We start from the raw sequence: 56,317 nt of genomic DNA, 5'->3' as shown, positions 1-56,317 counted from the left end.
ATGAGCGACAAGCTACAAACTAAGTGGATCCAATGTATAAGACTGGGTCGGTTTTGTACTTCTCAATTGTACTAGTGTTGTTGTTTTTCTATCAGTTTCTATATATTTGTATCCATGTTCCATTTGTTTGGCCCTGCTTCTCATTTATCTATGTTTGAACTCTGTAGTAAGCAGTCTGATGTTGACATACCAGCGCCTCCTATATTCTGTGATTAGATCTTTGTCTCTGGATGAAATGGTTACATGTAGAAGTTGATGTGACAGACACCTGTGCTGTGTCCTTTATTATGCAAATGAACAGAAGAGAGGCGGATTGGACAAGAGAAGACAGGTAGCTTTATTGAATTCAATGTGTTAAGCTAAATTCATACCTTGTAACATGCTGCTGACAAGTGTGGTTGTAATGCTTGCACAAGACAATGAGCAAATACACACCCGGGGCATTGAGGTGTAAGATTGTTGAGGTATATTTCAGAAAAATGTCACAGCAAACTCCCAAGTCAACACATAGACTTCCCCGTGATGACGGCTGCAGAAACATTTTATATCCGAAGGTATGATTCCTCTAACACAGATGTAATTTGCACTTTGCTGTTGAAGGCAGTATATTATTAGAAGCTGAGAAGTCTAACCTACACATGCTCATTGAACAAAAAACGACCGAATTGAATCCACTGTTTGTGATTGCTGGTCACTGACGAGGAGCAGTGAGAGCTCAAAAGGACTCTTCTATCAGCAGAGCGAGAGAGCCTCAGGCCATACAGTCTATGCTGGGGCTGCACACACTCAGGATTCAGCCTTCTCTTCTTTCAGAACACCGGGTCATTACCGAGAGAAAGGACCGTGGAGAGTGCGAGAGGAGAAACACCGCGCTCACTTCAGAAGAGAGAGAGCAACAGGTGAAAGAGGGAAACTATTGTGAGAGATTTGACAAGAGCCCCAAAATACCACTATCACCCAGGGAACAGAACATCAAGCACATACAGTGGAGGTTTGGGAGGATTATCCTGTCGGTCGACTTAAGTGTCAAGGGGAAAGCTGAATCTTCTTAAACTCCTCATCATACCACAAAAGGGAAGATAATGGCTGAAGTTAAACGTAAAGAAGTTGGCGCACTTTATAGCAGAACTCGGTAACAACAAGGTGATAAGAGGCTGATATATTGGATTATACTGGGATGATTGTAATTAAAGAGGTAATAAGCTTTAATGCCATGGTAATAACAGCCAGCAGCAGCCAATCAGAACACAGAGTAGAGATCCTACTTATTAGCAGCACCAAAAAAAGATTCTTACTGTGGCTATGTTGAGACGTATTCATCTATTAGTGGGGCTATATAGTCAATACATATTTAGAAGGCTGGGTGTGGACATGTGGCATTTAAAGTCCATTTCAAGTATCATGAGCCACCTACAAACAGTAAACACAGAAATACACAACAATCAACAGAGAACAGCCCATTGTTCCGACGGCCCACTATATCAAAACCCCAATAGTGAGGAAAGTGTCCCATTGGACCGAATGCACACTGACAGTGTGAGCGCTCCGATAGTTTTCTGTGCATGTGAGAGGTTAGCCTTCAGGGCTTTCATTCACGTCTCCAGTCTGGTTCCTCTCGACAACGTTGTTGGATCATGATGAACACATGAGCAACGTGAACTCACCCAGGTAATTCCAGTAAGTTGCAAACTAATTGGGGCCCTATTAGACCATGTTAACAGGGAATGAACAGGATATTGTTTACATCTGGTCATTTCTTGGTGGGACTATTAGTGGAGCATCTGGACCATCATGTAACATCTTGAGATTTGCTACAATAACAGGGAGTTATTATTGCTGCTGTCAGAGCGCACAGCACTGCCAGGTAATGTTGGCTCAGAAACGTGTAGCAGGCAGGGGTGGTCCAATAAAAAGATGTCATTTGCATTATTAGAAATGTAGGATCCAGTGTCTTTAGTGCTCCACACAAAAGTCAGGATATCTTCTGCTGCTTCTACTTCCACTTCTTTATTCTGGCTCTCTGTACATTGTCTTGTTCTCATTATACTTTCTCACACGCCGTACAAACAGCCATAGTACTTGGCTGCATGATGAATGCCTGGTACCGGAGCAGATGGGGCCACGCGGCCCAGGAGACCTCTCAGCCGGTGTGGTCCAATCTACTGTGGTCGCATCTGAAAATAGACATAGTTTCCTTACACAGGCACATGAGGGGAAACAGAGACTGAACACCTGCTCAGAGCACACGTCCCAATGCAGACTCCAGAAGTCCTCGTTATTTACAAGAGCTTACCGTATCCCCAAGCCTAAACTTAACCCCCACCGAGACTGCAGCCAGCAGTACTGCATCACCTGTGTCTCAGTAGACAATTTAGCGGTTTAGACTGTTGCAAAAGATATTGCGGACTGGTGCTTTAATCATTAGACATCTCCAAATGCCCACAGTAAATGTAAGTTATAGTCAGCTTAAGGTTTAAATCCTGGGACTGTCTGAAACATCTAAGTAATGGTCCTATGAAGAGTTCTTAGTAAAGAGTAGAAGCTTTGACTATAAATATGCCTAAAGTAACTTTTAGCAAAGTCTCAGTGTGTTGTTGTAAAATAAGGTCAATATGATTAACACCACCCGTCATTCATTGGATCCAACATATAGAATGCATGCTTCCATATGTTGCAAGAAGAAAGCTCACATAAGATATTTTACAGTTTGAAATATTGACATTTTTGGCATATTATTTCAAATCATATATAAATATCAACATAAATTAGATAAATAAGGATGTTGTAACCATTTTAATAATAGCACAAAGACACTACAGAACACATGCACATGATACTATGTATCTCTCAGTGTAATCAATGGGTTTGATACATCATGAAAACACAAAGTAACTCCTAATTTATCTTATGGATGCCTTTATTTTAGAAAAGACATATAGACGAGCACAGGGAAAGAGACAGAGAGAGGGGACAACACACAGCCAAGGGTCCGATCAGAATGGGGCCGCTGCAGTCAGAACCTGACCGTGGTACATGTCACGCTCCACCAGGTGAGCATGAAATGGGTTGACACAAGATGTCCCGACAGAGTCTGAAGGATCGCTGACTGTAATGAGTCTGATCCCACTGAAAACTGGGGGCTGTACAGTTGGGAAAAGTGTGGCCACCCAAGGGTGGTGCAGCTGTTCCAGCAGCTGAGATGCTGCGGAGAGAAGTGTCCGACAGCCGGCCAAGAGCATTCAGGTGTAGAAAGAAATTAGAAACATCAGGAAGGCTGCAGAAAATAATTGTTTGAATGGTAGTGAAGGTGTAACAGAATGCTGTAAAAACCATGTTCGTCAACAACCTGCTTTTCCATGACTAAGACGAGACGGCACCAGCGTAACCAAACACCATAATGGGCTATAGAAATCAAATTGAATTTTAAGGGACTGGCCCTTATTTGTTTGATCTGGCTGTTATTTGATTATTATTATTTCAGCTATTATTTGAATCCACACCTTTTTATTCATAATTTACAGTAATTACTTTTTAATTAGCACTAAGTAACTAGTCCTTGATTACACTTTTCTTGCTAAAGACTGCTCAGTGTAGTTCTGGAAAATGCACAGCACCTCATCTAGTGTATTCACAATGCTGTGTTTATTTTAAGAAAATGTCTCAACCCATGCACATAATTGTGTGTTCTCTATTCCCACTTGCATGCTTATTTTGCAGTGCTTTGAGCTCTCAGGGCCACCGTAGCACAGAGTGACGCGCTGACCCATTCCCCTCTAATCCTGCTGTCCATCCACAATAATGGGATTCCTGCTGGCTGACAATCCACTAATGAGTGTCTCTGTGGGCGCAAATGACACAGAGTTAAGATTCCAAATAATAGGACGTGAGATGTAAATAATGATGTGGAAGACGAGCCTGAGTGACGTTTCCTCATGTGTATTCATGCTGAGAAGAGATTCTCCAGCTTTATCTGTATCATGCAGTAAGGATCACTATAATCACAAGCCTGTGCTCTGCTGAATACCAATGAGGCAATGCGTCCCACTGTGTCAGAGTTACATTAAATGTCAAGTGTAAAATCATTGTGATTTGCATTTTATTTAATCAACGTTCTCTGAGGCTCTCTAAAAGCAATGTGAAGCAGATTAGTGTGATATGAAATCCCTGCATTTCTCTCAGAATGATCAGCCTGTGCTTTTTAAAGAAGCATTTTAATGTTTTCTCCAGCACTATGATTTACAGCGCACAGTCTCCACATAAGGGCCAACATAACAATACTGTTTCTAGCTGTAACTTCGATGAAACGAAGAGCAAACTGAGTAGAGGCAGTTACATGATGGCTCCCACTGTGGATCATAATTGTTTAAAAGTACTTTTAAAACTCTGCCATAATGGGTAATCAGGCTTTAGTTGAGGGCTCCATTATTGTGTCTGTCAGCACAAGCGGCACCGTTTGGTGTTTTCCTCACATTGAGTTCAATCCGTCTGTTTGGCTTCGGTGAAAATGTCACGGTTTAGGCTTTGCCCCCTGTGTTCCTGTGTTCCTGTGTCTTTGTGTGTGTTTCCCCTGATTGCACTCATCCTACTCACCTGCCCAGTCCACCCAGCTGCCTTCAATCTTCTCATCACCCCACACATATATACTCCCCTGCTTTCCCTGTTCTGGTTGTCAGCTCGTCTTTGTTCGTCCCCTTGTCTGCTTCATGTTACAGCATTGTGGATTCCCCGTCTGTGTCTGCATTTGAGTCTTAGCTGAACCTGAGAGAACGTGACAGAAAAGGTAGAAGGAGAGGTGCAAACAGGCAGATCAACTATAGAGTTGGTGGTATTTGAGTGTAAATTGGGTCTCACTGTCACAATCAGGCTTTGCCTTGTGTGTTTTGTGTGTGTTTTTCTGTAGCTCCTCCCGGTTTCCCAGTCTGCCTGCTCTGCCTTGTCCTGCCGGTTTCACCCCCTCGTCTTGTCCTTGGATTCCCTGTTTGTTTTTGGTTCATTAAAACCCTTTTTCACCACACCTGACTGTCTGCGCTTGAGTCCTCAGCATGCCCCGTGACACTCACTATATGATCCAAAAAGGCCACATAGGCAGCACATCAGCAGCCACTTCAGTCCTTAGCCATGTCTCCTATAAATGACGTCCAAGCATCATATCAAGAACAAACTAACAGAGCTGTGATCACTCAAACAACCATAATATACAATCATGCTTTCGTTACTCTCAGTATCAGCATTGTGCAAATTGTCAGATGTTATCCTACAACCTTTTAGATGTTGTTAATATGATGAGAAACATTGCAGCATTACCTTCCTGCAGTGGGTTATTGTAAAGGAGGCCACACAGTCTGTAAATAGTCCTATTTCAAACCTCACCTGTTCCTCACTTGGTTCACTTTCTATTCATTGACACCTTGAGGTTCACCAGGACACGCCACAATGATGGTTAGTGTAAATATAGATAATTCATTCATGAAGTGCATAAACGCTTTCAGTGGACTTTTTAAAACATTATCGTCAAGTAGCCCTTCTAACTTGTCTGTGCAATCAATGCAGTTCTTCCTGTGTTTTGCCATCAACTATTTACTTCAGTGAAGACGACTCAGCAGAAGACATCGTCTCGGCTGAGCACACACTCATGGAGCGTGTGTGTGGAGGGGGAGGGGGGGGGGGGGGGTGATACAGACTGATGAGCATGTTTCTCTATCGTCATCTACAGCGCAGTGGCAATTCAGACAAAAAGGACGAAGTTCTGATCCGCCTATTTATGGGCCGGTCAGCAAAATGCGATTTTGTTGTGCCGGCCCCAAAGGGAGAATGTCTGGTCCGTCAGATGCCCGGTCCTGGGGGAACCTATTCCATCAGACACGCATGAGATGGGAAAAACTGAAAACATGCTACGTCCTGCCGAGATGAGACACGTGTATTAAGCTGCATACAGTAATTATTATAAAGATGTTTTATTTTGATCACTTTGCTTCAAAGTGAAACCAGGTGTTGTAGTTCTCATGACATTTTACATGTGGAAACCAACGTGGATAAGAAGTGCTAAGAAAGAAATTAAATTTAAAGGCGCTAATCCATCAGCCGACAGGTGTTGGCTGCACCCTGGGGCTCCATCTGCAGAGCCTCGCAAAACAAAGGCAGACGCTCTTCAAGGCTCGTCTGGAGTCTGTTTATCCCATGTGGATTTCACAAATAAACCATTTGAGGTTTGGTAATGGCTGCAATCAATAACTGGTGTGTCTCTCTGTCAGTGCGAACGTCCCGACTCACACAACATGACTCCACCGCTGCATTCTTTGCAACCTGCTTCACAGGAAGTAGAATATTCCTTGTATGTGCAGGCGTACCCGGCCAAGTACGCCTGCACAGGTACAGGTACAGGTTCCACTGAGTTTTCCAGCAAAGTGCGACCACCAACTGTTCCAAAGTCAGTGCACCTCTTGTTCAGCACCATGGACAGATGCACCGGCTGTAGAGGAGAGGGACTGTCCGTGGTGCTGACACGCTGATCAGGACAGATCGAAGCATGAAGCTGATCATTTGAAATCATCAATTGCTTTTACTATGTTCATGTTGTCGTTACACGCGCCCCTCCACCTCCACAGCACCGGCCCGACTTCGCATCCTTTCATCAGCCTCCACCGGTGTCTGGACTCCACATGGGGATCAATGTTGCTGCTCAGGGCCCACGCCGCTGGATCACAAGTCTCCCTGTGGAGTCTGAGCACCATCAGCTTCACACGACTTTATTATCACATCATGTGTTATAATAAACAATTAGCTTTTCTTCATTCACCAGTAAATTCCTTAACAGTACAGTAAGTTACTGTAAACAACATATGTCTGAGGTAATACTGTTACTAAGTGTAAAGATATTTTATGGTGAGTTTATTGTGCATTTTCGGGTTTGGCTGTAAGAAACACAGCAGAGTTGTGTTTTTCTTGGGAGGATAGTCTCAGATATGTGAGCCTCCTACTTTTCCCATAATGCAGCTCAATAGCATCTTTCATTTGTCCCTGCCTGCTACTTCCTCATGTCTTTTAAACTAGATGTAACATTTACATTCTCACCAGCTGAGAAATTGTCTTTGCAGAGAGTAAACGATATTCATCATCATTTATAAATATTCATCCCTAGCTCTCGTCTGAACACTCCGTCATTGTTCTGTGTGTGTGACAGGTGGTTAATTTTTCAGTCTGACTCAAATGGGTTATGATGTTAAAGGGAAATAAGCCACAGGATTTATAGTCATCCTGAAACATGGTGGCAGAAAAAGTGTATTAGCTGCACAAACAAAAACAGGTTGGAGTTTATTTGTGCAGCGATAAAACTGCAGCTGAGTGACAATAAAGAAAAACAGTTGATAAAATGTGACGGCGGGAAAACAAGATGAGAGAAAAGATGCAATCGATCATCTGAGCAAGTGAAATTAAAAAAGCAACAATGGGCCTATAGAATCATCTTCAGATGAAAATAAGAAAATCACGACGACAAACAACCACACAAACAATATGGCGAGAAACTCAGGCGTGATACGGGTCTTAAAAGACAACGAGGAGTCAAAATACACCGGATTAACTGATCTCAGGGCGGTAAAGACTGAAGTGTCTGTGTCACGAGGCATGATGGTGGACTCAAACGCAGACCAGAAGTAGAGTGAAATGGAAATTGAATAAACACTTAAACCAGACCGTGAACACACCGGGAATCCAGGGACGAGACAAGAGACGAGGGGGCAAATCCAGCAGGACGAGGCAGACGTGGGAAACCGGGAGCAGGACAAGACAAACAGGCGGGTACAACACAAACAATGGCCTGGCAGTGAGTGACTGAGAGACAGGGGTTTATAAGGTGACTTGAACAGGTGAGGAGAGTTGTGCTGATGAGGGAGTGCTTGATTACTGATCAGGGACAGGTGAAGGGAGTTAGGCTGGTGCTGAGGGAGTGAGGAGGGTGAAGCTAAACAAAGACACACAGAACACACAAGGCAAAGCCTGATCGTGACAGTCTGTGTGAGAGAATCCTGAATTATCATTTTCTACGACAACCGGACTCTGTTTAACGTGGACTCAAGCAGAGTGGAGGATACTTCACCAGTGTGACTGCGAGTAACACCCAACTTTTCAGGCCAACGCTGTCTTACTTTACTGGTTTCTGAAGTAAAACTATTGATGGAGGACAGTAAACGTCCTGCATTCATTATCAGCACAATGTACTCAAATCCAATCAAGATGGAGCTTTCAACTCTGGTATGATGCTGATGTATTTCATGAATAATGTATCATATATAAATTATTAAAATCTGAATGTGCAACGTAACCATTAACATTTCTCTGTCAGGTAAATGTAGTACTACGATGTTTTGTGAAAGTGCTTTTGGGGCCTTTTTGCTCAATTATTTTGAGGTAGAATGAATTATAATAGTAACATAGTTCAATACTTTTCATAATAAATCTATAGCTGTTCAGGCCCCTTGCCTCATGGTAAAGTATGGCCCTCCTAGAACCTCCTACGCTGCCACAGTTGCCACAAAATTGTAAGCACACTGTTGGCTAAAAAATCATTTTAGTATTAAGCTTTCTCTTCAAACTGTCTGAACCAGGAGAGACAGCCGTACAGTGTGTGCTCCCTTATTTTGTCGTTGCTAATAACATTTACACGATGCTGTGCATCACATCGCTGCCAGGAAAATGGAAAACGCAGCAAAACTGTCATTTTTCTCACCGTTTGGAGTTTGCACCTCAGATATTGCACAAAGCTGACTGACAGGTGATCTCAGCGATGTGTTGGAACACCAAAACAACACGATGTTAGCACCGCGGATGGAAACCAAAACAGTGATCTCAAGCGCTTTAATGCTGTGTGATGCGGGCTAAAACACTCCCATCATGGCAGACGCATCTCGGGGTAATGAAAGGCTCATCAGTGCTGTATCCATAACCAAGTGGGAGCTGTCATGTCTTCCTCATCGCTGGAAACATGCTTCAACATCAGTGAGCTTTTCTGACAGAGCAGTAGGAAGGTGTACATTGTATCGCTGCCTTCGTCGATGTATATCTGCATTCTGCAGGAGACACTGGAGCAATGTTTTGCCGCGGGGCATACAGTCAGGTATTAAACGCCGCGCGGAGTTTTCAAACAAGTCTATTTTAAACTCTCCTGCCAATTTGCAGTCTCTCTGGGTGATTACTACCAGAATAACTATGCTAATTGTTTAATAAGCGCACTTTGCTCTGCATCAAAGGAGAGATTTTTGCATATTATTTCCCACAAGTTCAAAGCTGTCGTTATGCTGAACAAATGGCCCCCGCTGCGGAGGCTGCTTTTAAATGCACCAAAGAGAGCAGGGTTAGAAGACAGCCATGTAATTGCGTAATTAAAACAAGGTTATCAAAGTCGAAAGTAGCACTTTTGACATATATTTGCTGTTAAAAAGCTATAGGCTCCTTCAGTGCTCCGTGCCCCAGGCCTCACAGAGCTTAATTGGGCACCGGTGTCAAGTACTTAGGCGCTATCTAATGTGATTTCATTTATTCACTTTCTTCCCGACACAAAACCTCTGGCTACACAATGAGAAAATCACTTTTTTGTGTGCGTCTTTGACTAAGTCCTCCAATTGTCCCTGATTTCTTAATTCAGAGGGAAAATTCAAGCCCAGGCTGATTGAGTTGGGTCTCTAATCTCTCTGCTTTCAGTGTGGGTGGGGTCGCTCCTTGAAGTCCACAGAAAAGCAGTCTTTCCGTACTGCTGCCTACCTGCCATGCGATGTCTCCGGGGGGGCCGCGAGGCAGGAGGATTTTCTTTTTTGCCGTGACAGACGCGTCGTCGGCCTCGGCTAAGGAAGCAGAAACCCTCGGAGGTCTGACTTGACTGGCAGTTAGTCGACAAGGTCATGGTAGCAAAGCTGGCTGCATGGCTCAGAGCCACTGTATTAATCCGCTCACTCTGCCTGCCTGCGCCCACTTTTGACATTTCAGCCATTCGATTGCATCACATCTGGTCCTGGAATGGGAAAGAAAAGGCCTGTGTTTTAAGATGAAACTCCTGAGAATAAGCTAATCCTTAAGATCCCTAACCCTCCAACAACCACAAACACAAACAACACTAACCCTTCGCAAAATCCTCCCTCCATCACTACACATTATGCCTAACAACCCTGAGCACATCCAACCCAGCATCTGGACCACTCCTCCTGAGACCTGTCACTGTTGACAATATTTTGCGTTGATTGGTTAACAGTAGTTTTTTTTTTTTTTGGTCAGTTGATAAGCAAGCACAATTTGCAACCCTCCCTTGGGACCTCACATATTTACAACACAACACGGGCTGTTAGTAAAAGATCTCAAGGTGCCAAAATATCCATCCTTTGCCGGAATAGATCGTCCCTCATGAGCAATGAATCATCCACCCACTGTTATGTCAGATTTTGCAAAGAAAGAAAGTCGACGTTTCATGAATAGAATCTCTCTCTCCCTCCTTTCCTGTCGTCCTCCCTCCCTCTCCCCCTCTTCTCATTTTCCTCCGTGTTTAATGTTTAATTTAAACCTCCAGTGCAGAGCAGAATCAACAAGAGTGTCTCACACCTGCTGCAGGCGAAGCTCCACAGCGCCCCCACATGGCAGTGAGGGGGACGCCCCGACCCCCGCCCGACCCCCCCCCCAGGGCAGACATGGAGAAGAGACAAGGCGCAGCAGGCGTAGTTCAGCCACAGCCAGAGGGGCTTTGCTATGTTTAGTCAGGAAGCCATTCTGTAAGTCGTCATTACGTATTCCTCCCCCCCCCCCCCCCTCTATTGTTCTGCTGTGATAGACAGCTGGCATGAGCGGGTACGGAGGGAAGAGGAGAGGAGAGAAAGGTGGAGGGGGAGGTAGGCGACACAGGTATGATTATAGACGTCCCTGTTGTGCAGACAGACACTAAAGCCTCTGTAGTGAGGGCTGGAGCTGACCCCCCCCCCCCGCCCCCACACACACACACACACTCTGCAGAGCCCAGTCCTAGCTGGATTTCACGCTCCTTTCATCCTTTCTCATTGACAACATCATTATTAGTGTTGTGTCAGTCTCCCTCAGCAAGATTGAACCGACTCAAACTCAGTATAAGATGTCTTTGCTTAAAGCTGCACTGATTTATATATACTACATACACACTGTATCCATATTTAATGTGTCGCTTTTAGAGACAAACTCACAAAAACACAACTATCACCAGCTCTACAGTTTCCCTGAGCTGCACAGAGCCGTTTAGTGTCTGGCTCATTGTGGTTTTACGGCGTGAACTCTGCTCTCATGAAGCTGCTTTACAGCAGCAGCAGCTGTTTTCAGTGAAGAAGCTCTGCCTCTACCTGCTCACCTGCTGGAGACGAGCCGGGGAACACAGTGGAGGCTTTAGCAGCTGAAGAGAGATATTTTTGAGAGCTGATGTGTCAATAGACAACTGTTTGCCGACACGTTCGCCATTTCACCCTCAACAATGTAAGGTCAGTGGCTGATAGAAGAGTTTTAAAGAGGTGTTTTGAGTGTGCTTGACTCACTATGAGGGGGACAGCTCATCGCTCGCAGTGTCAAGAGCCCCGAGTGTGGGAAAAACAACAATACTGTTTGTTGTACATAATGTTATAAACCCAACCGCTGGTAAAAACCAGATGGGGAATTGAGCAGAATAACAAGTGGAGTTTGCGCTCAGTCAGATTATCACTGTGTGGGAAATGTGAAATTGTTGTGATGAAGTGATAATGCAGTGCTGACTTTTCAAATGAATCAACAAACAAAAATATTGCAAAATGGACAGAATATTGCAGATTTCATGTTAACTCTGATGGATTGCACAACGCGCTTCAAGACTACCAATAGGTTTTCATATCGCACAGAAATGGAAGCCAGTGGCTGATGGGAAATTAATTAAAAACTCAAATCCAGCAACGGTTCCAATGGAAAAAGCAGCATACATGATCTTTAGTTGAAGAACAGTATGGCCCTCGTATGGGTGAAAACCGGCTTCAGTATTTATCCCGAACCTTAACTAACATGATGTGGCTGCTTAAGCATAAAAACATGTGGTGAGCAGTTAGCGAAGTACATCTTTGGTATAAAACCCCAGATGAAACTGGACGTAGCTGGTTTTCACAGGCCACATGAAGGGTTTACAACCAAAGAGAAGTGACAGGTTTGACTTGTTGTTGCCGTGTCAAACTCCTGCTAATACAACTAATACAACACCCACGTTTGTAATAATCTGCTGCATTTTGTAATAAAGCTAGAACGCAATATACATTTCCCCATATTCTGTAATCATTTATGTTATAACCAAACAAGATGGATGCCATCATCATAAACATTATAGTTTTAACAATTAAACTGAAATAAACCTTTATGACATTATATTATAAAAGAAATAACAAGATCAGCTTTTTATCATCTTACAAATAGACAAACTCAGGGAAAAAAATCATTCACTTTCCTTTCTAGCAGGTTTGACTTCTGCAGTGGTCTTTTGACAGCGCTCCCCGAATAGAGCATCACAAAGCTTCGGCTTATTCAAAAAGCAGTTTGCTGGAGTTCTTACAGGGACCAAAAGGTCAGACCACATCGCTCCTATTCTGAAGTCACCACACGGGCTTCCTGTCAGCCGCAGAATTGAACATGAGGCAATGCTGCTTGTTTATGAATCAAAATACATGGAGTGGGACCAAAATACATTCCAGACATGTTTAAGAGGTGCACTCCTGCCAGGCCTCTCTAGTCAAGTGGGAGTGTGCTGCCAGTGGTTCCCAGTGGCCGGGGCTAAACTTAGTGAAGCAACCTTTAGTCTCCATGCTGCTCATCTCTGGAACACACTGAAACTTTTAAATCAGGACTGACAAACACACTGTTCACTGCTTTAGGTTGAAGCTACTACAAGAGACGAAAGTGGTAGTGTTTCCAAGAACCAGAGTCCCTTTAAAAAACCTCTGAACCTCTCCTTAATATGCTGAAGGGGACCCTGAGGATTAAAAAGTTAAACCTGGTCCTGGTGCCTCCTACAAAACCCCAAATTCCTCTACAAAATAAGACCCTGCAGTGATCCACCACAAATATTAAATAATAAAAACTACTTTTAACTCCGATGAGAAATAACCTGTGGGACTCTCGTAATTGCAAGAAATTACATTTAATGCTGTTAATTTGAAACCGCAACCAGCGAGCTAATTCCTAAACAGTCCCATTCATCACAGTGTTGTGTAGCAGCAGCAGAAAAGTGGATAAAACACATCCAAGCGACGGCTCCCTATCTTAATCATCGGAGGCGGACTCTGACAGCTTCCCGTTTCGAGCCGCGGAGGATTAAGTTGTTTTCTCAAAGAGCGCTCGGATATCTTTATCTCCCTGCTCTCAACAGGAAGCCCGGGCTCCGGCTCCTCTTGTGTCTCTGTTCTTGGAGACATTGCACGGTGGCAGCAAGAAAACGAGTGAGAACAAAATATTTGCATCATTAGCGGGACTTATCCGCATGTGGTGGAGATATTGGGCCGCCGAAGCGCCTAAAAGCACAAATCTGCTGAAGCAGGCTTTCATCTGTGTGACCTTTTATAGCCTGACATAAATGCAGGTTGTTGGGGCCAACTCTACTTGTATTGGCTCTGCTCTTAAAGTGAGAGCTCTGCCGTTGGTCCTTTTATCCTGCAAGAGCTATCATGGAAACCCAGGAACCTTTTGACTCAGGAACTCTACCTGCATTTCCTCAGCAGGAACCTCAACCCAATCCAGATCCTGTATGTAACAAGCTGAAGCTGACCAAACGGACACGTCCAGAGCTGAAACTAGAGGGATTCAAAAACCAAGGTGTTAGTTTGTCGATCGATACTTTGATTTTGGTTTTCAGCTCTAATCCCACTGGTTAAAAGACATTGTTTTCATAAAAATTGTATAAAACAAATCAGTCTTTAAAGTCCTTTGTGCAGGGAGATAGACTACTAGTGATATTAATACATATTAATACAACAGTGTTTTATATCCAGATGAAAATGTCTCATTGAAAGAACTTCTGGTTCAGGTCTTCACACAGACAAAGCACACTAAATTTAAGTTGTTCAAACAATATGTCAACAGTCACGTCCATGTCAGAGGTGATGACATTAAATGAAGCTCAAGCTTAAATCTGAAGTCTGCACTGACAGAATTCTGACCCGGGAAACGTGAGTCATCCAGAAGCAGCAAGCAGATTTTTCTTTTTAAAACAGCTCTTTAAAGTAAAAAAAAAAAGACAAACCTTTTTTGACACTGTGTTTCCCCACAGTGTAGCCGGGGGCATCAGATGGCAGATTCAGGTCAGGCAGCCAGGCAGCCCCTCTGCTCTCCTGGGTCCACACTGTAAATGAGTGGAGCTTGTTTAGCACCAATCGCTGTGCTCCTGCTCTGCCTCGTGTCAACATCCTCATCAGTCAGAGCCTCGCACGCAGACAGGACCTGGTGCTTCTGGAGCTACCCTCTCTCATTCTCCGGGTGACTGGGGTGATAAGCACAGTGATGCACTGTCAGCTTGGCTCTGAGCTTCACTCTGTTACATGTTGCCATGTGTACCTGCCGCTACTCCTTTCCTTGTGGGAGGTCATTCCAGAGCTGAGGCCATATGTTGTTTTCTCCCGTTGATCCAGACTGGGCCACCACAGCTTTCTATTTGGAATGTACCACCACTCATAGTGCCTTTATATGATGCTACTTTTGAAATATAATAATGCAGCAATTGCAGCAATGCTGCATTTGCTGCAACTCCTTCTAAAAAGACACATTAGAGCCATTTAGCTTTTAAGGAGAGACCGCCTCATTTTGTTTGATGATATATGGTCCGAGAAATAATTGCAATAAATTATATTTTGCTCATTTAAGAACATTTTATGCCACAGATATAATGTTAATAGCATTATAATGCATCTAAAAGAGCAATACACTTTTAATTCTTTAGAATATTCAGACATTGGAATCCTAACAAATCCTAAATTGATAAAGTAATAATAAAATAAAAATACATGAATATGAATGTGTTCGTGTAAAGTGGGCTTTGGAGGAGCTCTTTACGGAATCCACTTCCCTTACAGTTAACTGAACTGTAAGGGAAGTGGATTCCGTAAAGAGCTCCTCCAAAGCCCACTTCATGAGAGACGTATACCTTCGCTGAAACTGGAATCATATTCAGGTGCCAACAACAGTGCCATAATGTATTCATTAGCAAGAACACGTTTTCCTGATAGAGGTTTAGAATTAAACATGATCCTTGAATGTTCCATTCTTGAACAGGAGACGGATTCCTTCGGCGTGTTCCAGGATGCCTTTGACCTTTGTGGTTCAGTCTCGTTTTATCTTTGCAGACCGCGGGCCTTCACAATATGTCTTTCACGCCACCCTGGGCTCTCCACACCTTATCAGTTGGAGCACAGAATAATGGTGCAAAAAAGCTCTCTGTTTGAGATTGATAAAGGAAGGGAGACAGTTTTCCCCATCCACACTCGGGGTTTATCTGAGACGCTCGTCTTGAGGAGCGGTTGGGTAGCTCTGAAGAGCACGTCTGGCCCCAGAGCCATCCCGGCTGTTTGACTGTTCACGAGAGGGGAGATGCATTCAGTACGGCTCGGCCACTGCTAGAGCGCCCCGCTTATTCATTAAACATCAGGGGTGACGCCTCAGACGCTGGCTCTGCTGCAGCGACAGATGGCCAGACAATCACTGTGTTACTGAAACAAGGGCCACTCATCGACGGAGCCACCGAGTCGTGCTCGTCAGAAATAGGCCGACTCTAATTGCCCTTAAAATGACATAGAACGTCTTCATTGTGTGGATCCAGGGAACTGTGGCTGAAATGCAGCAGTAGCCACGCTGAGAACACGTCTTTTGAACAAAAGCAGCTGTACTGGTGAACACAGGTAACTTAGGATGTTCTATTTTTGCCAAGATAGATAAAATCCCAAATAGTTGTAACATCCAGAGGCAACATTTTTTAATACTTTCCCTTTCTATAATATCTGAGGAACAGGTGTAGTTTATGTAAGGGAAAGATGATGGTTATAGTCAATGAAATGGTGACTGTTAATTGCAGGTTTGTGCAGGGGGGGGGGAACTCCGGTCATCTGACCGCTACACATACACACACATGCATCTCAGACACAGCAGCCCTCTTCAAGCACCCATTGGACAGCATGCATGCATGAGGAGTCAAGCAGCTCCTGGAGTTGTTAATCGGTGAATTGGTGTGTTTACTGTGTCTGCTCGTTGACTTCAGAGAGTTTGATGGATATATTTTCTGGCTGTAAAGGAGGTAAAGTGCCTCGATTATCATGTAATTATCCGTTTTACTTTGAGCCTTGATTGTAAATGATGAGTGAATGTTCTGTGTTTATGTGCAACTTGATTTCATGGGCGCCTGATTGTGTTTTGAGATGGGGGAGCAAACTGAAAGATACAATGCAAAAGATTCATAGCCATGTTAAAGTTAAAAGAGCTTGAGGAAAACAGTTGAGCCAAAACCGGCCAGGTCACAGACTTCCTCATTGCAACTGAACAGAACGCTAGAATATCTTTCTGAAGACATCTGGGGCGACTGATTCTTGATTGATATTTGATCAGTTCACCAGCAGTGATTGGCAGCTACGTGAGAGGCTCCTCGGCTCTGATTGGTTGCATTCCATCAGGAGCACTAAGAACAGACAGAGGAACCTGATTTTCTCACATATCATCTGCCTCATGTACAACTGTCAGAACAGTTTGAGCAAATATAATTAGTCCAGCGCTCAGCGGTGCTCTCCTCAGGGACCGACTGTGTTCTAGATGAATCAGCCTCAGGGTGAACTTCAGAGACACCATGCTCTCTGTATCGAGAGGACATGGTGATAGAACCGGAGCCTCTTTTGGACGATGCACCTCCCAGCTGTATCAAAGCTTCTCTATATTTACATCTCCTCCTTGTTATCTCTGTAGGTTGGATAAGAGAACTTTTGGGGAGTAAGGATTTTATCTGCAGTGACCTTAACTATTGGTCATGAGCAAACACTCCTCGTATTGTGTACATCCAGTCCACCGAGTATAAAACTCTTCTAGTTGTTTGTTTGTAACAAAAGAGTTTAGCAAAGCAGTTCAGGGCCTGAACTTATGCATCAGGATGTAGCTATCTTGGAGCAAACAGGGGCTTGAGTTAGTGGGACTGGCCGACCCCATGGAAACGGCACCACCGTCTGGCATCAATGCAGAATTTGAAGGCTTCCAGGTTTCTTTGCACTGCAACAGGAAGTAAAGTGAGACACATTTTAATTTTTGAAAGGGTCTCTAACAACGTCACCTGACTTCCTCCTTTGCTCCAGATGGACAAGAGTGATAATTACTACTGCTAGGGCTTAATCTCATCAACGTAAACAGATGTCACTTTGGGGGAACTGTTGCTCGTCAGACTCATTTGAATTGAAGTGGTGCATATTTCATTTCAATGAAGTGGATTTTACATTCATCTGGTTAGTTTATTAGACTTGATTTGAGCACCAGGAGCTGTCCATAGTATGAACTTTGGGTCAGAGCCTGGAAAGGAACTTTTTGGCTTCCTCTTTACAGGCAGGCATTGATCCGAGATCAAATATTGGAATTAGATGAGCCTTGTGTGCAGAAGATTAAGGAACAATAAATATGTTGATGCAAAATTATGAAAGGAAAAATGGCAAGCCATATTGTGTGACTTCTTTTCAGCTATTCAAATGACGTGTCCTTGAATCAGTGTAAATGTGTGAACAGGTGAATGTTGACAAGTAGTGTACAGCGCTTCGAGGTGGTGGGAAGACTAGAAAGGCGCGATGTAAATGGAAGTCCATTTCCCATTTTGTCCCACTTTATAAAGCCTTTAAAAGATTTGTAGTGCCCTTTGTAAATGACCCTGCTTCTCCTCTGGACAACAATATTACCTCGCTAACAAAAACCTGCTCACTGCTGAGCAAACACTATACTCCCCAAAACCTCCCACTGTCACTGAAAGTTTAATGTAGTGGAGTCAGACAGACTGATAATGCAGAAAATGTCCCCCATTATAGGTTTAATGCTAAAATGTCCCATATTACTTCTGGAGCCAATTTTGAAACAGGATTGATTTCACTTTCCAAGAGTTAGAGAAAGTCGTAATTTGCCTCCATTAGATTACATCTCTTATTTCTTTTCTGCTTGTAAACAAGGGGAAAGTGTTTTTTGGGGGCAAATTGAGGCAGATGGATAATGAGAGTTTCTGGCTGGCCTCGGGCTCTGTCAGTCTGGATCCCCCAGTTGTCAGGACTGCAGCCCTGACTGCTGTCCTGCTGTGTCTGCTGGTGGAGATGAGAGCAAGAAAAGACCAAATCAGTTTGTTGGAGATCAAACACAGTCTGTCCAATTCAAGTCATCTCAGGGTACCAGCTAGTGTTATGCCTGTGTGCTTTGGAGGGAATTGAGAGCACTGAAATGGTGTTTGCTCTGTCTCATCTATGGTAAGAAATACCATTGAAAGAAAGTTATTAGTGGTGCTGCCCTCACAAATCCACATTTCGTCCATGTAAATGATGTTAATTGTATATGAATTAGCAGTTTGTCATCCACACACACAAACAGCAAGGTGTGCATTAAAGCATCCTGATATGTTCCTCTTTCAGTAACAGAATAAATGCATAGTGAATGACACTTCTGACTCTTTCAGTGGACTGCCAAAGCTTCATCCTGTAAAACTGGAGCCAGTCGACTATAGGAGGAAGCTATTAAGTCAACATCTGGATGTCATGCAAACCTAAAGTCCATCCTGGCTGAATTAACCTCACAGAAACACTTTCAGAGTCTGTGTGAATGTTTGCCTTATTGCTTTGCCTCCATGTTATAACCGTGGGTATTTTTTCACATGACGGCTGAATGGGAGCTCGAAGAAAGACCAGCTTTTTATACGAAACATTTTCTAACACTTAAGACTCTTAGAGACTGAACCTGTGGCGTGAATGAGTGTTTCAACGCTGTCTAATAGCCGTTTGCCACCGCAGGAACTTGATAAAACATAAGTTATTCTGTATCCTGTGTGAGCACTTTTCACTAGACACGTGTTTCATGTTTCTAAGCCTGCGCCAACCAGTCATGTTTCAGTTCATCCATGTCTGTTCTAAATGTCATCGCTTCATAATTTCATCCTAATAGACATTTATGTGATATTAGCATACAAATGTTTGCGTTATGACCAAAAACTTTGACCACCAAAATCGAATCAGTTGAGCATCGAGCCCACGGTGTCATGGTAGTGCGGGGCTGGACCCAAAAGCAAGGACTCGGAGTTGGAGTTAAACACAATTTTCTTTATTTGCCAGAGAGAGGTGTGGGAGCTGTCGTTCACGGAGAGAGAACAAACGATCTGGCGAGGAGTTGAGGGAGAGCTGAGTAGATATACTGTGGGAGCTTGATGAGGGAATGAGTTCCATGTGTATGAGTTGATTGGCAGCAGGAGGGGGAAAGGAAGGCCACGCCCAGGCAGACACACCTGGGACCATGACAGTACCCCCCCCTCAACGGGAGCCTCCGGGCGACCCGCCGGGCTTGTCAGGATGGGTCCGGTGGAACTCCCGGACGAACTCAGGATCCAGGATGAAGGACCGAGGTACCCATTGCCGCTCCTCTGGGCCATATCCCTCCCAGTCCACCAGGTACTGGTACCCTCTGCCCCGACGACGTACGTCCAAGATCCGTCGAACAGAGAAGGCTGGGTGGTTGTCGACCACCCGGGCGGGAGGTGGGGGATCGGAAGGAGGGCAAAGAGGGCTGGAAGAAACTGGTTTTAATTGCGAGACATGAAACGTGGGGTGGATCTTCATAGTGTGAGGTAGTTTTAGCCTGAGAGCAGTTAGGTTGATTATCCGTTCTATGACAAAAGGGCCAATGTAACGGGGTGACAGTTTCCTAGAGTCGGTCTTCAGCGGGATATTTTTGGAAGAAAGCCAAACACTCTGACCTGGTTGGTATGCTGGGGCAGGGGTCCGGCGGCGGTTAGCAATGCGCCGGTTGCTGTCGGCAGAGCGGAGTAGGGCTTCGCGGGTGTCTCTCCAGACCTTCCGGCAGCGGCGGAGGTGCATCTGCACCGATGGGACAGCCAACTCGCACTCCTGGGAGGGAAACAGAGGTGGCTGATAGCCCACAGAAGATTCAAACGGAGACAAACCCGTGGCAGCACTGGTCAGCGAGTTGTGGGCGTACTCCACCCATGCCAGTTGCGAGCTCCAGGTGGTGGAATTGGTGGCGGTTACACACCGTAGAGCAGCCTCAAGGTCCTGGTTAGCCCTCTCCGACTGGCCATTGGTTTGCGGGTGAAAACCGGAGGAAAGACTGACCGTTGCGCCAAGAGCACGGCAGAATAACCTCCATACCTGTGAGATGAACTGTGGGCCACGGTCAGAGACTATGTCCAGAGGAATGCCATGGAGGCGGAAAACATGGCTCACTAAAACGTCGGCGGTCTCACGGGCAGTGGGCAGCTTAGGAAGGGCCACAAAATGAACAGCTTTAGAAAAACGGTCGACGATGGTGAGTATGACTGTGTTACCTTGAGACGGGGGTAGACCGGTTACAAAGTCTAGAGCAATGTGGGACCAGGGACGGCTAGGAACGGGAAGTGGACGTAGTAACCCAGCCGGCGGACGATGGGAGGTCTTCCCTCGTGCACAGACCGTGCATGCAGCAACATAGGCCCGGGTGTCTGCTTCCATGGATGGCCACCAGAAATGTCGCTTCAGGAGGGACAGGGTACGGTTCATCCCTGGATGGCAGGCAAAACGGGAAGTGTGCACCCACTGGAGAACCTGAGACCGGACAGAGTTAGGGACAAACAAACAGTTTGGGGGGCCGTTACCTGGGTCTGGCTGTGTCCGTTGAGCCTCCCTGACCATGGATTCGATCTCCCAAGTAACTGCCGCTACCACACAGGTAGGAGGAAGGATGGAGTCTTGGCTGGGTAGAGAATCCACCGAGACATAAAGGCGAGAGAGGGCATCAGGTTTCGTATTTCTAGAGCCGGGCCGATAGGTGAGGGTAAAATTAAAGCGGCCAAAAAACAATGCCCAGCGGGCTTGACGGGAGTTGAGGCGTTTGGCCGACTGGATATACGCCAAGTTCCTGTGGTCGGTCCAAACCACAAAAGGTTGCTCTACTCCTTCCAGCCAGTGCCTCCACTCCTCCAACGCCAGCTTGACTGCGAGTAACTCTCTGTTGCCAACGTCATAGTTGCGCTCGGCTGGGGAGAGGCGATGGGAGAAAAAGGCACAGGGATGGAGTTTCTGGTCGGAGGTAGAGCGTTGCGAAAGGATTGCCCCCACTCCACTGTCTGAAGCATCCACCTCCACAATGAATTGACGAGAGGAATCGGGCTGAATCAGGATGGGGGCTGAGGTGAAGCTACCCTTTAGGTCGTTGAAGGCAGACTCCGCCTCAGGGGTCCAAGCGAAGGGGATGGAGGTGGACGTGAGTCTGGTTAGAGGTGCTGCCACCCTGCTGTAGTCTCTGATGAATCTGCGATAGAAATTTGCGAAGCCCAGAAAGCGCTGTAGCTGCTTTCGGTTGGAGGGTCGGGGCCACTCCGTCACTGCCTTGATCTTGTCTGGGTCGGCCCTTACCCTCCCACTCTCAATGATGTAACCCAGAAAGCCGACTGAACTAGCATGGAACTCGCATTTCTCTGCTTTGACGAAGAGCCGGTTCTCCAACAGTCTCTGAAGGACCTGGCGGACATGGGAGACATGGTCGGACATGTTCTGGGAGAAAATAAGGATGTCGTCCAAGTACACAAAGACAAAACGATGGAGGAAGTCTCTTAGCACATCATTAACTAAGGCTTGAAAAACAGCGGGAGCGTTAGTGAGGCCGAAAGGCATTACCAGATACTCAAAATGTCCGAGTGGAGTGTTGAAGCCGGTCTTCCATTCGTCCCCTTCCCTGATTCTGACCAGATGGTAGGCATTCCTGAGGTCCAGCTTCGTGAAAACCGTAGCACCCTGAAGAGGCTCAAAAGCAGAGTTTATTAGGGGTAAGGGGTACTTGTTTTTTATTGTAATATTGTTTAATCCACGAAAATCAATACAGGGTCGCAAAGAGTGGTCCTTTTTGGAAACAAAAAAGAATCCAGCTCCGACAGGGGATGAGGATGGTCTGACTATGCCAGCTGCCAACGACTCCTTGATGTATTTCTCCATGGCCTCCCTCTCAGGACGGGACAGGTTATAAAGCCGACTAGACGGGAGAGGAGCGCCCGGGAGAAGATCTATGGCACAGTCGTAAGGGCGGTGAGGAGGCAAGGAGAGGGCTAAGTCCTTACTGAACACAGTCCCAAGATCGTGATACTCCGCTGGGATGGCGGACAGGTCAGGAGGCTGAGGGCTCGGTGGTGATGTGGTGCCCTCTGCAGGGGGCAGTGCTGACTGCAAGCAGGCAGAGAGACAAAAGGGGCTCCAGCTAAGGACTCTCCCTGCCGACCAGTCGATGTGTGGGTTGTGCAACCTTAACCAGGGATGGCCCAAGACTAGCGGCGAGTTAGGGGAAGAAATTATGTTGAGCCGAATAATCTCACTATGGTTACCAGACAGGACAAGGGACAAAGGGACTGAATGATGGGTAACTTGCGCAAACGGCTTGCCATCTAAAGCAGCTGCCAAGAGGGGGGACTGTAATCGTTCTAAGGGAAAACCAGCCTGGATGGCCACATCTCTATCTAAGAAACTATCCTCAGCGCCAGAGTCGACCAAGGCTAGGAGGGGCAAGGATAGTTGTTTGTGACAAAGAGTGGCTTGAATCAGCAACCTAGATGGGAGTGACTGGCTCGGGGAGCTGGACTCTGAACTAGACAGGGAACTAGATGGGGAACTGGGTTGGCTCGCCAGAACCCCTACTACTACTGGCGAGCCCTGTCTTTTGGGCGGACTGGGCAGAGAGCAATGAAGTGACCGGACTGGCCGCAGTACAGGCACTCACCCACCCTCATCCTGCGCAACCGTTCAGCAGGAGAAAGATGAGCCCGGCCCAGCTGCATGGGCTCCTCGCCAGGAGGAGCAGGGTCTGGAGGCGTGGAGGGATGAGCCGGCATGGGGTACTGAACCGGGATGGGGGGTTGCACTCCCCAGTTAGCTTGAGGTGGTGACGAGTGGGAGCTGGCAAACTGACTGGGACGGCCGGCCCTCGCCTTGTGTCGCTCACGCAGGCGGTTATCGAGCCGGATAGCTAGGGAAACCAGAGAATCAAAGTCTACAGGTTCATCACGAGAAGCCAGTTCATCCTTTAGGTGTTCGCTGAGCCCATTCAAAAACGCCCCTTGCAAGGCCTCATCGTTCCATCTGGAATCCGCTGCGAGTGTTCTAAACTCCACAGAGTAATCAGCCGCACTTCTGGGGCCCTGGCGAAGGTTAAGCAAGCGTCTAGCCGCATTACCAACGTGGTCCGGGTGGTCGAAAACCACCTTCATCCTGCAAAGGAAGTCTTCATAGGAAAGGGCTGTAACTGCCAGATTAGAATTAACGGCTTCTGCCCAGGCTAAAGCCCTTCCTCTCAACAGTCCCAAAATATAGCGTACCTTGGAAACATCGGAGGGGAAGGTCAACGGCCGCTGGCTAAAAACCAGAGAACACTGGAGAAGAAAACCTCGGCACCTACCCAGGTCTCCGGAGAAGGGTTCAGGGTCCGGAGCATAGGACTCTCTAAATGGAGTGGGTACTTCCGGGAGCAGAGCTGGAGAGGGCTGGAGGCCGGGCTGTGCAGGATCAGCTGAGGGAGGCAACCGAGAGGTTAACAGAGACACTTTCCTTGTTAATTCCGCGATTTGGTCTACCATTGCCCGGTCGTTGTCAAATAGGGTGTGGAGATACGCTTGATGTTGTCCGAGTAAGGCTCCTTGGCTGGAAAGCGCCGTCGAGACGGTGGGCTTCTGCACCGGTTCTGCTGGGTCCACTGCTGGGTCCACATGGCCAGATCGTTCTGTCATGGTAGTGCAGGGCTGGACCCAAAAGCAAGGAGTTGGAGTTAAACACAATTTTCTTTATTTGCCAGAGAGAGGTGTGGGAGCTGTCGTTCACGGAGAGAGAACAAACGATCTGGCGAGGAGTTGAGGGAGAGCTGAGTAGATATACTGTGGGAGCTTGATGAGGGAATGAGTTCCATGTGTGTGAGTTGATTGGCAGCAGGAGGGGGAAAGGAAGGCCACGCCCAGGCAGACACACCTGGGACCATGACACACGGGGGCGTTTGTGATAGATGTGAAGATAATGTTCAAAGAACTGGTACGGACATACGGACGAAAACATCATGGTTGGGCTTATCATAGGTATGTAGACTAAGTAAAACTCAAACAAGGTAACGTAGGTGCGGACAACACTTATCTTCAAAACAACTCAACAACACTTTGGGACACGAACACTGGTGTCCTGGTTGAAAGTCCTGTGTTTGTTTGACAGTGTTGGCAGGAAAACGTGAGAAAAAACGCGATATCTGCACCGCTGCTGTCATTGTTGTCTGTTCCACAAACATGTCCTTGACTCGCTGACCAAACAGCACATGGAAATAATGAGGTCGGTCTCACTGTTGCCTTTTTAACTAAGCATAACTGAAAGATATCCCGCTGTGTCTAACACAGTGAAAGCACAAGGAAGAACCTCATCCCAAACCCTCACATGGCTCTTAAAGCTCAGGTCTTGCACTGGAAAAAGGCTGCGTGTGTTTGATACCCCCTTATAATATGATGACCCATTAGTAAATGCATGCCTCTACAGACTCTACAAATCTACAGACATACAAACAAGCCAGACCTTTCTTTAGCGCTGACATGGCACTGCAGAGATAAGTCTGGCTCTGCAACACCAAACGTCCGGACTGCCTCGCCCACGCAGACTCCCGGCACTCGAGGAAAGTCCACATGAGCTCATTCCGCAGCTCCAAAGAGGACTCATAAATCCTGCTCCTCAGGCAGGAGGCTCTTTCAGGCTCATTTGTTTTATTCCATATCCTTCAGCTCTCTGCAGTACAGCACGCATTAGGATACACTGCTGGTGTTACACATTCAACTGCGGATTCTGTCTTACACTGTGCATACATGAGTAGGCCTCAGTGAACAATAATTAAGCACCCAGCTCCTTGAAGCTGAATTACTGGTTCTGTGCCCCCTCAGAAAAGTCATGCGAGGATGCCTAATGAGTCAGTAATTATCTAATGAACGCATACCAGTGAGTAAGCATCCATAGAAAGTAAATCACCATTAGTTTAAATAATGAACCCAATACAGCAATTATTAACTAATGAAACTAATTGCAAAGTGAACTTATGAATCTATAACCTCGTAGTTCAGATCATTGATTCTGTTCGATCGGTGGGATGTTCACTGAACTGAAGGTTAGTGTTCTATCACTATACTATGTAGAAAATCATTGTCGACTGTTTAACACCTCCTGTTACACTCAGTACATTTTCTATTTTTCATCTCAATATTCATGATTAATGCCAGTCCCACTTGTAATATTTCATGCCCGGAGCGTACATATTCCATTGTGGCTGCGACATAAAGCGATCTGAGGTGTCATTGTATGAACCGCCTGATTACACAGCCGTTCACTGGAAAAGAGAAGAGAACTGGAGGAGGTGGACCTGACTTTTGGATCTGTGGCACGATGACATCATTGAAATGATGTCATCGTGCTCACTTTGTGGAATAGGTGTTATTGTTGGAGGTATCTATCTGATGTTAATTGTTTTCACCTTCTGTTTATGAATTACAGACAGGTGAAGAAAAGATGAATCCTTTAAAATTCCTTTTTTTGCCATTTATGAAACAGGTAGAAACAGAAAGTTTTTTCAGGATCATTTATTGATTTATTTTTATAACTTGCTAAGACACAATACATGAACCTTGTTTTTAGAACGCGTGGATAAATTAGAATTCACCTGGATGAAAACATGCTTTTAGTGCTATTTAGAGCCTGGGGTAGTGGTGCACATCTGCCTCTTGTGGCCGATATGAGTATTACAACAACAAACACATTGAACGTACACTTGCCAAAACTTTTTCTTTCACAAATGAAAAACTTGTTTTTGAAAAAACATGACAAAGAAAGAAATTCACCCAAAAAAAACGTATAATGATATGACTGATCTTAATGCCATAAACATAAGTGAGAAAAGAATTTGGATCCGAATAGATCACCAGAAAGCCCTTTCAGGGCTTCCTTACCCAGAACAGATATTTATGTTTTTACTAAAAGTTTACTCTATAAAAAGAGGGTTTGATATCTCATGTGGGATTTTTATGAATATTTATTCAATAGACAAAATCACACAAAAAGCTGCATCATTTCTACACACAATATATCCAATAATTCATATACAAACAAGTATCTCTACGCATCAGCTACCCTTATTGGCAATATCAAATATATTACGAATTTATTAGAATGGTTTATAACACTCATATTCCTGATCATTCACCGATATTTAGTGTGACTCACAAAAACGATGCGAAAAATAAATTGTTAACACTGAGTGTAAGACTAGAACGATTTGGATTATTTCAGGTCTATGGCAGATATGGGGAAATACTCTTCATTGGAAATATCTGAGGAATTGAATGCATTTTTATTTGGTAGTGTGATATATTAGTGTTTTCCCCTCAAAAAGATCAACGTTCTGTAAGAACTGTCCCATGTTTAAACATAAATACGATCTCACGTTGTGTCAGTCATGTTTACACACCGACTCGGAAACTTGAGTCTGTCATTAACGTTAGATTTTCTGTTTCTTGGCATCCGTCAGAGTTGTTTAAATGCAAACTTCATCATCCAACATGGCGTCTGTTAAGCCGATTGACTTCTTTCATTCGTCTCTCAGCACAAAGCACTTTACGAGGAACAAAGTAAAGAATGTGGAATTTAAAGATATTGTGGCAGGTGATTGCAGAACAGCTTGGATTCGGGGATGGTTACAAAACAATGGATGTACGAAAGATGAGTCAATAGTGATTGTGCTCTAGGCAGCTAAACGATAGTTTCTTGCAAAGGCCTTTAACTTTAACATTAGTGACCAACAACGCTGTTAGACAGAGCGAGAGTTTTGGGAACAAATTGCAGCCACATTGTTCATACATTTCTTCTTACCCAGATGATCACAGAGCATTTCTTGGCATCTGCTCACTTTGAAAGAGCAACGGCCAATGGGAAAACCGTCGACTCTCCACCAACCAATGGTGTCACTTCCTCACTCACTCACTCACTCACTGAGGGACAAACTTTAGCGTTCAAAGGGCTGGCCCTGCTTTGGTGGGAGTTGGAAGATGGTTTCTACTTAACAAGCTCTCATTAAATATTAAAAAGTCAAATTTCATAATATTTGGGGCAGGAGGTATGCTAGGATTATGCTATGATGTCAGAAGATGGAACAGAACATTCTCAAGTTTCTCACATTCATTTCTTCAGAGGCATTTGACATATTCATTTTGTTTGTAGCGGAACTGTGATGTCACTGGGACACTATATGATTTATGGTAATATTGTTTGGGCTAATACATACCCTTTTAATCTCCATTTGTGAGATTGACGACTTTATGAAACTATAAGGAGGCGTCTGTCCCCTCTTCAGTAAATGATATAAATACTCACCAAATATGTGTCCTATTATATTGCTATATGCTCTTGCCATCTGCCATAATCTTTTAAGAACTACTTTCTCCAAAAGATTCTCATAATCCCAGACAGGTTTTTCCATCTTCATCCTTCTTTTTACATATTTAGTTTTCCCTCAGATCTGGAATGCCAGAGTACAAATTATCAAAAGCTTGTTATATATGAACATTTAAAAAAAGAAAGTCATAACATTGAATTCATAATGGGAAACAGAATCGTGTCCATCATGTCAGAGTTAGGCTGTCTCTATATTAACAGCTCCATTCATGGCTCCAACCCTAATCCCTGTTGATATACTCTTACTCTACTAAAAGCTTAAATTATGCAGTAAAAAGGTATTTAAGTCCCTCTTATATCCACTTCCTCTCTTTGATTCCTCCTTGAATTCAGGGAAAGGTCATGGAAGGACAGGGACAAAGAGAATACATTTTTAAGAACTAGACAGGGATTCTTACCACTGGGTAGAATTGTGAGACGGCCGACCATTATAATATCAAGCAGCTTAAACCCACGTCCTTACTTCTCAGTGCCCGTCATCATCATCCTGATAACACTGCAGCTGCTGAAACACCGGCCAGGAGGCGACATTAAGAGCACGAGGGAAACTTCTTGAGAGGGAGGGCTGGACGTGAAATGTGGAGGGTAATGTGTTCGGGGGTCAGAGGGGGAACACAGTTTGCAAAGGCAAATTACATAGTTGGATGACCATATTACAGTATGGCTGACTCCAGCAGATGGGAGAGGCATTTATGAGACAGATAATGGTGGTGGCAGCACACTAAAACACCCACAGAGAGGAGCCGCATTGGTGCATTACATGACTTATGTTAGGCAAAGAGTTTTTGGTTGGGAACACATTGAGACTTTAATGGTCACAATGTTAACATTTAAATCTTCTGTTGCGCATGCTTCAGGGATATCAGTGCATACAGTCACGTCTGGGTACTTTAGCATGGAAAGGCGTCAGTCCAAAGACAGCTGTGACAGAAGCTAATGGCTAAAATGCCATTCAATTTGATATCATATTCATAATCGCCACAGGATGACTCTCTAGGTTCCCCTCTAGTGTCACTTTTTGACATTTTGTCAGGGACAACGCGTCCGTTTGCACTCAATAAATGCATAATATCTTTTCAAAATATACTTCCGTGTTCACAGGACACATACAGCTTCTGCATGCATAATCTCTTTTCAAAATAATGGTCCAGTGTAGTTTTTAGGTTTACTTATGCAGCAGAACTACTTGAATAGCTTAAGGCAACAAAACTACTGGGTTAGGCTTAGTAAAAAATGTGGTTTGGGTTAAAATGACTTTTGTTGGTGTCAGTAAAGTACAAAACGAGGGTAAAATAAGTCAAGGTTGACTTGGTTTCACACAGGACACAAACAGCGGTCCCCTGGGTTAGAGTCCTGTGTTTATTAGACCCCTCCTCTCCACCCTACATGCACTTTCTCACTCTTTATACTACGTCAGCTGCCAAAGAGTGCCTCGATGCATCGGTATCAGATGCCAAGGGGCACTGACCAAGCATCAGTATTGGACGAGCTGGGGTTGAACATTTTTGACATGGTCCCCTGAAGAGGACTGCTAATATTTTCGGTGACCCTTTTACCTTTCTTCTAGCTCCTAATAGGCTCCTAATGAAAAGTGTGTATACTATTACCTCCTCGTGGAGCCAAAGTCTTGACTTTTCTACACAAGATATCACAAGATCTAATGGCCAAACTACACCTCCATGCTCCCTACGGGATAAACCAATTTAATTATTTGTCTTCTGTCACTTCCTTTAGGACAAATTTTATCTTTTAATCCATTTTGTATCACCCTCAAGCTAAAATCACCTTCATCTGGTTTATTACATGTATATTTAATGTATTGTGGTGTGTAATAAACATTGCAGCCTCTGGAGATGTTATTTTGTTAGTCTTGTTTATCTGAGAGTATCTGAATTCCTTTCAGGAGAGGTTCAGGTGGATTGATATTCAGAGCAGGAAACGATCAGAAGGTAAAGAAAATAAATCCTAAAGGAGGCCAAAATATAAATCATTTTTTACCTGCAAAAAGATAATAGATATTTGATATTCCAAAAGAGGTTTTCTCAAGTACAAAGTGTCGTACCAGAATTAGGTGTTGGAATACCTTCTTTTCTCTTCATTTTAATAAACGTAGACCATGATAGCAGATCATTAGCTGATATGAACACATTCTTTGTCAACATAATTACTTTAAGTCTCACTCATCAAGATAACTCTCTCAGTCACATCAGAATGAGAAGCACTCCACACAAACCTTATCTCTCTGACTGAAATCCTCTTTAAAGCCGCTCTCCTTCTCTCTGTGTTTGACAGGCAGCTTCAGAGGAGCGCGGTATCATAGCGGAGTGCCAAATAGTTTCACAGCTTGAGGACGCAAGTGCAAATGTTAGGCCACCTCTGTCTAAATCAAACGCATCTTTATTCCATCCATGCAGCAGGCAGGCCGCAGCATGAATACTAATAGCACTGCTCTGCTTTGCATTGCTAATGTAGTCACAAAACGTTCAAACTATGAAATCACTGAATGTGCAAGTCAGGAAATCGGAAATATGTTTGATCAAAATGAATGTGCTTGTATTACACATTCTATGTCTTTTAAATAGCTCTGATGTGCAGAAATGTGCTGATTTATTTAGTCCGGAGGAGGATGAATGCCATGCTGAAGGAGAGTTATGTCGGTGTAAAATACAGATTTGTAGGACGGACAGGACTTCAAAGCAAGCAGAGCTGCTACACCTCAAGTCATATTTAAATGAATAAGTCCCAAGCCACAGTATCCAACCAGGACTCCAGCTCTCTTCTGCCAAGTCTGAACACTGAGGACAGCTGAGTCAGTGTGGAGTATTTTAAGTTTATGTTAGTGGCATGCGTGTCTTGAGTTTCCTCTTTTCCCCCGTGACACATTTAAGCCTGTACTCAAGTATAGCCTCCACAGCCAGGCTTTTTAAAGGAGACTAACACTCATTTGGGTATTTGAAATAAACTATTGGATTGAAGTGGCACTAATCAATATATTTATCTTAACAGTGGGTATAAGTCTACTGTGAAAGGTGTTGTTTCTGTCGCTTCTGTGGTAGTTCCCGCTGCTGCAACATTTCCGGGGGCAACAGAAAGGTGAATAAAGAAGAAACTGCAGGATGTGGCAATGTCTTGATGAACCAGCTTATGTGGTGCCAAAGAATCACGCTTTCATAAAGATGTGCAATAAGATGAAGTCTCATTTTGTAGCTGGATTCTATCTGCATCAATTTGCAATCCATTTGAAGTTTAGGTGACAGTACAGTGTGCTGCTGTATGAGGGTACTTCTCAAGTCTCTTAATGTCATCCCCGTTTCCCTCACTTGCGTCCTTTCCTTGCGTCTTAGTCCCTCCCACCAGGGATGCATGGAGGAAACCATGCGAGGAGATTATGAAATATCTTGAGTGGAACTTTGACATTTATGCCTAAGGATGGCAGTGGATGGAAGCTCACTAAGGACCCAGAATTGAAGGGGTTAATCCTCATGGGAAGCTTTAACGAGATCAGCAAATTGACTGTCATGACAGTCTGCAAATTTGATTTTGATTTTCCTTGTCATATTTCTGACTGAGATGACCGGGAACTCATACAGGGATACATAACATTAGGCTTCACGCATTAGAGCATGGCTCTCGATCTCTTCTTGGGAATTCAGAAGTTTCAGGATGCGTTGCCATGCAGCATATGTGTTGAAGAAAGGGACATTTTGACCTGATGTGGGCTGGGTGAAAGGTGAAAGGGTCACCAGATCATTGTCTGTGAACTGGATTTTGTGGCAATTTCATGGTTGGCTACTACTTTTTAAAATATGTTGGTGTTGAAGAAAATCATCATATAACTTATGATTGAACTGAACACATTTGGCTTCACAAGTAAACAGTTTGTTATGTTGAACACATTCTGTTTCACTGATTAGGGCGTGCCAGACAAATTGTAATAAATCTCTCCAATTTGTATCAAAACATTTCCCGTACATGAATCGTGTGTTCTGCCAAAAGGTTATCTTGACCCAAACGAAGACATGAGAACATGACATAACGAAGAGACCAGATGTGTTTTGTTTGTGGTTCAACGGACTGGTTTGATTGGTGGAAAGTGACTTAAGGGGGGTGAATCTTGACAATAAAAGTAATCTGTGAAAAGTAATACATTGGATTTGTTTGGATGTGCTGAACTTGTACTATGTTGGCTTGTTCTCATTAAAACACTTCCCGCTGGGTTGCAACTTCAGTTCGTCGTCTCTTCTCATCATTTTGCCACAACATTGGCAGATAGGTTTCCATACGCCTTTTTGATTTATCAATGTATAGCAACAAGAATACGTGTTAAAATGATTGTAAATCACATTTGAAGTCTTCTTTGGGAGTAATTTCTATTCCAATGATATTCTAAATAAAATGTATTTGTGAATTCCGCAGATTTTAAGACAATAATCAACTGTAGTTGTCTTACATTTTGATTTTATGTATCTATTACTGGTACCCGTGGGTGGTTGAGTTGATATCAAACCTGTATTTATCACCGCACCCTTCCTCGCACATTATTGGTTAATGTCCCGGGACAGCTTCGCTTTCATTGGCCGCATTTTGTCAACATGCAGCCGCTGTCTCCCATCGGTGTCAAGACACATACAGGCAGGTTGAAAATACAGGAAGTTAAACAGTTTGGAAAAAAACGCACGTGAAAAGAAAAAGAAAAAGCTGGTTATGTTACTTTGTTAGAACAATAGTATTCATTAATTCCCTTCTAGAACACATAGAAAACATCGACATTCTCTTAGGGTCCGTGATTTACTCAGTAAACGTCCACATGCCGGTTCATGCTTTTTACTTTGAAAGTCCTGACCGGAAACGAAATGTACACCGATACTGTATCGCTTCCTGGGTGATGTGGCCATAGAAGAACTACTGGGTGAGGTCTGTTGTGGTAGTGGAGTCAATAATGGAGGAAAGCAGTAAACTCGAGTCAGAAAAGCCACTGGTTTCATCGAGTTGATTCGGTTTTTTAACTATTCTATTCCGGAGCTTCCCTCGCGCCGCTTCCCCTTTCATAGCTCCAGTGTAACAGTGCTTCTCCCATTTAGCTCACTATGGGTCGTTAGCTGCTAACCAAAGTCGCTAACGCTACATGCCAGGGCAGTGCACCTGTCACCAGCTTCTTTGTCTCGCCCGTGCCAGTGGTTTCATCTCCTATTGACTGGTAATTAACATAACTTGTTAACATAAACGTTTTCTACGGTTTCCGCTCACTTCTCCGATGTGGAAGGCGTCACTGTCCAAAAACAAGCCGCCCAGCCACAGCTAACGCCAGACAAAGAAGATGAACTGACGGTACCCAGAAATGTGTGATGTGAACTCTATGCGTCCCACTGGAAAGTTCTGAACCCGAGTAAGTCAGCTCGTCTCCGACAATAAGACATGGCGTCCTCCAAAGCTAAAGTCGGAGTCCACAGTGAGGCCAACTTCCTGAAAGAGGGCAAAAGCAACGCCGGCTGTTCGGCCGGAGAAGCAGCGCCGAACAACCGGATATACTGCCTGGATGACCTGGAGACCATCGCCACAGTCGGTGAGTTCAAGGACCTTTCGCACGCATGGGATTCCCCGGTACTGGACTGTTGTCTCAAGGGGCTGCTGTGTAAAATGCAGCAGTTCCCAAACTTCAGGAACACGACAAGCGCAAAAAATATGACAAATAGAAAGGCATTTAATAACATTGTACATGATAATGCGGTTGAGTTGGTTATTAAACCTCTATATACTATAGTAATGAGTATTAATAACTGCCGAGCAGCGCTATAACTAATGATAATGTTCATAATTTACTCAGCTGCAGAGCATTTTCTTGATTGATTGAGAAAACCTGCAAATATTTACAGTTGAGCAGCTGGAACCAATTGATATATTTTTCTATTTTTGCTTGAAAAATGACAATGAATCCATCAATGCATGATTATTGTCAATATCTAGGGAACTGTCAGTTATTGTCTTGATTACACTATTAATTATTTGATCCTTAAAACATCATAACACAATTAATATGTCCGTGACTATTTCCTAAAAGTCCAAAGTCGTCAAAGTTTGTGGTTTGTTTTCATGTATTTCATTGAAGCAAAGATTCTTGTGTTGAAACTTTAAAGGCTGAATATTTGATCAAATGATAAGAGTTCGCAGATATAATAGTGATTACATACTAAATATCAATTTTTCTTCATTTGTTGGTATCGAGATAAATGTGACAGCTCCTCTTGATATAGATTTGATCGTCTCATATCAGGATACCAGTTGTTTATCAATGTCACCCAGTCACAGCTGACCTACTTGGTCCTTTGTCTTCAGCATATTGCGTGTATGAAGCTGGCTGAGGTCGGTCCACCAAAATCTGTCCAGCTAAGCGTCCCGCGGATGAATCGTGTGACAAACTGTACTTGCTGTGATCGGAATAAGAGAGAGACACTCAGCTAAAGTGTAGAATGTGCCTCAGGGTAGTCTTTCCCACTCAGTGTTGCGTTCAACAGAATGAGTGGCAAAATGCATCTTTAGCTCACATTTTGAACATTTGAACTCGTCCATCTATGCTGTCATTAATGGACCATGTGGAAGCCTCCGCGAAGTCCATGAATGCCTCATAATGTTCACCTTAGAGAGCGTTATCCTGCTTCTAGCATGGCCGCTTGCCAAGGGGAGAAACCATGAACACAGTTCATTTTATATTATGTTTTACAACCAGAGTCGACAAGTTTTCTCATGTTTTTCATGAAGCCAGTGTTTCTCCATGCTGTGGGAGTACTGCTGTACAGTATGGAGAGAATCCCAAACCACACAATATCCCGTCAGGCACCATTTTGTGGAAGTTCTGTTTTTGTGAGATTTTCATCATAATGCGGAGTGCGTAGTTCTCAAAGTCAGCAAGTCAACAGGACTCCAGACAGCTGGGTCGGTCATCGGCCCGAGAGACAACGACAGAGGCGTGTCCACTGTCCAGTTAGTGCTCAGAGAAGCTCACATGCCAAGCTTAGGCTAGTCCGTGTTCAGGCAACAACCTGCCCTCCAGGGAGTTAGTCACCACCGGCTGCATTGTCCAAATGAGACACGTTTGAGTCACACCTACGCCATGGGGTTGCACAAGAACCTCTCCCTCAAACAATACGAATCATCTCTCAAGAGAAATTAACGCATGTCAGACAAAAGCACAGGGTTACATTCTTGAGGTGCATATGATTAAAAAAATTTCAATTTTCAGTGCTTGTGCACAAATATTTGGGTATCTTGAACGCCTACATACCTGCAAGCTGAAACAACTCAAACCTGCTAGTGTTCTGTGGGCTACCTGGATCATGTGATTCAACAAGAACGGCACATTTGGCTGCTCTTCCCGTGTCACATGCTGACTCATTAGAATATACCGCCCACGGCTCGACAAGCAACTTTGGAAAAGGTGCACCGTGTTTTTCTGAGGGTGGATACATATGTATATTCAGACCGACAGTATGAGCAAAGATAATGTGTTTTTTGAACATTCAAACATGTTCTATTAGAAACCCCAAATAATGATGATGAGCATAATATATCCCCTTTTATCAATTAGTCTGTGCTCAATGAAATATGATCACATAGATGTGATGGCTTTTGTTGTTTCAGTCCATCAGCAGGATGTTTGAGAGGAGCGAGGAACGTTATGTTAGGACTGACATTAGTTGTAATGTTGTTGTTTTTTGTTGGGATGGGTAAGATCCAAAGATTCTTTAGAAAAGAACAAAATCCATGATTCTGTGATTGATATATTAGATATAAAAGTCCTCTCATGCCATATCTTCTTGATGAGTGTTAAAAAGCTAAAAATACAGAGACAGTCGTTCTTAAGATGGTTTAGTGACGGAGAGGGGCCGACAATGGAGAATGCACCATGGCCATACATTTGAATATGCTTGGTCAGCAGGTGTGAGGAGGTCAGAGAGAGGAATAGATTTACCGTGCGCCGCGATTTACGATGTCACGCTGCCGGTTTAATGAAAGACGTCAAGCTCAGCAATATACACTGAGCAACAAAGCCCGAGCTTACAGCCCGTCAGGGAGGTGTGCGGCATCCCGTGCTGTCGGGAGAAAGCTCCGAGCTTATGAGCCGCGTGCAAAAAAAATCCAATTTGCCAAGTCATTTTGTCTGATGAGGGGGATTTGCTGCCTAAAACAAATCAGCTAAAGCTCTTTATCTGCCTGCTGTTGTTTAATTGTCATCGGAATCATGAGGCAACTCTCTGGCGCCTTCAGATATATTTGCCGCCGTCGCGTGCTGCAGTGGCCTCGCGACCCGGAGAATATCCCTCCAAGGCACCGCCGACGGCAGGCCGGTCACGGCTAATGACGTACCCCCGACATGATATGTGGGGGTTTGTTGATCCGCCTCTCGTTGGTTCTCCCCGAGCAGGTGGAAGGGGAGTCGGTGGATGAGCCAGCTTCCAGAGAGGTACATATCAATGACAGCACATTACTCTCTGAAATCACCTGGCCGTGTCTCGGTAGAGGCTAATTGCCTGCTGCCTTTGTCCCCGGCTCAGAAGAAATGTTTTACAGCATCGCTAAGTCGTCCTCTTGTTCAGCATCTTCAAATGTTCCACCAATTTAGCACTCTGTTATGCAGAGATGGAGTGGGGGTGAGATGGTGAGGTCATCTTCTCCTTCTGAATTATTGTGGTGGAACTCCACTTTCAGGTCACTTTCATGCCTTATTTTAGTTTTAACTTGATCAGAGGAAACAGTTCTGCCACTGAAACTGAGGGCCTCAGTGTGCTTCAAAAGCACAGATTGTCAGACTGTCTAACCACACACACACAAACACACGCACACACATTTCTACGTGGTCACAATTTTGTACATTTTCAAAAAGCCAGGTGTGCACAGATGTGACAGTAGGCGGTCATGAAACAGCTAGCAGAGTGCTGTTTGAGTTTCCTACAAACTGGGTTTGCCATGAGAGCAGTTATGTAAGTTATGGTTTTCATGTATATATAGTTTCTTTTATCGGCAGTGAGGGAGAATTTTGGATATAAAATGAGCCATGATTAGTCTGATCAATTACACAGTTTAACCATCATAGAGGGGAAAAGGCTCATATCTGTACGAGATGCTATTATTAGCTACATGGATACTTTTTAAATGACAAAGATGACCGTTTTAATACCTCAATAAATACTTGTTTATTATTAAATGCAGAGCACTGAGAAGGGAAAGAAGGCGCAGCGGTTTTTCACAATGTCAGCTGAGAGTGAGTTGATGAAGCAGCCAGAAACCCTGAATCAGGGTGTTCCAAGGACATTGTAGGTGATGGCGTTACCGTTTACGGAGGTACGAGGTGTTCATCTGACGGTGCGCCGCTGTGTCTGCGTCGCTATGGAAACACCAATACACCTGAGACAGGTTCATTGTTTGTAAAGCAGACCAAGGAGACAGCCAGCATTTCATTAGAGAGTTGCAGCGGCTCCGTGTCTGACTCAGGCTGTTGAATCACATAGTGTCATCAGCTCAGGGCCTGAGTCTTCTATCCTCCTGCTACTGACCAGCTTCCACTGGGCGACTGTGGCTCAGTGGTAGAGCAGAGTCGTCCTTTAATCAGAGGTGGTGGTTCGAAAAAAATACTCAAATTAATAATAAAAGCCTTGCTGTAAATACAAAGAATAGAATGTTTGTCATTGCAACAGATATAAACATAAAGCAGCTGTGTCAGCTGTTTTTTTCAGATGACTGCATTTGAAGACCTTTGATGGAGTCACAGTACTGGCTCATGATGTCGACTGCATATCTGTTTTTCTTATCATGGATGATGAATGGCACGTTTGAACAAAATCGATACATGTGGAACGTTAGCTAAGCGTTTATTTGTCACGGTTGAGTTGTTCCCCAGTGAGCTGTGGTTAATCCCCCCCCCCCCCCCCCCCAGGCACGGGGACCTTTGGCCGAGTCTTCCTGGTGAAGGACAAGCAGTGCCGGGCCTTCTACGCCCTGAAGCAGATGAAGATCCTGGACGTGATCCGACTGAAGCAGGAGCAGCACGTCCACAATGAGAAGGAGGTGCTGTCCGAGGTCAACCACCCCTTCCTCATCAGACTGTGAGTCCACACACACACACCAGGGGGGGGGGGCTCACGGCCCACTGGCTGAACATTTCTAATGAAAAAAGGTCAGAGTTCATTGTCGTGTGTGCGCTCTGACACATTGATTCAGATTAGAAATACGTCTCTCTGCTTTAAAAGAAAGCGTATCCGTTACTCTTCCTCCCAACTGCACTTAAAGAGGACTCTAGTACTTATTTCATATTATATATGACAGAGCAACCTTGAAGGCCATAAGCTGTAGATCATATGGACAGCATGCAAATGAATACCGAGCTCCCTGACACATCTATATCTCAACTCTCCAGCGTAGTCACGTTAGCTTCTACAGTTCTGCTCTACTTGATACTGAAAAAAATAATGGTTGGGCATATTTAGCTTGAGTAGCTGAAGGGAGGAAAAGGGGGAGAGAGGTGAGGACGTGCAGCAAATACGGTGCTCGCTCTACCAGGTGAGCTAACAGGGAGCAGCTGTTATTTATCATTCTGGAGCCAGGACGCAGTTAGCCTAGCTTAGCATAAAGACTGAAGCAGGGGGAAACCGCTAGCCTCGTGCTGTCCAAATTAAATTCATCAACATGTTTTGTCTCTTGAAAGAAGTGAGTCATTTGAGTGAGTAATAGTTGTTGCTATTTTCCCCCAGATTGATTCATATCCTCAGGTTTATGATCCCGACTGAAGTTGGTTGAAAGATGGAACACAGTAAACGTGTAAAATAATATAGATGTATGCTTTAACGGCAGACATGTTGTCCTCTAAGCCTCTCAACCTCTGGGCCCTTTGGAGAAGATAAAGCGGGCTGTAAATATGTGTTATGTCACTGCCAACTGCAAAGACACTAATAAATATTCTGCTTACCCTCACCCATCACTGTCTGCCATTATCAATCCATCCGTCATCTTTTCTCTCACTACACGCTTTCCAGTTGTTACAGCCACAGGGTCGTCCTCTCCATCACTTTTATGTTCCACAAACCGATTCAGTATGTGTGTCACTGTCAGCACGTTCGCCATAGTTTGTACTGTTAGCGCTGTTAGCTCAGTTAGCGCTGTTAGCTCCGAGCCGTCGTCTCAGCCGTTGACAGGCAATCCAAATACTCCCAATCTGGTGTTATGCTCTTTTAAAGTGAGGCACACGGTTTATAACACCAGTGTTTCATAATCACATTAAATATTCAACTTTTCTGTCCACTGCCTCAGTAGATATTATGCATAATTAATTCAATCCCAACCCTATTCTGAGAGGAAGTTCCATAATACAATAGATCTCCCCACTGATACAAATCCACTGTAATGTGGAGACTTAAGGAGCAGTAATAACCATTCTCAATGCTTTGCTCTAGCGTCAGTGTCAAAATCTGATATAGTTCCAATACAGCACATGTAACAGTGTCTGAGAACATGACTCCTTTTTATTGATGTTTGCCAGGTTGTCCTCCCAGTTATTAGTAAAGACACATATTATGAGAGGCTCCAATGGAGACAGAGTTCTGGTAATAAATGGAAAAAGGCTCACTGTGTATTATAGATTTGAAATGCCTGAATCCCTGCAGTTTGTAGTAAACGATGTGTGTCTTCTTATGTTCATCTCACAGACGGACGACAGCAGCCTCACAGCTCTCTCATGCTGTTATAGTTGAGAGGATGGAGACTCGGCTTGTGTAGTGTTGAACAATGTGAGGAAACGTTTCAAGGTTCTCACTGAAACGTAAAACTGAGTTCATCTTCTTACACACTAACTAAATCAAAGATGAAATTCTTAAAGCAGTGAAGTGTGTACATTTATTATCAACTTTTTAGACTGACACGACACTCAACAGAAAACATTTTTAGATAAGGTAATCTTAAATCTGGAACACTGACCACATAAAAAATAACAGATATGTGGTGAGCCCTTTTACACATGACCTCATATCAGAAGTATCTAACTCTGATGTCTGCCGGCCTCTTCATGTATCAGTCAGCTCTAATCTAGTGTACAGTGTAAGAGACTAAGCGTTGGCTATCACCGATCACAGGGTCCATTTGAAGCCTTTTTATGTATTTATTTTGCTATTCTTACATTTCTTTCAAAGTGTTAAAGGATGGTGGACTCTACAATATTGAGTCCACCAAACTGTAAATGTGCCTCAGTTTATTTCCTGTTGCAGAGTACGGGTGCGTTCCTAAATAGTCACTCGGAGATCTAAATTCAGTGGCTGGTCGATAAACGTGATTGTAGATCGAGGTAACTGTAGCGTCGGCAAACAGGAAAAAACCAAGAGTAGCGGTTGAGGAAAGAGTCAGTCGTGGTGTTAGTGGCTAGCAGCCAGCACTTGTGGGAAACGCTGGAGCCTCCTCCATCTTCATCAGTGACAGAGCTCTGATTTTATTCCTCTGAAGGGCACTTCCAGCTGAAATAGTCGTAGCACACCGCTCCAATCGGAGACAGATACGGATCCTTATTTTATCTGATTTCCGCAACTCATCAGAGAGCACTTTAACACTTTTACCCTCCAATGGACACACAGGACAGCTGTGGACCGAGGCAGACAGTGTTGGGCGTTAAAAAGACCGTCTGGGTGTTTCTTGTTGCTTCTCAGGTTCTGGACCCACCACGACGAGCGCTTCCTCTACATGCTGATGGACTACGTGCCGGGCGGCGAGCTGTTCAGCTACCTGCGCAGCCGCGGGCGCTTCAGCAATGCCACCGGCCTCTTCTACACCTCCGAGATCGTGTGCGCCATCGAGTACCTGCACTCCAGAGAAGTGGTGTACCGAGACCTCAAGCCCGAGAACATCCTGCTGGACAGCGAAGGACACATCCGCCTGACCGACTTCGGCTTCGCTAAGAAGCTCTCCGACAGGTGATGGAAATAACAGCGCCTCCTTTTTCGACAGCCACAATTTGCAGAGTGATTATGAAGGAGTTGAAATTGGCAGGGAATAGAGTGGAAGCGAGGTAGGAGAGGACAAAGGGACGTACAAATGAGTGGATAAAATGTCTAAACCGTGGAGTTTAAGAAGATATTTTAAAAGATGATTGGCTCAGACAGGTCAGTCCAAGTCTAAGAGGCCTGATTAAAAAGAAGTGGTCTGTTTTAGTCTTAAATCCAGACCTGGAGAAAGTGAGCCATTTGAATATATGTATGTACTGAGGTGGCTCACACTGCTACTGTATTGAGAAGATGCAGCTTCTCATAATACAGATTGCTGTAGTCAGGTTTTTGAAAGCACATTTTAAATAAAAAGGGAGATTAATCTGACTGCATGCTTTCATAGAAAATTGAGGATGCGATACATCGAGCCTTTTGAATCGTTGAGGTCAGTTAAGACTCACACCTCTACAATTAATTCATAAGTAGATGAACCGAAAAATGTTTCTGCTTCCAGCTTCTCAAATGTGAGAATAATCTGTTTTTGGAGTTTCGTACCAGCTGAAAAGGGATTTGAAAACTGGGATTTTGTGATGAAATAACTGTCAGTTGCAGCCTTGAATCAGGAAACCGTGCTGCTGTGATAATGTTTCTGAGTTGCTCTCTTCTGTACAGATACAGTAGAAGCGTCACAGTGACTCGGTCAGAGATAAAAGTACGGATACGATTTCCTCCGTGCTTTTCAGATAATAAAATAAATGCTTTATATAAAAAAGTACCAGGACTCTAAAGTGATGGCCTTTTGTCATTCAGACAGACGTCTCGTCCCGCTTAACAGATTAAAGTTAAGAGATGCGTTCATTACATGGACGAGACGGTGGAACAAGATGTGCGTTTAATCTTCATTTTCTGCTGCTGCAGCCCGTCCTGTTAGCGTGACAGCGCTGTGTTCTAGCCTGTATCAGGGCTGACCTCATCAGAGGGCCGGAGTGACATTTACATCAAAGAGACCAGAGCCTTTATCCTGACATGACCACCGACATGGAGGACTACCTGCACATGTAATGAAACGCACGCGTGGATGCACTGCTGGCTCACGGGGATGCTTTTCTGTAGTGGTGTGCGGCTGCTGCTGAGTGACAGTCGTGGATACTCCGCTCTCTGCTCAGGGTGTTTGATGCCTGATTGATTGTCAGTAGAAAGTGAATGACAAAGCAGCTGTCACTCCTCACTGTAGGTCTGAGATCATACTGTACAGCCCCAAAGCACACAGCTGGCAAGGCTGCGCTTTGATTTAGCTGCTCCGTGTGGATTCGGTGTGAATTCTTGATGGAACTTGGAAGAAACGTATCTAAGACTTGGGTGCAGTCTGGAGGTCATGTGTTGGTCTGTGTCTGCTTGTTTCAGTGTCACTTTTCTTTAAAGACTTGAACCTGAAAAATGAGTTTAAAACTCTAAAATGGTGCTGTTCTCTGCCAGGTGGGTCTTCAATGAATGTAACCTAAACCTCTATCTGGACTATCAGACAAGTTTCTCACTCGCACGTCTCAGCAGTGTGTGTGGTTCCGTTAGCTCTTAGCTGTTAGCTGATAGCCAAACACACCGTCCAAAAGATTAAAAGTGAGCAAACTGTTTTCCCCCACTGTGTCTCACTTGTGGCCCCAAGCAGCCGGGGGGCCAGTCAAGAGTAGAGAGCAAGGAGTCAGCAGTCAGTCAATGGCGGTATTAAACGGGCAATAAAAGAAAACATGAATCACCGCAACCAGGAGAGGCCCTTGAGCCGTGGGTTAGCCGCCCAAATATTGTGCAGTTTGGTGCAGCAGAATGCCAGATTAGCTGTGGACAGACACCGATACGCACGCACACAGAGACTCGATCACGCACCCACACAACCAATCTCATCATCTCCTGGCTGAGATAAAACATGTTTAATATTGCATCAACAATGCAATATTAATGTAAATATCTTATTTCCCCTGCGTCCAAAGATAAACGTGAGGGCTTTCCAGGTTTCAAAGAGGATTAAAACAATGTTCTGCTACACAAAATGATAAATGAATTTGCTTTGCTTTTTTCTTGTGAAATATGGAACAGTTTAACCTCTACAGGTATCTCAAACATATAAAACAAATAAGGTAAAATAATGAACAAATGAATGTTACACAGTCGGCTGTTTTCCACTGTTCTTCACACATGTCAAATGAAAATAACTTCAATACCTGGCAGATATTTTTAGGTTAGAAAAAGCTTGAAGTCACATTTGGGCAACAGAAAAGTCTGCTTGTCTGTCCGCCTTTTATTCCCATACAGTATGTGAGATTCATCGTGTCGGGACTACAGAGACAGAGAGGCTGTGACTGTTTCAGACCGTTAGAAAACACTTTGAGTTTAGTCCTCACCCAACACGGTTCGGTCCAGCGTGTTTCAAGCACGTTCTACTTCATAGAAATCCTCGTTAACATTATATCTCACGAACGCCTGTCACCTTTTTGGCCACTGAGAAACAACAGAGCTGTGAAATCCTTCTGTGGCAACAAGTTGTGTAAAGAGCAAAGGCATTGTTGACAGAAAAACTGCAGAAGATTTAGAGACTGCAGCAATCGTGACTACTCTAGTCCAGGAACAAGCAAAGCCACCTTGCTCATGTCCTGTGTGTTTTCACTCATATGTTGTTCTGGGGACCTGAGGGAACCTTCCCAACTCCAAGAACCTGCTGCAAACCTCCCCCGGCTGGTGTCATTTAGTCCGAATTAGATACAGTGAGTGCGACCTCTGCAGAAGTGAAAAGATGCACTACAGAGGAGAAGACACGCTTTATATCTGCACTGCAGTGTTTCTCCACCCGGACGCCGCGTTGACCCCCGCTGACATATAAACATAATGGAGTAAGATTACATTTTCCCCCAGACTGGGCGAGCAAATCAGATGGGGAGTAGATACCTCTCTGATGTTCAAGTGACCCACTTATATATAAATTATATATAAATGGAGGGCGGCGGAATTGCCCCTGATAGGAAGACAACGGCCTCACTGCCTCCAGCTCTCTGTCGCTCCCCGTGTTCAGGACGAGATGGAGCGCCGCCACAGTGCCCCCTGCTGGCAGACATGAAGCCTAGCACACCGAGGAGCAACAACGCAGGTCTTCTCTCTTCCGTATCCCCCCCCCCTCTACAGCCTGGATCCACATCATTTCCATACAAATTACCGTCGCCACGGCAACTGGCCGAAAGAGGTCATTACCCAGGTGATATCTGTGACAGGCGATGAAAGGCTGGCGCCGGGCCAAGTGCTCTTCATCAGAGGACAAGTGGCTTTCAGGGGGAACACTGTGCGTGTTTGTTACACGCCGTCAATCAGCCAGACGCAGTAATCTGCTCTGGACTTCCTGTCCAATGCTTATATATACATATATATGTATATATATATATATATACTACTCCTGTATCCACACTCGGGTCCCTCATCTTCACGTGGGTGTCCTACTTTTAACAGCAGTGAAGCGTCTAAAAATAGCCGAGTCAGTTTTAGGGTAATTGCACTTGTTCCCAGCAGTGTTTTCCCTGTTTCTGAAATGTTGTGAGTATAATGTTGGTATCTTGAAAACAGAAGAGAATAAGACAAGTCGCTGCACTATAAGAAATGGAAACACTTATTCCCCCGAGAGCTGAAACTAATGTTTTATTAATAGATGTGTTGATTGGAAGGAAATCCGCCTGATAGACATTTCAAATGTGAGAATGTGCTGATTGTCCTTGTCTGAAGTCGTAGAACCTGAATCCTGTAAAGTGTTGAAAAGATGAATTGATTCCTTTATGGAAAATGAATCGATGATGAGAAACAAGAATTAGAATAGATGTGTATTGTCAACAAACACAAGACGCAAACACATAAAAAGCAGACAAGCAGTTAGTAAAACAATAACATGTGGCTCATCTCTCTGTGTGTGATCAGGACCTGGACCCTGTGCGGCACTCCCGAGTACCTGGCCCCCGAGGTCATCCAGAGCAAGGGTCACGGCCGAGCAGTGGACTGGTGGGCTCTGGGCATCCTCGTCTTTGAAATGCTGGCCGGGTAAGTGTTCAGTCCACACAACACACCACGCCTCCTCCCTCTGTAAACACCGGGGGGCAGCACTCATCAAGACAATCTACGTCTCAGTCCCTTTAACAGATAGAAGCACACACACAGGTGTGGAGACAGACAGTGAGCGCTTTGAGCGACTCATGACTGGAATAAACTTGACGATCATTTCTCAAAACGATCGAAGAGACACACAGAGAGTGGACACAATAACACGAACACCTGTACAAGAGTGACGCAATGGGACATAACCCTGCAAGAGAAAGTGGAGGAGCCGTGTACATGGAACCGTGTTCTAATAATTGTACTGCTGCTCAGGTTGAGATGGACTCTAACATTGATTGAGACACCCCGGGTGATATTCTATAAGCCAACAGTTGATTTATGGACCTGGCTCAGTAGCATGGCCTACCTGAATATTAGCTGGTATTTATATTAAAAAAGCATTTATGAAATTACACCTGACCTATATATGTTTAATAAGGGCCGCATACTGCTTTAACTCCCAAATATGGAGCCGCTTCCTCCTGAAAGGTCAGCCGCCCTCACCCTTCATCTCCTTTAAACCCTGGGAAGAAAAGCTACCTGGCTTTGAGTTCGTGGAAAGAATGTGACCATCTCCCAGCATTCATCGGGGCAGGGCTTTGAAGTGTCGCGGTCCGCTGTGCACATCACTCGACGTGTCCAGGGAGGGGCTCCACGGTGGGACCCCTCAGACAAAGAGCTCCCTTCATCTCGCGGCATTGTGCTGTTCTTCAGAGTTACTGATCCAAGAATATCACGGCCGCTTCTGAAAAGTTAGCGGTGGTCGATCATCCACCTCTGGGGTGAAGTGCAAGTTGAAAAAACATTCACTGAGGGGTCAGGGCCAAGAGAGACTAGGAGAAGAACGGGTCTTCTCTCCATAATCCTGCTTTAAGGGCCAGATTCCTGCTCTTAATGGAAGCCAATCATCCTGCGTGTGTACATGTAGCGATACATGTGGCTGTGTACGACTGAAAACCTCCAGTGGTCCGCTCAGGCTCACGTTCATGTTAATTATAGAAAACAAAGTTGCATGAATGAATCCCAATTTAATCAAAACGCGTCTATTCCCGGACCCAATTTTCTGGATTAAGCGCATAACAATTTAATTAACTCCCACTTCTCCTTGTCCCCCGGTCAGTCCTCGTCAGCCTGCTGATGAGAGACGGAGTCCACCAGCCTCGTGTCACCCACACAGTCACATGGTCATGATTTACAGTTAACTCCTGACTCCTCCCTCTAAGCTGTGGTACCTTTAAATATAAATCACATTGACGAGTACTCCTGGTATGAGCGCGCTACAAGGAATGTTGTTCCTAGAGTTTTACCAGAAGTGGGGCTAAAGATGACCATTCTTCCTCCGACGTAAAGCTCATTGAAATAAAAGAGAATCCCCTCTGGAGTGAGGACATTCTGAGCATCAAGCCTCTTTTAGTTCCACAAATGTGTTCTCAATTTCACACGCTGGTCTCGCATGAATGAACGGCCGAGTCACTTTTACAGCCAGATTAGAAGCCTTTGAACTTGGAGCCCGTTGTGACATCAGTGTAATAAAGCAGGAGCCTCAATGAATGAGCCACTTGTTATTTGCATGTGAGAGATTTAAGAAGGTCTTGGTCTTGACTTGGTCTCTGCTCAGGTGGTCTTGACTACAACACTCCCAAACCTAATATTTAGGTCACATGATGTTATTCTCTTCCCATCTTGCCACGGTGACCCAGATTCTCCACCTATGACGGCACACCAGTGGAGTCTGTGGTGCTCGGCCGGCTCCCAGACGTCCCACAGTCTCCCGCCTCTGGAGCTTTTCACTGGGAAGGCGAGCGGCGTGTGACAAACTGGTGCGATTATGCGCCTGTCTGCTCCGTGCGTAATGCAGTTGGAGGCCGGCCCCATTATGTCATTTGTGGGTAATGACTTGTCCAGGCCAGAGCGGGGAAAGCACTCAGCAGCCGGCCTGTGGGTGGCAGGAAGACAAACACACAGAACTGTGAACAAAGGCGGCTCTGTCCAAAGCAGAAAGTTATCATAGCCCCCCCCCCCCCCCCAGTCTAAATGGTGACTCCTCTCCATCTAGTTCAAACGGATCCAGGTGAGGGTGTGCAAGCTCTTGCCTCCTTTACCTGCTCCTTGCATCATGCTGTTTGTGCAGAGTGTGAATGAAGTTCCCACACTGTGGCGGTGCGTGCCAGAGATTGACGTGTGTTTATCTCCACAGGTACCCACCGTTCTTTGACGACAACCCATTTGGAATCTATCAGAAGATTCTGGCCGGAAAACTGGAATTCCCTCGCCACCTGGATTTCTATGTCAAGTAAGACACCAAGCCGGGAACAAGAGTGTGTGTGTGTGTGTATTGATCCTTAATGTCTCTGCATGTACGAGGACTGTTACTGATTCAAGCAGTCAGGATTGAAGGAATTTTAAACGCATAATTCCTTTTAATGAATTTAAACGCGGACAGCCTCCGTTCTCATTTGGCCACTTTATGGTCGCCCTCTTTATTATTTTACTGATGTATTTTAAATCGCAGAGCAATACATTCAAATCTGTATTTTCTATATTTCAGCTATCTAACCAAAAACATTCAAAACGGTATTTCTGCCTTGAAATACTAAAAGAATACTGGAACCGGCCTGAAAAAGCTGTGACTTTTTGACTCCAGAATGTAAAACCTCTAAATTCCCTCTTTAAAAAGAGCTCCAAAGAACCTGACCTGAGAGTCCTCAGCTGTAGCTGCAGCCCTGGGACCAGGTCTCCACAGTGGTGCTCATCTACAACCAAAATCTGACCCCCCCACCCTCACCATTCAAAGGACTACTCAAGCATCAATACTTCAAACGACGGTGGGGGTCTTTTAAGTGCGGCAGCGTCCCTTTAACACGGAGGTCAATGAGCTCCCTGGAGCTAAAGAGGAGCCTTCAGGTAGACCTGCAGCCGCTAATGACACACCCAGCCCAACTCCACCCGTTACACCAGCTGGAGGGCGCAGGAATGTTGCAAGATTACAGGCTCGGCGCACTGGGTGTGTGTGCACGTGAGCGTGCATGCACTCACTCAATCAGTCCTGTCGCCGTGGCCCCGGAGAGGACACACACACACACACACACACAGATAATTCAGCAGAGCCACAGCTTCCCGCTGTTAAGCCATCTATCTCGGCGCCAGCAGACAGAAGGATTTCTAATATTTCTACCATTTATATCACTCTGACACACAGTTCCGTGTCACGCACTCCCATCCATCAGCAAGGGAAAGGCCTTGCAGAGGACAGACTGCTGCGTCTCCAGCAGCAGGGCTGATGAGACTGACTGGAGCACCGTCTCAGGGTGACCCCAGCAGGGAAAGTCTCATCATCAGTCATAAAAGGAGTCGGGTGTTCGGGGTTAGTCGGACATGTTGACCTCGTGTTGACCTGACCTGGAGGGTATTTCTTACACGTCAAGAGGAACTGATTCGAATTTGGGGGTCTACGGTCGAGGTCACTGCGCCTTCACGTGAAGTCACAGTGACTAAATCAAATTTAGTTCAGAATTTTAGTTTTACCTTAGTTTTGTTACGTAACTTTCGGACTTTACAACGGCAGCTACGTAACGAGCGCACGTTAGTATTTTGACCTGAACCGCAATCTTCTCCATCACCTAACCAAGTAAACCTCGAGAGGAAGTAAACCGTCCAAATGTGACACTAGAGCGGGACCTAGAAGCAGAGATGGGCAGTATTTATATTACTTGTATTTGAAATACGTATTTCAATTACTTTTGAGTATTTTGTAATTTGTATTTGATAGGGCCGATAAAAAATCTAACGTATTTTGTAACAAAATACTTTAGAGTGGAGTAATTTTGTATTTAAAATACTCAAAATACTTTCTCCATGAATCAAAAAACAGTTCACGAGTTCAGTCTTCAGATCTTCAAGTTCAACGGATTGTCTGTCAAGGTAAATATTTTATCTGAATGTGACAGATGTCAACTAGCTTGATGTATAATTTATGTCTGGGTCTGGCTACATAGCCTATTGTATATACATGGTGATGGTTATAATCAAGGGCGTAGGTTTGGTCTCAGCATTGGTAGGGGACTGCCAGCCCCCCCCCCCCCCCCCCGCCATATCAAAAAAAACTTAGTTGATATTATGTTGAACAGGCAAACTTTATTAAAATATATTAACATTTGTGTAACTTGGAACTGATTTAAACATAATAACAGTAATAAAACCTTAGTTTAAATACAAAACAGTATTCTGCACCAAATAAATAATAATAATAAATAATTACATAAATGAATAAAAAAACGTTCTGCTAAAATGCCAATATACAGTAACAGTATATTCTATATCCAAAATATATAGCAAAAACTTTTCCCAGTTGTGCAGCCAAAAAAAACAAAAATAAATCTATTCTGCAGCACTTAATAGGCTATAAATAAAGTGCTTTCCTCCTTTATCCAATTATTAGTAGTGCTGGGCAACGATTACAATTTTTAATCGCATGGATTTTTTGCGATTAATCTCATTGTTATGGCAAAGTTCAATAATGAATTCAAAAGTAGTGTATTGCACACTTTTATTTTAAAAGTACTGCTATATGAACAAAAGGGCAATAACATTTGGTTTGCAAACACTTTAAACAAATCGGGTGCTTTTTAACAGCAGTATTCCCTTTACACAGCAGCAGTTCTATCTCTTCACTATCTGTGCTCAGTGTGTGACTTTATGTGAAACGTTCCACTGCTGTGCAACAGGAATAAAATGTTTCAGCACGTTTCATCTAAATGTCTGTCTTCTGTCTTCATGACAGTCAGAGCATGTGAATGCAGCTCTACTGTTCATCAATATAATGCTGTAACTGCGAGGTGATGATGGTTACCCAGCGATCAAAGAATAAAGACACTTTACACACAATTTAGGTGTATTTTCCCTTTAACTCACGAGATGCAGGTAGCATGTTTTATATTTAATGTGAATATAATTCATACTTTGTTGGCATCTTATTCTGAAAACCGGATGTTCGTCTGAAGAAACCGGATGTTGTCTCACGTTAATCTTTCCGCTACCTTTCAAAGTCCTTCGCTCGCTCCCGATCTGTGCCATTTGAATGCGTTTAGTGAATTTCAGCATATAGGTGCACTAAAGTGTAAGTGTCTGCTGAGTTGACCACGGAGATCTGAGTGTCTGCTGACTTTACCGCAGCGATGTCCAGTAGTCTCCATTCCTCCACCGCTGCCAGTGAGCAACGGACTTTCAAAATTTAAAAAACGCGCTATAAAATAATTGTCGGCGTTAATTAATTAATGCGTTAACGCGATAATAACGTGTTAACTTGCCCAGCACTAATAATAATACAAATGAGTTTGCAAATATATTGTGCAAAATTATTTTTTCTAACAGACGAAATATTGGTGGGGACAATTGTGTCTTTCCCAAACTTTGGTCGTGACTAGTCCCTATGGACCCTATGCAAACCTACACCCTTGGTTATAATATCAAGCTAGCGATCGATGCTAACATGCTAATGACGCTAGCATGCTGTCTAGGCTAGTGCATAGCCAGTGTTTAGCAAGTTCACTTGTCAGTGGAGTAGCTAGCTATAGGAAGAGGGAGATTGGGAGCTTGTATGTTCATGATAACCTTATCAAGAGACGTCTGACTATCTAATCTTGCACTGTATTACAAGTTATGCTGTATCTTCTCAATGTGAATGTCATAATGCCATATCAATTACTGGCAGATAATATAGTTCACAGTTAGCCAGGCTATGACAGTAGATGTTAAAAAAAACATTAAATATCCAATTTATTTTATTTAAAAGGCATATTATGAAAGTATTCTTAGTTTTATTATTTCATACATTCTACAAGTTTATGGGCTGTTAAGTCCTATTAATAAAAAAATATATATATACATAATCAATCAAGTTGTTGTCTTTTAATAGCTTTGCTTAGTTACACTGACATTCTGTGACTGTTCTTCCTTTCTGTGGGCTTCACCAGAGCTTTGTGTACATTTTATATAATTATATTATATTATATAGCCCAAACCTGAATGCTCTGCTATACCAAATTGTGAGATAACGGAAAATCCAGAAAAAAGTATTTCCTATATTTTAAATACAAAATACATGTATTGTATTTTGTTACATTTTCTGGCACCAGTATTTTGTATTTTATTTTAATACATTTATTTAGTATTTTGTATCAAAATACATTTCGATGTATTTTTGCCCATCTCTGCCTAGAAGTCATAGTTTGCCTGTCGTGCTTATCCACTGTGAATGTTGAATATGATTCCTGAGTCCTGTCTGCTGTTTGGTGCTGGACAGGCATATGTTGCTAGTGTAGTGTTAAGGGGAAAACCTCTCATTGAAAGTTGTAATAGGAAGAGTGAACATCTTTATTAATTGACATGGACAAATGAAACACCAAACATAGGGCTGATAGCCTCTCTCTATTCCAGATGAATTCTCCTTCATAAAATCCATGAAAAGTCATAAATACAAATATTTCCCCCAGAGCTGATTAAAATATTTCTCTGTGACACATCACTCCAAGGCCCCCGTCTGGAAGCAGAGGAAGGATTTAGACAAAAAGTGAGAAATAGCTGACTTGTCAACATGCAGCCGCTGTATTTATGAGGCTGTCGGCGGCTCGTTGGGTGTGAGATACGGCGCCTTTATCTCTATCTCCATCTCCTACACTCTGCCAGTTTAAGACCCCCGTGAATCATCCCCACCCCCCTCACACGGATGTCTACATCACATGCACAAGTTTACAGTGTCACAAAGTTCCACTTTGTTCAATTAAAAGATTGTGAAAGAGACACAGCTCACTTAGCCAGCCCTCATCACCTTTCACAGGCCGGTGGCTACCTTTGGTGAGGACACATTTGTCATCTTGACAGTGCTGGAGAACCTTGTGAGAGAGAGAGAGAGAGACACTGTACAGCTTTGGATTCACTCACTGTTTCTTCTCCCCCCCCCCCCCCCCAGAGACCTCATCAAGAAGTTTCTGGTCATCGACCGAGCCAGACGGCTAGGCAACATGAAGGTGAGTTGGTTCGACTTCCTGGCTCCCTGAAGCACACGGCAGCGCACTGTATTTCATAGCGTCAGGTAGACTGACGTCAGCAGTCTGAGGACGGGACAGGAAAGAGAAGCTGCACATGCTTCCAATTAGAGAGAAACCAAGAGACAAGTGTTTGGACCGTTACAGGTTTTTCACATCTGTCTGACTCCTAAAATAAATAAACAGTCGTGCCTAACGAAGGCAACATCAAAAACAATTTCATACGCACAAAATCTCAAATTTGTGTACAGTCGCTTTCAAAGCCTGTCCTGTCTGGAGCCCATTTTAATCAATATGGATATAGAAATATTAGAAACGCCTTTAAATGTTAGAATATTAGATTAAACATGAGAAACAGCGATTACTGTAACACGATACAATCCAGCAAACTAGATCCTCCAAAACACTGTGAACATTAGGAGCTTCACGAGGGAGGATTGATGTCTTTATGTATTGTATATATATTGAGTATATATTGTAATCTGGGCCCCCAGGCTCAGAGGCCCAGACAAAAAATGTCCACACATTACTCACTGCTGCTCGTAAACCTCGTTGCCGTGAGCTCACTGTGATAATTGAGGATGAAGATGAATGTATCAACATTTTGAATAGATTATGACAGAGGAAATTACACAAATATGGCAAAAAGTGAAGCCGTAAAGGTTAGGCTACCAGAAAGGAACAGAATGTTGTGTTCGGGCTTCACTTATCCACCTGAGAGAGTTTTATTGTGCAAATTTAAAGATTGCTATGACTACATCACTCTCTCTTAAGAGTTAGTTTTACCTGAAACAGGGTTGGACAAGAAGTTACAGAAGAAGAAAAAGTGTGCAGGTATTACATTTAACTGGGAGCCGGCCACTTCATCGGGCACCAGCGGGAGCTGTGTAGAGTCCCATTCAAACTGGAGGACTGGAGCGTTTCAGCTCACATTAGTGAGAGGAGAGCCCTCTCCATGAAACACATACTTCTCTGAGCCCGCTGATTAGCTCCACATAATCCCAGACAAGATGCTATTGATTTGTGGCTCTGCAGAGCACAGCGGTCACAGGCCGGACTAGACGACACACACTAAAGCCTTTTTAAAGGTGTTAATTGAATTTGCATTCAGCTAATGCATTAATGTTGGTGATAATATTCAACGTACATGGAATGATCTGTCGTTACCAGATGCTTCAACACCTCCCAGCTCCACACAGGACGGTCACCTCTCATGACCTGCCATAAGAGCTCATCGACACAGAGCTCAGATCACTTAAAAGAAATGACGTTGAAATGAAGTGCAACCCACAGAGCAGCAGCAGGAGCTCTGATTGGCCAGCTGTTGTGTATTAGCGGGAGTCTGGCCTATCACGGCTCCTGCTGCTGCCGCTGCTGGGTCACACTCATCTTTGTTTCTAAATGGTCCATCTTTAAAAATCAAAGCCAAACAAAAGAAAAAGAAGAATTTCTACTGTGTTCATGAAATGTAGTATAAGTAATGCTTTGATTATAGAAACAGATCTGCATACAGCCATGTTTTGTGTTTCAGAACGGAGCAGATGATGTGAAGAAGCATCGGTGGTTCAAGACCATTGACTGGGAGGCCGTTCCTCTGAGGAAGCTGAAGGTGAGCTGACACGGACCAACAGTGCTTTTGAATTTGACTCTTATCTTTTTATAAGGAGCATGCACATTGATCTACATTGTGCTCCCACTCACCGGGACGTCCCGTTGTCTCCACAGCCCCCCATAGTTCCTAAAGTGTCCCATGAGGGGGACACTTCTAACTTTGATGTTTACCCAGAGGACGACTGGAAGAAAGACCCTCCTGTGCCTCCGAAGGACTTGGAGACCTTCAAGAACTTCTGATCGCTGAGCCTGGTGTATTTATTGACGGAATATCCTGAGAATTGACACAGCGTCATGTGTAGTAACTGTTCCAGCTGCTATCACGAAGAGAATCCTTATTTATCAAAGCCAGGAGCCTCCTGCTATCGTAATAACGGCCTCCTGAGAGACATGATTGATGCTGTGACTGTCTCATACCACAGAGATGATTTGCTTTTTATACTTTTATTTATCTGACTAAAGTCAAACCTTTTGCTGTTTTGATTTTTTTAATCAGTTTTTTCTCTGAGCCTGCTCATATGCAAAAATAATGAGTTTCCTTTGAAACCAAAAGACTTACTTTCTAGCTTTTAAAAATAATCAGGTCTTTTTTTATATTATGTTTTATACGTTCTCTCTTTTTAAAAATGTTCATTCAGTCATATCTAATGTGACTCCAGACTGGTGCTGTAACTGTCAGCTGGCCAGTAGTCATGAATGCAGTTTCACACTCATTGTTCTGTAGTCATGAGCACTTGTAAGAAGGTGCCTTACACCACAGTTTGATGGGCATAGAAATAGTGCTTCTCCTCAGCCACCGCTGGTCTCAGTCCATGTGAGGAGCTGAATGTGCTGCCAAGTCTACAACAGCTTCATCCCCGGCCACAGGACTTTATTATTACTGTACAGTCCCAGCTGTTCCACACATGAACCACAGACTTTCCCCAGCCCCTCTGTGCTCACTACACTCATCCTCATCATTATCGTCCTGGCTGTCCTGCTTTTAAAGCCCGGTCATGTGAGGTGAAAGGTGCTGGGGTGTGAGGTACTTGTCAGTGTTTAGAGCCACTCGTTACAGTATTCATCAGCAGAAGGCTTCGTTTGCTGTTTCCGGACAAATATTGGCCTTTAAAACAAACTTCATATGGTTTAGTCTGTGCCTCGCCTTCATTACAGAGCTGCTGCTGCTGTCCAGCTGAAAGGATCCCAATTTGTGTTCAGACCAAAGTCAGGACCGTGTCAGAAGGTACCTGGGTGAAAGTCCCGTGTTTGTTTACCCATCCACCTGACCCCCTTCTTACCTGGACTTTCTCGCTCTTTTATTCCACGTCACCTGACTTCCTCATCACATTGTGCTCGCTTAAGATCAGCTTGTAAACTAGGATAACCCGACACGCGGGGGCGAGTGAGCCTTTGTTACACTGGAGCCCGTTGTCATCAGACCGATAGCTGATGGATCCCAGGATTCAGCTTGAAGGCTGAGAGCTGGGCTGGAGGCGGGGGTCAGTTATGCTGGTGGCAGCTAGCGGTGACATGGAACTATATACTGATCTATTATGAATGCTAAATAAAACAGTGTGTGTGGGGGCATTTGAGTGACCTCAAACCTACAGTATCTTTGGAATATCTCGACCTAGGCTAATACATCATTCCTCTACTCCATATCTGCACAAAATATCCAAATCTGCTAGCTTCATATTGAATCCATTGTCATAGTTTTTAAAAACGCATACAGTCCATTATATACTGTTGGTTCAATGAGCAAACGTCTAGTCACTCGGTTTCAAAAGTATTAAAGGCATCAGTGCGTCCTCCCTTCTGCGTGAGCAGCAGGCTGTCTGCTTATATGCAGCTGTTATAATGTAAAGAAAACAACCATCACTGCTGTTCATTATAGTGCCTCACAGGGAGGCACTATAATGACTCGCTGCGCGCGCCTACCCAGTATGCCTTGCGGGATGACCCCATGCTTGTCTCTGATTGGCCATATCCTCTCCGGCGTTACAGGTGTCTGCTAAATGCTAATGTTAGCATAGCTATGATGTAGGCTACCAAGCTGGAATGTAGGCACACAGCCTGTGCTGAGTTGCTCTCCTCCAGAGCCGGTCTAGTTCAGCTAGCATCATAGCTAGGCTAACGATAGCGTTTAGCAGACGCCTGGACGGGCCAATCAGAGGCAGAGTAGGGGCGGGTGTTCCCGCAAGGCATACTGGGTAGGCACATCCAGCGATTCGCCTTAGTGCGCCCCCCCTCTGTAACCTACATCACACACCACTTCGTATGTATAGTGTTGTCTCTCACAATGGTGCTCGTCCATATAGAGCCTGTTTGTATATTGCATGTGTCTTTAACCTCCACACCCAGCCACTTATGTGTTACCTAGCAATATCTTTATACGTCTCAGCCTTTAAGTTGGCGCAGTCACACATTGTTTTCTACCCTCTACCTAACAATGCCTATCAATATACAATAACTCCTTTTGTACCTGTCATTATGGAACTCTAAGCAATGGCACATGTTTGTATTAAGACTCAAGCGTCTTTGGAAATGTTTGAAAGTGATAAGAAAGAAAAAGCTTTTCTCTTCCTCCCGTGTCCCGCCTGGTCCTTCCTGTCCTCACTCTCTGCACCCCGTGCTGCTGTCTGAAGGGCAGCTCAGGCTTCCATATTCATGAGAAGGAAATCTGACATTTAGGAGATGAACTCATCATTTCACTGATGTTTTAAGGTTTTTGTAACAAAATGCACCAATTGTCTCTTCACATATTGAGAATTCATATACTGTCAACGCTGTGGAAGAAGTTCTCTAAAAGTAGCAATACCATCGTACCATAGAAATATCAAGTAAAAGTACTTAAGTACTGGCATCAAAATATACTTGAAGAAACTAATGGAGTGGATTA

General features: G+C 44.3%; 1 protein-coding gene across 5 annotated transcripts; it reads left to right on the top strand.

The window, feature by feature from the left end:
- Positions 1-32,577: 32,577 nt before the first annotated feature.
- prkx (protein kinase X-linked) lies at positions 32,578-56,001 on the top strand. 5 transcript variants are annotated; one of them, XR_012954671.1, is made up of 9 exons: positions 32,578-33,267; positions 37,633-37,801; positions 40,385-40,648; positions 44,609-44,728; positions 46,980-47,075; positions 48,654-48,703; positions 51,750-51,807; positions 53,357-53,434; positions 53,551-53,611. XR_012954671.1 is itself a non-coding variant. In XM_076094309.1 (8 exons), exons 1-8 carry the CDS (start codon positions 33,120-33,122, stop codon positions 53,674-53,676), a joined length of 1,059 nt encoding a protein of 352 aa, XP_075950424.1. In that variant the 5' UTR covers positions 32,578-33,119; the 3' UTR covers positions 53,677-56,001. The 5 variants fall into 5 exon arrangements, 3 of the variants coding, with proteins under 3 accessions (XP_075950424.1, XP_075950425.1, XP_075950426.1); XR_012954672.1 differs by lacking the exon at positions 53,551-53,611 and having other exon boundaries at positions 47,331-48,703; positions 53,357-53,395; XM_076094309.1 differs by lacking the exon at positions 48,654-48,703 and having other exon boundaries at positions 53,551-56,001.
- Positions 56,002-56,317: the final 316 nt, after the last annotated feature.

Source organism: Anarhichas minor, unplaced genomic scaffold (genome assembly GCF_050575085.1).
Source record: "Anarhichas minor isolate MPS153535 unplaced genomic scaffold, ASM5057508v1 ptg000018l, whole genome shotgun sequence".
Lineage (NCBI taxonomy): Eukaryota > Metazoa > Chordata > Actinopteri > Perciformes > Anarhichadidae > Anarhichas > Anarhichas minor.
This window is presented reverse-complemented; position numbering and strand designations above follow the sequence as displayed.

Coding starts and splice junctions, on each gene's coding strand:
- prkx (XM_076094309.1), top strand. CDS start 33,120: ATGGCGTCCTCCAAAGCTAAAGTCGGAGTCCACAGTGAGGCCAACTTC. Junction 37,802..40,384: donor CACCCCTTCCTCATCAGACT/GTGAGTCCACAC, acceptor GTTGCTTCTCAG/GTTCTGGACCCACCACGACG. Junction 47,076..51,749: donor CACCTGGATTTCTATGTCAA/GTAAGACACCAA, acceptor CCCCCCCCCCAG/AGACCTCATCAAGAAGTTTC.